This window comes from Nanorana parkeri, unplaced genomic scaffold, assembly GCF_000935625.1.
Source record: "Nanorana parkeri isolate BGI_ZX_2015 unplaced genomic scaffold, ASM93562v1 scaffold405, whole genome shotgun sequence".
In the NCBI taxonomy this organism is placed as follows: domain Eukaryota; kingdom Metazoa; phylum Chordata; class Amphibia; order Anura; family Dicroglossidae; genus Nanorana; species Nanorana parkeri.
Window position 1 is genome coordinate 734995 of NW_017306673.1, and position 72089 is coordinate 807083.

Genomic DNA, 72089 nt, shown 5'->3' on the forward strand with positions numbered 1-72089 from the left:
CCTCTAATTAACCACTTCAAGACCAGGTGGTTTAGACCCCCTTCCTGGCCAGGCCATTTTTCAGTATTCAGCGCTGCGGTACTTTGACTGACGTTTATTCCGTCATGCAACGCTGTACTGAAATTAATTTTATCCCATTTTTTGGGGACAGATAGAGCTTTCTTTTGGTGGTATTTAATCACCACTGGGGTTTTTATTTTTTACTATAATTAGGAAAAATTACAGAAAATTTTGGGGAAAAAAAGTTTTTTTTTACATTATGTTAGGAAACATTTATTTTTACCCAGTTTTTTGGTAAAATATATACATGATTGGGTCACGTCGGGTAAATAGAAACCAAACATGTCAAGCTTTAAAATTGCGCGCACCCGCGAAATTGCAGAAAACTACGATACCCAGAATTCGCCATGGGCGACGCTTTAAAAGCTTTTACCGCTCATCAGTTTAGTGTTATCAGTGATTGATGGCCCTAGACTTATTGTTCTCACTCCGACGTTCGCGGCGATATGTAACATGTGCGGCGTAATGGGCGCAATCGTCTTTTTTGCACGTATGCGCCCCCGACGCATGTTTGCATGCGTGTATGTATGGGTGGGGACTTAAAAATTTTTTTTGTTTTTTTTATTCTTTTTTATGGTGTAAATTTAAATTTGGGGGGGGACTTAAAATATGTGACAGGTCCTCTTTATGGAGACATCAGGGGTCACCCGCACTGTAAGAATTAACTGCTCGTTTTGGTCTAGGGACAATAATAAATGCTTGATTCAGCGGTGGTGACCACTAACCTCTCTCCCCCTCCACTTTGGCCATTCCTCACCTCAGGACAGTGGGTGAAATTATGTATATCATTGCTTTTTCGTCCCCTTTGACCAGATGCATATAAGAAACCTATGGTGTATAGTGCATATATAGCCTAATATTATAGAGCTATTTATTACAAATTGCATCAGGCTACTTGGCCATCACTGGTGCAATGCATGGAAACAAAACAAAGTAAAAACAGTTACAAATGCAAGCTCTAGCATGCCTGACATTGACTTCATCAGAGGCATAGTACTGACTAAACAACTACTTCCTTTAAAAATACCCTTACATTATCCAGTCCATATTACCCTTTCAATGCCCAATCAATGTTCACATAAAAAAACTCCATATTACAGAATATCTAAATATAATACAATCATAACATCTTTTATAAACACATTTTAAAACATCATGCAAGAACATTATACATACTCTCACATATAATGAAAACATGATATAAAACATAATTCAAATACATGACTTCAAGGAGTTCACTTCAGTTTGATGGACAGCCTCACTGACCCAGGAAGGGCTGATGCCAACACATTTTCTGTGCTCTCCTTTGTCTAATACAGATACTGCAGGCGGCAACCTTGTTACACTTTGCATTTAGTCTACTGGCAATCCTGCAACACAGGCAGGAGAAGGACAAGCGCAGTTGCAGTAGAAGATCTATATTTGTATATGAGGACATCCTGGGTTTATGGTGCTCCAAAAGATAAAAGGCAAATAGCAGATGACAGGTTTTTGCTTTACATACAGTAGACTCCAAGGGTTACAGATGATGTCAGGCTCCAAAGGATTAGGTGATTAAAAGTACTCTTTAACCATCAGCACTTGGTAAATGAATTCCATTGGTTTTAAAAATGATATAATTCTCAGTGGAACATTGTTTAGGCCTTGGCCTTTTATAGTCTCAGTGCTGTTTTCTATCCAGTGGTTACATTTCCAATTGTAGCAGCAAGGTGGAAGTCATGTTCCCATTTTCACTGGGGAAGTTTTCATCACAAGCGCTACATATTTGTAAATTCTACTATTACTGGACTGTATTTGGTCCTGTTATGTTAGTGGCTTGTTATTATGGTGTACATTAAGTTGAGATTTGATCTGCTTTGAACAATTTTATCTGACAACATGGTTGTCAGATAAAATGGATGAATTGAATAATATATAGCATGTGCTACACTTGTTGGAGGGCATATGTCTTGGCTGTACCTGAGCTGACCTAATTCCTTCTTACTAAGAGCCCTTGGAAGACCTCTGCCGATGTTAAGCACCTCTGTGTTCATTTACAGCACACACTAATGTAACTGCCCTCTGCTATAAATCCCAGCAAAGCCTCTTTGTCGATCTCAGCCTATGCCAGCAAAGAGCACTACCATGATCAAACCTAAGTAAAGGATGTGTGAGTCAAATCCATTAAGTAACAAGAAAAAAGTAGAGGCCAGATCATTCTCAAAACTAACTCCAGAGGAGCCAAACAGGCTTCCTCAGTTTTCAGCCTAAACAATTGGACGGAGCTTCCTGTTGCTATCTTTTTTTTCTAGTAATTCTGTTGTTTGTTTTCCCACCATAGCTATACAGTTCCTGAGTTACTTTTCTTGTTACCATTATATGTAATCATTAAGTGTGCAGCTTAAAAATAACATTTTAAAGTAAATAGTTTGTGGTCCATTTTATTGATTCCCTGATCATTACCAGATACAGAAAGAAATTTGGCTGACAGCACATGTGTATTTGAGGTATTCAAACTTAGTGCGAAGTACAACTGCTTAGATATCAGCTGACTAAAGTGATCAGTGAAACGTTCATTCTGAATAGTTCTTATCGATAACTGCTCTTTTCAAAATGATCTTTGCTTTGCTTAGAAATGGGATTAAGCAGAATTTAATCCACTCTAGCAAACTTCTTTAACCAGTTGCCGTCCGCCCGTAGTAGAAAAACGGACGGACGGCACTGTCGCATTCGCGGGTTGCCGTCGCCAGACGATATTATTATTAAGATTATTATTATTGTTTATTTATAAAGTCTTAAAGGAAGCCTGTATTTTGAAAACACATTTCTTGCCATTGCTGGACTTAATGAGAATGCTAAATGCCTGTCTTTAATCCAAAGGCTTCAAACATTTAGATCAGGAGCTCTGACTTTCCTCTGACTTTACTAACTGCATGCCTGCTCTAGGTTGGTAACTCCAAGTATCTAGCATTTTCAAAGACAGTCAGTAAAAGTGGCCATTATTATATTTCTCTCAGTACAGGTTTCCTTGAAGCTTTACCTGAACTATTATCCACACAGCAGCCCTTGGTAAGGAGTTTTCATGACTTGTGGTATAAAGGTTCATTTTTTACCCTGCAACATGCTTTGAACATAAAGGATAGTGGCAAAGTAGTGAACTCCTTACCTTAGTGTGACCGATGGATAAGGAGTGACATTAATTCCTCTTTAGTGACAGATCAATAAGGACAAGAAGATTAAGCATGTGCTAGTGGAAATAAAGCTAAAGCAGGACTTTTGTAATTGCATTTATCAGGATGTGAGACTGCCAGCTGCCCAGAATATGTTTACTTCAAAAACAGAAGTAATTCGTTTTCACTACGTAAATGAGTAGAGTAAATGAGTTCTGGAGTAGTTATAAGGTGATCTAATATTTCTAATTGGAATCAAGTTTTGAAGTCTCCATCTACTAGGCTGCTGACACCTCAGATGTAATCAGTGTTTATTGTAATCAGGTAATAGTCATAGTCACATTTTCTAAAACAATATCGACTAATGATTTCAGGACAGTGGTGGGGCGCCAGAGCCAGGTGCCAGCTGCAACTGTGCTCCTGGTAGTTCACGTGAAAATGCCAAGTATCAGCACTGGTATCTGAGCATACATAGTAGGTATCCCCTGTTTAATAAGACAGTAAATAATATTTTATCACTCATAGTTTAAATAAAAGACAATGCCACAATCCAATTGTAGAAGGAGATTGATCATTAATAAATGTATATAATTTTTTTTCTGTAAAGTAAATATGTGTGTTAAATTCACACTTGATTATAAGCATTTGCAGCATGAGTACTGTTTGCAGGCCTGACATCACAATGTTATTCTGAGTAAGCCACCTCCTACAATCTCTAGCGTACGCAGCAAATAGCTCCGGTACATGTGCATCTGCCCTGCATGTCCATCTCCTTAGCTTAGTGTGCCCTATAACTACATAGTACTCTGTGCCCGGCATATCCATCTCCATAGCTAGTGTGCCCTATAATTATATAGTACATTCTGCCCTGCATGTCCATCTTTATGGTCTGGTGTGCCTTATAATCACTTAGTACACTCTGTCCTGTATGTCCATCTCCATATTCTACTATGCCCTATAACTACATAGTACACTTTGCCCTGCATGTCCAACTCCAAAGCCTAGTGTGCCCTATAACTATATAGTATATTCTGCCCTGCATGTACATCTCTATACCCGTGTGTGCCATATAACTACATAGGCATAGGCATGAGTAGTGTTTGCAGGCCTGACATCATGATGTTATTCTGAGTAAGCCATCTCCTACAATCCCTAGCGTGTAGCAAATGAATCCAGGACATGTGCATCTGTCCTGCATGGTTATCTCTGTAGCCTAGTGTGCCCCATAAATACCCAGTACACTCTATCCTGCATGTCCATCTTCATGGTCTAGTGTGCGCTATAATTACATAGTACACCCTGTCCTGCATGTCCTTCTCCATAGTCTAGTATGCCCTATAACTACATAGTACATTCTGCCCTGTATGTCCATCTTCATGGTCTAGTGTGCCCTATAATTACATAGTACACTCTGTCCTGTGTGTCCGCCTCCATAGTCTAGTGCAGGGGTCTCAAACTCATTTGATTCAGGGGACACTCAACAATTTTTTTTTCTCCCATTGGGCCGGCTTGCCAAATTTTGTACATCAAAATAAAATGTAACTATATCCGGTAGGTTTAAGTGCAATTAGGGATTCCTGCACCAGGAACTTGCATTTTCCTACAGTAGGAATCCCTAATCTGATGTTTACAAGTGGCAGCTGTCACCTATTAAAACTACCCCTGAACATGTAAAATAATACGCCCTACTCTCACATAATATAAAGTACAAATAGGGTTTCCCTTTAAACTGATCTTTACTATAACATCAAGATCTACTAAGTATCTACGGCGGATGAAGCTCAGACTTTGGGAAACGTAGGCCTTATTCCACCTGCCACTTCTGGACCTGTCTCAGTGGCAACTGAACAAAAACCCCACAAAATTAACCCACTTTGGGAATAGAAGGAAGACAGTGAAACTGCACCAGACCAAAGAAGGCAGTGAAACTGACCCAGCAATGTCACAACCTCAACACCTATCTGCCTTTAGAGTTTCATTCACCATGTGAAGACTTGTCATCCAACATTGAACCCAAGCAATGGAAGGACAGGACAGGACACCTTCATTTACCTGCAATAAAGCCTGCAATGTAAGTGGACACCTATTTTTCTATTCGTTATTATTTACTTTACCTAGGTTTGACAGCATCCTCACCTTGCGTTTGCAGGACCATGAGTGTTTTATGGTCATACCTACTCTCTTTTGCCAATGTGAGGAGCCCAGTTGCCCTGTTTTGCAGAGACTAGACTTTGGTTTCCTGTTGTAGTGGTCATTCCTAGTGCTGTGTTTTACTTCTGTACTTCAAACTTGGTGTCATCATTTATTATTATGGCTTGATAGAGTGTCCTACATAAAAATGCCCCTTCTACTAGGTTGTTGTACAAATGTTGCATCCCTCCCCTAGTCCCAGTCCCTGCCTATACCCTAAAGTTGCTTCAAAATAAAACGCTTACTTTTGTTTGGCTTAACTTTGAAACCATGAATTCCATCCACCATCTACAGACATAAATTGGAAGGAGGCTTATCTTGTTGTTATTATAAGGCTACCCAACATCTGCCATTAATAACCTTGTGTAACGTTTGAGCTGAGGATCTCAGCTGCGGAGAGGCTTTGTGGATGGCTCAGGTGGGGGTTCACACTTACACTCTTAGTGTGGTTGAGTGAGGTAGGAACCCTTTACACATCATATGCCACCATAGGCTGTAATTGCAGAGGTAACAATAAGTGAACATTCCCTCTGTTGCAATAGTGTGGTTAGTTGGGGCCTGTGGGGGTTTGTAGTTCGTTATAAAGTAGTTCACTCAACTAATGTATAAAAACTATAGAAACTACAAGCAACTTGGCAGAGGAAAGCAAAAGGTAGTCCAGTATGTGGTTTAGTATACAGTAGTTCACTCCACTAATGCATAACACTATACCAACAGCAATTAACTTGGCAGGGTAACATAGATATCACAAGTAGGTTTCTGAATGCAGGCGTATCAAACAGTGATTAGCAGTACTCCTAGAAACAACCCCCTTTGTAGAGCAGTATCTCTTTAAACCCCACTGAGTTGCAGGCAATGTGCACAGATGCAGAGTCCAGGATGGTACTTGCGGTTTGTTGGGGTATTTAGAGCCCTACAGGAATACAGGGTGAAGGATCACTGCTGTGCTGGAATAAGACCGGATTACTATGCTCTGGAAACGAAAGGTTCATGTGCTTCAGCAGAGGTATGAGCCCTAAGGAATTGCTCACCGTTCTACCTCGCTAGAACATTGAGCAAGTGTGCCTTCCAGGCTTTTATGAGTAGGCAGGTGTGTTGGGGCTGAGCAGTCAGCAGAGGCCCTCCTGAACGTCTCCTAGCAACAGGATGCTTCCGAAGGGCCAGGCTGCTACGCCCTCACTTCTATGTGTGACGATGTCCGAGGGAGACGTCTGGAGGGAGGAGCCGAGTACGCAAGCCTGCCGGCCCGTCTCCTAGCAACGAGACAGCACCGCGGCTGTGTGAAGAGACGGGGCTCGGGTTCGTGACACCTTGTATGTATCAAAAATTTCCCGTTTTGAACCTTCTTGGAAACTCCAAATTTCCATCAGACTATCATTATATTTCATGGCGCCCACCTCCTTTGAGACCCCTAGACTTAAGCACCCTTATGTTGCACAATCTTAAAATCTGAGACGCTGTTAAATATTGTCACTACACCTCCCATTACTCCTATTACTTTTACACCTTCTGTTCCTCCTAGATTCGGACAACCCCAAAAGGTCCAAAAATGGCTACCACAGAGTACATCAACTTCTGAAATCTTCAAAACTACTGACTTATGTGGAAATTAGGGACCACAAACATCCCCCCATACACACTGGATGACAAATATGATCAAACACAAGGATCTATCATACCCTCTTACCTGCTTAAAACATATCTGTCTTCACTCTCCCAGTGACCTTGTTCTCATCTATACCCTAAACTCACAAATAAATTCCATTCACACACATAACAGACATAACTGTGCTGGTAAATGTGAATCTGATCTTACGCTGAATAAATCTGCAGATGACTGGAGGTGAATGTGGGGTAATATTGCAAAATTATAATCTCTTGCTGCTATGTAAACCTCAACAATACTTGACTCATCAAATACCGCTTGCTGCTAAATTGACAATTGACAAAAATTGGAAGAAACAATTCATTCCATTTTCAGAAGTTAATGAGAAACTTTCAGGCATACTTCTTGATCATCATGATAAATTCCTGTGAGTCTCGGGACCATGGTTTCAGCATTTTCACCCATCCTTTCATAGTGCCAGTGTGCAATATCTATGAAACAAGCAATACTCCATGATGGGTGCAACCCCAGGAGTGGGTTAATAGGTGAAACCCTTATTCGTGAGAGAGAAAGAGCTCAGTACTCCACCACCAGCCCAATGTGTCCAGGACCAACCTCTCTACCCCCCCCCCTTTCCTATTTTTTTTTCCCAATAATCTCTGTCCTTTCATTAATCTCTTCTTTTCCTCTGTGACACAATTATACCATAGGACCTTCATGGTATTAACAGCAGCTGTTGTCACCTTCACCTTCATTCGCCACCATAAACCAATAGACAACACCCTTTTAATATCTCAGGTGAATTTTTCACAAGACAGACCTTCATTTTGCAAAGTTCTTGTAAATTTGTAGGAAAAAAACAGCAAAAAAGGCAAGATGATGACATTGTATGAATATGCATTATGACTTTGTTTGTAATAACTCTGGTCATACTAAAAATATTGAAACAGAAATAAATTTTCCAATTCATAACAATAGTAAATTTTTTAATTCAATACATTTTTATTAAGGTTTTCAAACAAACAAGAAAACAGAGCAAATAAACACATATCGAGCAATGTCAAGTAAGTAACAAAATAAATTCAGCAATGTGTTGAATAGAGGAAGAGAAACAAAATGATGGAACAAGAAAAACTTTTTTATTAACAAGCCCAGCATTCCAAGTATACACAGACAACCTCATAGAGGAGGAGGATGGTTTGGACCACAAAACCCACAAACTCCATTTGCGGTCAAAGCTCACTATATTACCCTCCCTAAAGGCCACAATCCTATCATAATGATAATGTAATTTGCTAATTGAGAGAGTTTTGGCTAAAGAAGGAGACGAAACTAAGGCAATGTCTTACCATGGTTACTTTTGCGGCTAACAGTATATGAACTATGATATTACGAACTGGCACTGGGAGTTGATTAATGCCAATAGAAAGAATAGCTAAAGCTTGGGTAAGTAGTACAAAGAATTCCGTATAGAGCGACACTCCCATGGGATATGGTATAATCTCCCCAGTTCTCCACATCCTCTCCAACAAAGGGGGGGATGTAGAGGGGTACATTCTGGCTAAATGCTGTGGAGTAAGATACCATTGTAATGATACGTTATGGGAAAAAATCCATATATCTCTGCATTTAGTGGCCTGGCCATAAAAGTGAAAGATATCACATGAGACCATTGAGACAGAGTAAATTAAAGTTTAAGTTCCCCTTCCCAAGAAGCAAAATGTTTGAATTTTTTCTTTTGGGAAAGCAAACTGCTCAATGTCATGCCATAATTTCATGGAGGAATGTTGCATTCATTGTTTTAGTTGATCTAACAAGACAGCAGTATGGTAGTCTTTCAGATCAGGGTAACCCAGGCCTCCCACATATCTATGTCAGGTCAATATTGATTGTGCACATCTAGGTTTTTTGCCCTGCCAGATAAGTAATCGAATGGTTCTATGAAGTTGCCTAAAGTAGCTATCTGGTATAGGAAGTGTCCTAAATAGATAGAGCAGTTGAGGAACGACCATAATTTTGAATGACGCTAGTCTACCTGACCAAGAGAGATATTCTTCGTATATAAAGGTTAACAAGGAATGCAACTTGTTTAATTAGGGGACATAATTGCTAGCAAAAAGAGTTGAGCAGTACTTTTAGAGTGACACCCAAAAGATTTGAATTTTTAAAGCACTTCTCAAGCCAGCGCAGCTCATCCAGTGGTAAATGGTAAAAGCTCTGACATTATTATTACTGTATTTCCCTCCACTGCAAAAATGTCCTCTCAGTATCTCAACCCTGTCACTGGCACATAAACTATTGTGAGGTTTCTCAAGTGGAGATACAAAAACAATAAAAACAAATTTTTACTACACCGGAGAAGAATCAACATTTGTCAGGTTTTTATAGCTGCCTTTATTTCTGCTGTAGAAATGTATTATTACAATGCCAGATGTGTGTGTGGGCATCTCTAGGACAAGAAGAGAGGGCAAATCTCCCCATTGAAGACATAAGCAGCAATAAAACCCCAACTAAGGTTCAAATCTTTCCCCTCTCTATTGAAATCGAAAAATGCCAACATGATATATGCAATCTCAGTGTAACATGGGCATTTGCGGTGACGACGCGCAGAGGTTTTCTGATGGATGTGTAGGCTCCCTGCAGAACTGCTGTCGTATGATCCTTTTTGAAGCAATTTGTTGGACAAAATTGATATAATTGGCCAGCCTGCATATATCATATTGGCACACCAGGTAGGTCTCACCCAACTCAGGTGATATCTTTTCAGCGCTGAATCTTTCACCGATTGTGCTTGCAAGCTTGTTCAGCAACCAAATCATAGGATATCTACATCTCCTGTAAATCCCAGCCTGGTCGGGTCCATGTAGCAGGCTAGACGCCTCAGTAAGGAGCGCAACACGTTTTATCCACTAGGGACTTTTCACTGCCTGTGTGGCATCTGTACTCTTCCAAAATCGCTTCTTCTTTTTATCTTCCAGTGGGCTTCTGGCAGAGGCGTAACTAGAAACCTAAGGGCCCCGGTGCAAGAAATCATTAAAGCCCCCCAACCCCCCCCAAAAAAAAAACATGATTTCGATACCTTTTTTTTTTTTCAAACCGGTTTGAAAGGGTTTTAAAAAAAAAAAAAACGTTTTTGCATATATCTACTGCTTGGTAGCCGTACATGGATGCAACACCTGAGGGTTTAATAACACTTTAAAGCATTTTATTAATTTTTGATTGGAAAACAAATGACACTGCAAGACAATGACACTCTGCACATATACAACAATCAGTACCTACCTGGACCTGCTGCAGCTCTCCTCCAGAATGTCCTCCCTCTCAGCTCCTGATCTCTGTGCCTCCAGGTCAGGCTGCCACTCCCTAATCTTCGCTGTCCACGCTGCCAGGTCGTCCTACAGCGGGTATCCCGCCAGCTCCCTTGTCAGGTGCCTGCTGGGAACTGGAGTGCCTGCATAATACATGCCACAAGATTGACAATACCTTCTGTATTACAGTTGGCAAAATGCCAGGGCGGAAACCGATTGCCATCTGGTAAGATGACTGTCGGACCTACTTGTAAACATTGGCAAAAGTCACATGTTTGGCATGGGTATGTACCCCAATATTTACAACACTGTTTAGTTCTATTCACATTGTACTCGCTTTTCATTAATAAATCCTTTAGGGATCTAGAACTCCTAAAGAATAACATAGGGGAATCCGGAACCAATTTGGATACACTGTCATCTCCCTTCAGTAAACACTAGTGCCTCCGGAGTATATTATGTATCCTCTCATGTTGTATACAAGATGTAGTCACGAATCATAACGGCTCTGGTTCTGTACTCCTCTTCTCTTTTTTTGTGATGTACACCCTGAATAGCCTTCGATTTTTCCTTCACTCTTCTATAAGCCTTAGTAAGAGTCTTCCTTCCATATCCTCTCTTCCTTAATCTGGTCCTCAATTTTTGAGCTTCCTCCTGAAAGTCTTCATCTTTTGAGCAATTTCTACTAATTCTCAAATATTCCCCATATGGTATATTTCTCACCACATGATTAGGATGACTACTGGTTGCTAGGAGGATGTTATTCCCCACTGTTTCCTTTCTATATAATTTGGTGTACAACCTTCCTCTTTCATCTTTGCAGATGTAGATATCTAAGAAGGGAATACAAATCCGGTCGAACGTCAGAGTGAATTTTAAATTCCAGGTGTTTTGATTTAAAAGTTTCAAAAATCTTTTATTTCTTCCATCGTTCCAGACCACAAAATCAGGACATCGTCGATGTACATGTGCCAGGACATCACATGGCACAGGTACATCGCATAATAATCCCTGGAAAACACCTCACGTTCCCACCCCCCAGATGCAGATTTGCATATGATGGAGCAACCGTAGTGCCCATCGCAGTGCCCTGTATCTGGAGGTAGTGGGAACCGTTGAAGATAAATATATTCTTGCTAAGAATGAAACGAAGCAGAGCCAATGCAAGTTCATTATAATAATTTTTTTCAATATCCAGTTTACTGAGAAAGTCCCTGATAACTCTCAAACCTTGCTTGTGTCGAATTGAGGAATATAAAGATTCCACATCCAAACTAACCAGGAGAGAGTCCTCAGGAATCTGTACTTGGTCCAAAATGTTTATCATATGGGGAGTATCCCTGACAAATGTGGGATGTTTTTCAACATGTGGTTTTAACACTCAGTCAACATAAATGCTCGCATTTTCCATAAGGCTACCTTTGCCTGACACTATTGACCTTCCCTGTGGTCTAGTTTTACTTTTGCGAATTGTAGGAAGGGCAAAAAACACCAGAGTTGTCAGAAAATCCACCTTTAAAAATTCTGCCGTCTTCCCATTATTAATGTTCATATTTAGGGCCCAGTCAATCAAACAAAACAAATTTCCCTTCTGATGTTCTACAATACTTACCGACACCTCTTTATATCTCTCTTTGCTCCTCGATATCCGATCAACCATTTCTTCATAGTCCTGTATGTTCATTACAACCACATTCCCACCCTTGTCCGCTGCCATTATGATGATCTCCTTGTTGTTTTTCAATTGTTGTAATGCATCTCTTTCTTCCACAGTTAGATTGTCTGTTTCACTACTGACATTTAGAGAGATAATGTCTTTTATTACTCTCTTAACAAAGAGCGCCACCACTGGCTGAGAGGACAAGGGTGGGAATGCGGCCCATGTCTTCCTAATAGTTTTCCCCTCATTCTCACTTACCGGTTCCTCCAAATTAAACTCCTCCTCCATACCACTTTATTCTAGTAATTCTACCAAATCCCTTAGAAGCTTGAAATCCTGTCTACTGTAATCTCTCTATCTCGGCAAGGGTTCCTGTTCTCCTCTATCATATTTGTGTTTTAAAATTAATTTTCTAGCAAACAAGTTAAGGTCCTTGATTACCTCAAACTTGTCTATTGTTGTAATTGGACAGAAGGTAAGACCCTTTCCTATCAAATTCATCTGCCAACTGTAATACAGAGGGTATTGTCTATCTTTTGACTTGTCCTTGTAGCATATATTATGTAGGCATAATGAAGAGAGCTTTTAGCAAACATTCACCAATAGCAAACATTTTGCTTCCAAACATAGAGGTGCCCTTAACACTTTCCCTGCCACCGACGTATGGCACACGGCGGAACACAAGTGTTTCCAGCTGGCCACATCAGTATGCCATACGTCAGTGGCTTTTACCGTCCCCTTTAAAGTAATAGCTGTCATCAGCGGCTGACAAGATGAGAGTTATTACCAAAAAATCCACCACCCCCCACCGGCATCACCGCCACCTGCATCTGCAGACTCTCCAGGTTAGGATCTGTTTCTCCTGGAATGGGATCCCCGTATGTAGCAATGTCTGTTGGGGAGGACATGGGCAAAGCTAGGGTATGTGTATACTCCTCAGCGAGCAATGTCTGTTGGGGAGGACATGGACAGGGCTAGGGTATGTATATACTCCTCAGCGAGCAATGTCTGTTGGGGACGACATGGGCAAAGCTGGGGTATGTGTATGCTACTCAGCGAGTAATGTCTGTTGGGGAGGATATGGGCAAGGCTAGGGTATTTGTATGCTACTCAGCGAGTAATGTCTGTAGAAGAGGACATGGGCAAGGCTAGGGTATGTGTATGCTACTCAGCGAGTAATGTCTGTTGAAAAAGACATGGGCAAGGCTAGGGTATGTGTATGCTGCTCAGCGAGAAAATGTCTGTTGGGGAGGACATGGGCAAGGCTAGGGTATGTGTATGATGCTAAGCAAGAAAATGTCAGTTGGGGAGGACATAGACAAAGCTAGGGTTGTGTATGCTGCTCAGCGAGTAATGTCTTTTGGGGAGAGACAGACATGGGACAAAGCTAGGGATGTGTATACTGCTCAGCGAGCAATGTCTGTTGGGGAAAGACAGACATGGGACCAAGCTAGGGATGTGTATACTGCTCAGCGAGCAATGTCTGTTGGGGAAAGACAGACATGGGACCAAGCTAGGGATGTGTATACTGCTCAGCGAGCAATGTCTGTTGGGTAGAGACAGACATGGGACAAAGCTAGGGATGTGTATACTGCTCAGCGAGCAATGTCAGTTGGGGAAAGACAGACATGGGACAAGAAGGCAAAATGTAAAATTTACAAATATTTGTTATTTGTTAACTCAATACAGTTTTATCTTTTAGATTTAGTCAGAAAGGTATTTTTTTGGTGCACTGATACTGATTTTAGTGTGCTTTATCAATTGAATTGTGTATTTTTATCGGATTAATATTGATTTCACAAACATTTGTGCAATCTCAAGTGTAACATGGGCGTTTGCGGCGATGATGCACAGAAGTTTGCTGATGGATGTGTAGGCTCCCTGCAGAACTGCCATCATATGATCCTATTTGAAGCAATTTGTTGAACAAAGTTAATTTCATTGGCCAGGTGGCTTTGAACTCTGTATTACAGCACTTTATGCTTGCTTTCGCACACACAACAGCAATCAAATTATTTGGGTCATACTCATATGTGGATTTGATTTGAACATGAGCTGCTTAGATATCTACATGCAAAGATATACAAATTATACACCTATCAACTCCGTATTCCGTTTATCAGCCTGGCTGTATTTCTCAACCATGAGAAGATTAACAAATTAATTATATGTATATAAATAAACTGGGAGTTTATTTATGTATTTGTAGAGTGCTATTTTTAATGTTGTTGTAGGAGTTTTTGGTGTTGTAATACATGTATGTGATGCAAACTGCAAAAAATCACGCTTAATGTGCTTTTCAGGGGAATTATTTATCAATAATAACTAAAGATAAATGATCTCTAATTGGTTTGAGTGAAGTAAAATGGTATCCTCCAGGATGGTGCAGATAAAGTAATTATGGGAGTAAATCATCAGGTCACTTCTTGAGGCATTCTTCAGAGAATGTGAATCAGTTCCAATACAACCACATACTTTTATAAAACTCTTTTTGGTGCTAAAAGGAGGAAGTGAGGTCTTTCATATTTTAGGTTTCTGAAACTTTAGCATACCATATTGATATTGGTGTGCGGAGAAGTCCGTCTCCAATGTAGTGGAATGTAGGCTCTATCTACATTCATGGGGTGGATATGTAGGGATCGCTTGTATGTGCATCTAGACAGATGGTTAATGATCAATTCAACTGTTGGCCAAAAGTTTTGCAAGAGTGGCACTTCCAGAATATATGTAGGAGTGTGTCTGGTTCATTGCCACATCTCAAACATATTGTAGAGGATTGCAGGTATAGTTTATAGAGGTTTACCATACACTGTAAAAAAAATCCTGTTGTTTTTACAGAAACAATCTGGCATCTGTAGTTGCCAAAAACAGTTCTGTAAAAAAAGATCCAGTGAAACTGTAAACAACTTTACAGTTTTATACCATTTAAAAAATACATTTTAAACTGTTTAAGTTTTATACATTTTGATCCTGTAAATCCCAAATCTTTTTTCTGTTTTTCCAAAGTAAAAATGGCACTCGTGGATGCCAGAAAAATTCAGTAGAAAATACAACTTTACAGTTCACAAGTTTTAAACTGTATATTTTATAGTTTAAAACTTGTAATTCACAAAAACATTACAATTTTAACTGGTAGATCCAATAGCCCTTTTCTGCTGAATTAGCAATACCATGCAGCTACTAGTCCATTCAATGCAGGATGACACACTAAGCACGGCACTAAGCACAGCAGGATAAAGCAGCAACACGCGGATGTGTGAGCTCAGTGTGTGCACTGCATTTACCTGAGAGCGTGGAGATGAAATAATTCACCCTGCAAGGCCGTGAAGAGTGCCTCCCATGCAGTGTGTCTCAGCTTTTAGTGAGTGACATTGTCCCCTTTTGACTTATAAAGTGAACAATATTGCTGCCATTACTCAGTTTCCCATTTCCCATGCTGAAACCATGTGCAGTGTTTTATACATAGCCATATTAATCATGAGACACAATGTGCCAAAATACAAGAGAAACATTGAGTCAATGTATAGAGTATATTTTGCAGTTGCAATAACAAGAGTTTTACAGTTTAAGCAATGTCTAAATAAAAAATCTGTAAAATGTATTAATAAATTAAAAGGCATAAAATCCTGTTCTACAACTCCACTGTAAGCTTTAAATTTGTCTCAAAGTATCTTATATTGCCAGATAGAATTATTGCTCAGTGAAAAATGCATTGCAGGCATATTGAACACTTCTATCCTAGATGATTTCATTTAAAGTGCACTGCCTTCTTATAGACGTTTGACTTTTACCAGAACTATGAAAAATGCAACCCAGTGTACACAAATTAAGCATTTAAAAACTGAAACTACACATGTCTTAAGAGTTCTTTACTAAGAATTGATTAACCTTAAAGTAATTATCAAAAACATCTGTCAAAGAATAGAACAAATGTACCAATATCTTCAAACAGGCCCTTCAAATTGACATACAGGGATGCAAATCATGAAACACAAGTGCAATAAAACTCCATCAAATTTCAAACTCTATAATAATTTTGTATAAAACTTTTACTTGGTTTTCAGCTTGAAGAGGTAGGCAGCTAATGAGCTGAAACAAACATGTAAGTGTGACAGATGTCAAATTTTACAGACTTAAGTCCAGATCCAGGCATCACACCACTCATGATCTGAAAGTTCCCAAATCAAGATAAGGACTCTAGGGTTCACATGATGATGGGATTTGTTTGTATTTTCCACTTTAGTGCCCTTCTCTGGGTTGATAAAAAAAAAAATACCTTGGGAAATAGAAGAAAAACAGGTAACTGTATTTAAAATAGCTAAATAATAACAACAAAACTTCACATCAATCGTAATTTATTTTATTCAACCTGGCATAAAAAAAAACATATTAAATATGTATAGTGGTACTTAAATAATAATTAAAATTAATAATTAAATATTATTAACCCTTTTGCTGTGGCCAAAATGTGGGGGACGTTGTCAGGTTTCCCTGCACTGTCCAGACAACATCCCCATTATTCCATTGATCCCCTAATGATCGGCAGTTTCTAACCACCTGTCAATGGCCAACAGTGAAATAATTTTGAACTTATGGGTGAAAGAGGCTGCAAAGATGTAGAAGGTCCTGGTGAGGCATCAACAGAGGAGCTGCTGATTTCAGGAGTTTGGCCTGCAAAAATATACACACAAGAAATTAATAGGAACACAATGTGAATGTTTCTATATGTCTGATCTTTTATGCAGTCTGCTATGGGCACTGGTTGCAAACTGAACCGCAATACTTACATCTCTGTTTCGAAGCAGCAATGAGTTTTCGGGCTTGAATTGGCCTTTTAATCTAACAGCAAATCGGCTCCCTCAATAAACTGAAAATCACACCAAGTGATTATAAGGTTTTTTCTTGAATATCTTTCGCCACATTGGGAAGATTAGGCAAGACCTCCGATATGGCAGTGCATATAAATGTTTGCTCCTAATCAGCCATTTCTGGAATCAAGTAAGAACTATCACAATCTTGCAGGTGGATAGCAGTGCACAGAAATGGCAGATAGGAAAGGACAAAAAAAGGTGTATTTAAGGTATCCTTAAAAATGGCAGGGCTCTACACAAAGGGACCTAATATTAAACACGAAAGAATAGTATACAGACAAGCCAAAGTTCAAAGGCAACAGACAGAACAATCTAACTAGCTGAGTTCAGTATACCGAAAAATACAAATAGTCAAATAAAAGCCAACGAGTCAAGGACACCAGAATAGTCCATAACAAGCCAATGTTTAAGAACCATAGAAAACATATATATTACACTAACAAATAAGAACAAATAAGAGCACACAAGGGCACTGTAGGCTACTAAGTGCCCAAATATATAGTGGAAGCTATTAACAAAGAGGAGGGATGTCCACAGGGTGTAAAACATGCTTGTGGGAAACATCAGAACATTTTTTACTTCTGTACATCTAAAAGGAAATGACTGCTGTTACTTTATATAGTAAATAGTATTTTATAATTTGTAGTAAACATACAGTATATCAGCATGGTGGCTTTTAAGGATGCACTGATACTGGTACCTGTAACGGTGCCATACTCGCCCAAATGGTCTGATACTCACCCCAATACTGGAACAGCCAACAGAGGGAGATTTTTTTTACTGTTTTTACTGATCTCCCTGACTGCAATCTGTAGTACCATGAGGCAGCATGGAACTGAAATATAAAATAATTTGCAAAACGCAACAGCCAATATATACCAAGATATACAACAAGATGGCGGTGCCCAAACATTCACATGATGTCACCCAAAGCTGCGCACACGCTGCATCATGTGACCTCATGCGCTCTACTTCCAAAATGGCAGCAGGCATGCGCAGAATGCACTGGCGGCCAAACGTTTTGCAGTTTCAATGTGCGGTTTTGGATTCGGAGGCTCGTCGCCTCCGAATTCGAAACAGCATACAAATGAGTGCATCTCTTCAATGATTGCCTGTATTGTGAAGCTGGAAAAAGGAGCTGTCCTTGCAATTTTAGGTAAAATAAACATACCTTCCTAAGAAAGGTCTGTGGCAATTCAGTGCTTCCATTGGTTGTTGCTTCATTTGAAATCTGGGAAGCATCTTCACATGCACAGACAGCAGAAGGCTGAGAAATAGTTTCCCTGTACATGTCACCTATACTACCCACTAAACAGGCTCTATGTTTCCTGGACATATGAGCAGTAAATGATGAGTTCATATGCATGCTCTTTTAAGTAGGGTACAAGTTCTTTTACTGTGTGAAATTGGTGCTGACACAGCGAAATGGCACATTTAAAATCTGTAATAAAGGCTGTAGCAGTAAGTGCTGGTTCACACCTGACCGTTTTGTAGTGCGTCCTACGCTCGATGAACGCACTACAAAACGGACAGGGTTCAGGCACATTGTTAATGCGATAGAAATTAGTTTTAAAAGCTGCATACGTGCTAACACATTTGAAAAAACAATGGGGTTCCTTCCTTTGAATTCTACAGTGCAGTACATAACCCCTCAATGTCTCAAGTGGTTTGCTGCAAAAAAGACAGGTAATCATTTTTAGCAAACTGACAAAACAGCCCGTTTTATAAGTTTTACCCCACATGGATGAATGCAAAAGCCACCTCTCCACAACAACAATAATGACTGTACCTCCTGCTGTGAGCAACTCCCTTGGGAGGTTGCATTTGTGACACAACACCACTAGATAGATTGGAGGACTGAACATCCTCAGTCCCAAATCTGTAAAGTAACCATGCAAATTTGTAAAAAGAATTACAATTTCTTCCGGTATATATAAACCTGCCTGACAAAAACATTATTTTAACACTGTCAGCTTGTAATTTAAAATGTATTGTGTTGTTTTTTTGTATTATAGTTTGCCTGTGTTTAAACTACTGTTATCTGTAAATTCTACATATAAATATGATTCCTTTAACATATTTTTACTGTAAAATGCACAGTTGTTCAGGGTTTTACAATTGTATTTTTTTTAATAAAAAATCTTAATGTTTTGATTTAACGTAATTTTACAGTTAATTTCACAGACATTTTTTACAGTAAACATTTAAAACCAAATTCCTGGATTTTGCAAGCAATAAAGGCTTTGTGAGTAAAGAAGATCATTTTGTCCTTTGGATCTGGGAGAAGAAACAGCCCAATTCTGATTTCGTTTTATGGATTTATGGGGAGAAAGGTTTGGTGCTGCTGATGTTCAAGAGGAAATTTACCCATATCTTTAAAATAACAACAAACACACCTTTACAAATGTTTAGTAATTACAATCTACAAACACAAACTTCTAGATAATTGCTGGCTTTTTATTCTTTGCATACCTTATTTCTTTTTTCTTTCCCAGTGTTCTGGCAGTGGACCTTTTAACTAAGGGCAGATTACTAGATCTCCCTTTACTTCATAGAACTCTGGCACATGTGACTAAGACATGTGACTATGCACATCATCTCAGGGGAGGAAAATGCCCTTCCCTGAGATCTTTCGAGATTACATGAGATGAGATTCCCCAGCAATGCTCTGCTGATGTAACCGTGCCAGGATGCAATGCTTTGGCACATTACATCATTTGTGCCAGAGGTGGACCAGGAAGTTGAGGAACTTTATTTGTAAGTAAATGAAAAACATGTTTGTTTAACTAATGAATGTAATATGATTTTAAATCAGAGTTGCATGCTAATGTGATTTTTAGTGAAAGGGGGTAAAGGTCCACTTTAACAACAAGTAAGATAGGGGGAGTGTGTGACGAGATCTGTGTCCTGGCAAAAAGTTTTCAAGAGAGTGTTTTGCATCATAGGGGATGATCAAGGGTGTAGTAAAATTATAAAATAGTGAAGCTGTAGGGCAGCGGTGGCGAACCTAAGGCACGCGTGCCAGAGTGGGCACGTGGGGCCCCCTCTGCTGGCTTGCGAGCCCAAGTCCGCATTATAAAAGGGACGCAGCGATAGCGGTCCCAGTCCAATTAGTAGTTAGTAGTTAGTAGTTCCCTCTCTCCCCGCTGAACTGGCAGCAGAAGAGAGGGGACTATTTCACCATTTTCGGCTGCCGCGGAGGAACACGGAGAGCTGCGGCAGCCGACAATTAAGTATTCAAAGCCTGTATTCATTAAAATCTCCGGCTCAAAAAGGTTCACCATCACTGCTGTAGGGCCTTCCAAAAATTAAGTGCTGGGTCCAACATGTGTTGGATTTAGAACATCTGTTTAATTCTACTAGTACCAGAACAGTCTACAGTACCAGTAGATTAGGATTGATTAGGAAGAAATTTGGTGAGAGTGTTGAGAGGGGAAACCTGGGATAACCATGTCAGCCCTGATGTGTCTTAGGATGGGTTTTACCAATAAGGAGTGCAGTTGGTCAGGGGGGAAAAATTAGATTGTGTAGTTGACTTTGACCCGAGCAGATGATTTGGAGTAAACGTCTTGGAATCAGGATCTCATGTGTGGTCCTCCAGCGCTTACTGGTGGAACGAACGGGGGAGGGGCGGGTAGAGCTGGCTCTGCCTCTAGATAGGCAGAACCAGCTGTCACTCACGCAGCTGGGTGGATCTCGACAGTAATACTGATATACAGCAGCGACCTCAGTATACCGCGAGCTGTAGCTCGCGGTATACTGAGCTTTGGGTCACGGGAGGATGCTAGTTTATGTCCTCCCGTGACCCTTAGGAGAACTATTGGGAAAAACACTTACCCCATAGTTCTCCTTTAAGACTGTAAGATTTAATGGTCTAGTTTGGTTATATTTGGGGGAAGGATTAGCACCAACCATATGAGGAGTGACACTTTGGGGTTGATTTACTAACCTTATAAACACACCACGAACATGTATACACCTCTGTAGTGTGTTCCCTCCCAGCATGATCTATGGGTGGAATCTAAACACCTTTGTAGTGTGTACACACCCAGCAGGTGTGTTGTGCAAAGCCCTGCATGAATTGCAAGGTGATCTTGTGTAAATTAGCTCTATGTTGTGTTGCTTGCGTTGATGAATGCAGGAATGTAAATGCATGAGCTAACCATTTTTGTCTAAACTGTGAAGCAGCATTATATATGCATCATGTGCATGATTTTTCCATATATGGCATTAGTGGAAATATGCTTTTAGAGACTTTTTGGTTGATAAATACGTTTTGCTGTGTAAAAATCACACGCACCTAGTGCGTGCGTGTGTTTAGGTTAGTAAATCACCCCCTTTGTATCTCTACACAAAACTACTGTGTATCAGGATGGATACAGTGTGGCAAACCTATACCTTACGAAGGCAGAAATAGAGCCCCAAAGCACATTGACATGAACATCAATCAGGTTAGAATCTGTGAACTATTACCCAGCATTCCTGGTTTTAACTACTAGTGAATGTACTTTTATATTGCTTTGATCATCTTTATGGTTTTATATACTGTTTATATACACATGTAACAATAATATTTTTTAAGTATTTATACCTTTTTTACCACTTTTAGAATTTGTTTTTATTGTTCTTTGCCTCTAAATGTTTAATGCTGTTCATTTATATATAGGTTTTATAACAAGGATCACCATTTGTTTAATTATCATCAGTTTAGTTAATAAATGTCAGATTTACTCATTGATTGATTCTCTTTCCTCTTCTCCCCTCCCAGTAAATCCTGCTGCGCAGAGGATTACATTAGCCTAATATAAAAGCAGATTGAGGTTCCTTTTAAAAATACATTTAAGTATCTTTTAATGAATGCATAACTGGATTAAATTGGTCTATACATCGGTCAACAGTTCTAGGCTTAAAAACAATACATAACTGCAATAAATGGGTTTGCAGTTAGTACTTACCTTTCCTGGAGAAAATGCTGCTCCAGGGTCCTTACTGTGCCAGCAATGCATCCAACAACCTAGATGTTTGGTCACATGACCACAATTTTAGTGGAGGGGTTTAGACTTCAGGCTTTTAAACAATGATTGGCACAGGAAGAAGGCCGAAGCAGCATTTTCTCCAGGAATGGTAAGTATTTCAGCTCTGTCTATTCATCCCAGCAATACAGACTGAAGTTAAGATTTGAGTTTAAAAGCTCTAAAGCTGAACTGCAGGCAAACAGATAAGTAAACAGATTAAGTACATAGCTGTTTTAGCTGCAGAGGGATATGTATTTTGGACCATCCAGTTAGGAGAGTTACTCAGCTCTGCCAAAAAGCACAACCATGTGGGGCAGTGAAGGAGACCTCATCTTTCTCTGCTGCAGTTAAGTAAAGCTAGCAGGTCTTGCCTGTCCTCCAGCCTGTGACTGGACAGTAATGGAGAAACAGCAAACTTATGAGTTCTTCAAATAGTAAAGTCCAAAACTGCACTCCAATCAGTGTTCTGACCAGAATTGGGTGCTTGTAGTAACAACGGATGGTGCTGTGCATTTTCTAAGTCATAAACAAAGAAGTGTCACCAACACTCCATGTAAGAATGATACAAAGTGATTATATTTCCATAATATCACGCAGATCATACAGCCAACGTTTCGGGGCCACACAAGGTCCTTTCCCCAGGGGGACACAGTTATTGTGGCTATGACAAGTCACCACTAGAGTGGGAAAATGTTGCAACCCTTATCAGTTTTTATTACTGTGTCCCCTCTAGGGAGATTCACCTTTTCTATTTGTCTTGATGACCATGTACATTGGGACAGCCAATAGTAGGCAAATTAAAAATGGAAAGGAAGTAAAGTGGCACACCGATGATGTCACTGTGATTAGAGACAACTTTATTCAGCCAAAAACAAATGCTGCTTGGTCCCACCTCGGATCCACCCCTCTCTGATGCACTTCACCCTCACAAGCTTAATCCTGGAGATTTCTACAATCAGTGTGCAGTCTTACTTGCTTTCTAGACTGTGTGCTTTAAAGTGACAGGCACGCTCCAGAGGCGGGCACCCAGTGTCCCCCATTTGCATGACCAGTGGATGCCATAGTGACAAGGTGGAGCGTCAGAAGTTTGCCGCAGAAAATTCATAATGTTACAGTTGTCATCGGAACAGGAGGTGAGGGCAAATCTTTCAATACTGTTCCAGTGTCAGTGGTCTAAGGCCTAGTCCACACCTGAGCGTATAGAGACGCACGGAAACGCGCAAAACACGAAAGTCAATGCATTCCAATGTGAAGCATTCACACCTGCGTGTTCAGTACGGGCGGACAAAAAAAACGTGCTAAGCGAGAAAAGCTACATCCACGATTTTCCTGTTAATTAAATGTTTATTCAAAGTTTTTTTTCCGCGTGTATAAACCGCGCAAAAAACGTGCTGAAGTGCACACGCTCAGATGTGAAAGGAACCTTAGAAGATATTTCCCCACATTATCAATGGATTTATCATATTTTCTGTTGTGTCTCTGGAACAGCAAAATAAATTTCCCTAATAGGACACAGAGAGCAAAAAAAAATGACAGGGGTTTAACTATTTCCTTACTCAATCCAAAACTCAAAAAAACTGTCTTTCGATTAACTTACTAACACTAACAAAACACTTCCGTCACTGACGTTAACAGTTGTGCCTTCTCCCCACTGCAGCCATGATGACGTCACGCAGGGCAGTCTCACTCATCCTTTTGCATCCACCCAACCATGAGTGTCAGACCTATTTTTGATGCCAGCAGCTTATGGGTAAAGACAAGGGTTCAGGTTCAGGTCTTTCCTCAGGAGTCAAAGAAATATGTAACAACCTGTTAAATGATTCAACATTTACTAAAAACAAGCATTTCATTTTTAGGGGGAAATAAAACTTAAAATTAAAGTGGAACTTTTAATTCTAGGTGAAGACTGTACTGGTAAATACTTATAAACCAATAGGCTCACAGGATTTTCTAGCTACTGTACAGTTCAATTATACTGGTATCTACAAACATCTACGTGCTTGACTATTCATAGGTAAGTTAATAAATATAGATACACAGCAAGAAAAAACTAATTTTCAATTATTCCCATAGTAAAAAATTGTGCTGTATTATCATGGCAGGCTGTTTATTGTAGTTACTGAGAGTAGGATGGGATATAGACAGAGAGCATCTGGCGGAAATACGACATGGCTAAATCTGCTCAGGGCTGAAATCTCCCTTCATTAAAAAGATATAGGTATCACTAAGCCCTTTACCCAGGCACTTCTGAAAGGTGTAGAACAAGGGGCTGGATTTCCAATCTCTGATGTAATAGGTCACTTAAGAGTCTATAAAAGGTGAAGCAGACATTCTTGACATCTCTACTTTAGTTAAGCCCAGCAGAAGATTGAAGCCACTTATTATCTTACTGCAGCCACAGTTGACACATAGGGTAAGGTGTCACAGCCAGCATGGGGAACACCAAAAGTGGAGCCCTTTCGAAAGAAATCCTTGAAGACTTAAAACTGAACACAAAGTATTCAGAGGACGAGCTTTTCAACTGGTATGAGAGTTTCAAGAAGCAATGTCCAGATGGCAAGATAACACGGCCAGACTTTGAGAAGATCTACGCCAATTTCTTCCCCAATTCAGACCCGAAAACGTATGCCAGGCATGTTTTCCGCAGCTTTGACACAAATGATGATGGCACATTGGACTTCCGAGAGTACATCATTGCACTTCATCTAACCTCTTCTGGGAAAACCAGCCTCAAGCTAGAATGGGCATTTTCTTTGTTTGACGTGGACAGGAATGGTGAAGTCAGCAAAGTTGAAGTACTTGAGATTATCACAGTAAGTAGCGGTTCTTAATCGGGGATATTTCATGACATTTGATGACATTCAAGTAATATTGTCAGTAACTGGACCTCTATTCCATTGGTTGATTGTACAAAAACAGCAGCAAAAAAGCTCACTAGTAGTGGGACCCCACGCAAAAACTCACAAAAAAGTGGGTTTTCCCCTTCACATGGAATTGCCCCTTAAAATCAAGATTTCCCCCTTCCCTTCACATCAGAGTCATCCTTTGCATCAGTAGCACCCTTCAAAACAGGGGCCACCCTTTCAAATCAGAAGCCCCTGTGTCATATCTGAGTCCCCCCTTTCACATTAGAGTTCCTCCTTTACATCAGGAGCCACCATCACATCAGTCTTCATTCCCCCACTACCACAAAATTTTGAGGCATCCCTGAGAAGGCCAGAAGGCACACCAGGGTGCCACGGCAATCCTGGTTGAGAAAGGCTGGTCTAGACACATGGTGGTTGATTTACTAAAGGCAAACAGGCTGCTCGCTATGCAAGGGAATTAACCCCTGGCTTAGTGAATGTTGTGAAACTTCACATTGTAATGAATAACCAATCATATGCAAAGGGAAATACATTGAAAAACAGTATTTTTGTTTGCACAATTGGGTAATGGAAGTCACCAGAGCTTCACCTCATTCACTAAACTAAGCGAAAATTCCCTTGCAAAGTCAATAGCCTATTTATCTTTAGTAAATGAACCCCATGGACTTCAGATAGAATTAGCTATGCTGGGCTGAGCAGATCACATGTAAATGCAGACTCTAGTAATGTAAATATTCATCTTCCAGTGGCATCTGACAGCTGTACTGTTTTGATGCCCAACTGTTTAACCTCCCTGGCGGTATGATTCTTTTCTGTTTCGTCTTTTTTTTGGCTCGATTTTTTTTCGGATTTTTTTTTCCGTTAATCTCCCACCGGTTTAATGGTCTAATTAGCTTTAAATTTTTTATACTTTTGTAGATTAGTATAAAAGTAATGAATATTTTTTTGATTTTAAAAAATGCACCCAATAACACTGATACATGGAAACTAATAAGTGAATGTTATTTACTACTGAACAACACTTTACAGTCCAAGTTACTCAGATCTGTCTTCTTGCCTGCTTTCTAAGGAGTTAACATCAAGTCCCAGACTGTCTGAGAATATATGGATATGAATAGGCAATTGTAGATGGGGTGAGGCCTTTTCCTGTGCAAGTACAATCATTTGAAATCCAGCGGGCTATTTCCTTAAACATAAGCATTCACAGGCATGTGTTTGCAATGATATGCATCGTAACCTGATTGCACAAAGTTGAAGAAAGGACAAATAACAGTACACAGCTTTTCAAGATACAAAAAAAAAACAAAAAAACGTTTCATTAACTGTAAAATTTTCAGGAAAAATAGTTTACATAATCCAGACCCCTGCTGATTGTAATTTGGCTGTAATATTGTAGCTGCAACTGAGCTATTGTACTGTATATATTATACAGCATTTGTTTTAACAAGTAATAGCTATTGCTATTTGGGTTATTGCACAGTTGAAGATTAGATGTGTAAAATAATAGATGCTATTTAGGTTTTGAAGGCTATAAGGTGAATCATTTTCTAAAGTAATACTTTTTCCGCAGACCCGATGAACACATGTTCATGTCAAATAACCAGCCCGGTTTAAGGGAACCTTCAGGGTTGTTTTTATTACCCTCAAGTTTGTTTGGATGTGTTTGCTGGACCCCTTTAAACAGTTAATCATCCACTTAGTGAACGATAACTCTTATATGGTATTCGAAATTTAAATAAATTAGTCTTACAATAATCTCCTGAATCTTATATTAATTGTCTTGGAACATTTAGGCCAATAAATTCAATTAATGATTGTGAAACACCTCTATATGACCAGGTGGGGACATCTACAGGTAATGTGCAGGTAATGACAGCTATAAATCACATAAAAATAAAAAAAAACATAGCTAAGCTGCTAACATAACATCATGTTAAAAGGAATATGATATAATAAAATACTGTCCCAGCTATAGGGTCCTTATGCCTCATCATACACAAATGGAAGAATTCCAAAAATTAGGTCTTGTTTGTGGCCATTACTCCTAATTATGTCACATTTGTCAACGATGGGGGTGGGCACAGATACAGCATGGCTTCTACTACCTCTCAATGATTTTAAAGTACACCCATCATGTCAATTCCCTATCTCTATACTTGTACAAGGTCTCAGCTCTGACACCAATGCATGAACATGACAGCCAGGAAAATGGCATTTATAGAAGTCGGGCTACAATGGCATCCTATTTTTATTAAATTAAGGATATTCAGAAAGGCAGACTAGAGCAACAAATGATCCTGGAGTCCACTTTTGGAGATCGGATACATTGCATATACATTGTTATAAATATAAATGATAAAATAGGTTATATTTAGACATCTCAACAGCTCTGCCCTTACAGACATTTAAAACTTTTTTTTTAGACCAGGGTAATCTTAATCTTGCACAATGTGCCCAACAATTTCCAACAATTTTACCGGAAGACAAAAGTGTCCACGAAGTGCAAGATGTGACTAGGATACAGCTGATTTGACCAAAGTGCGAGAGACTTGAGACCCATGGATACCCATGTGGCAGTAAAAAGTTGAAGCTGTTTTTAAACTTTGGGATGACATCTAGTATACTCACACATGCAGCTCTCTCAGTCTCCCATTTGCCTCCTCTGCAACAGCCAAAGTGTGCCAAGTGCCCGCTTATCATGCTAGACAGATTTCTCTTCTGCACACATCCTTAACAGATAGTCAAATTGTTTAGATCTTATACTCACCATCATCATCATTGTCATCATTCAATCTCAATATATCAGCAGTGCTGCTCAGAGTTTTCACTGTTGTCTTTTAAATACGTTTTTCTCTCAAATCTTTATCATCTTTTTCACTAAGGGGCTGATTTATATTGGGATTACCCAGCCTATAGCTCATTATTGCCACTAGAGGGAGCCAAGGAAAATATGAATTTTATATGCTCCTCGACTCCATCTAGTATCAGTAACACACTGTGAATGTCATTCTCTTAGCTAAATGCTCTGTAATCGATTTATAAAGCCCACGCCCCTGTACCTTTGAGGAGGCGTGGCCTCCCTCCAGGCATACCTGCATTAAATGTATCAACTGCATAAATGTGCTCCAATATGGAGACTCACAAAAATTAGAGTTAGGACCACAGAGGAGCCTTGACGAGGCACTGTGGCTTCCACATACTTTTCGCAAAAAGTTGTGCAACTAGGACCTCTGTTTTTAACGCATACTGTTAGACAGGGCAATTTGTTTTGTTGCAGGCTAGCCAGTAATTGTGCTGCAAAATGTTTGTGCTTTGTATGGATATGTTTATGACTTATGACATTCTGTGAAACAACCACAAGTTGGAGAAAAGCATTATTAAATGGTAAAAATATGTAGATACTTACCTGTGGCATTGATAGACACTATTAATATACATTCATTCCTGAATAGTAACTCAGTTTCTAAGTTTGGTTTGATGTTCCCCTATGACTAGTTTGCAGAATTAGAATTAAATAATGCTTTTCTATGGTGCACCCATGTCCTGCCAACAGATCGATTTACATGAACACAAAGAAGATTTACCTAAATTGATTTCTTATTCATTTTTAAAATGTGTGCCAGTGTCAGTAAAAACTTTGACCAGCGTCAGTGTAAACTCCATAATGCTTTCCTGAAGCTTTCCGAGGTTAAAGCTACTGTATAACGGGGCAATACATCTTAAAAATATACATAAATCGATCTCAAAATCTGTAGACCTCATAGACCTCTGTGCCCATTCCACAAGGTTCAGTTTACCTTTTGTGCTGTTTCCACACCATGACAAATAACCTACAGTGTTCATCTTTGTCATTGGCTGCTTAGCTGTCTGACGCCCAAGACTAACCTCCATGTTGTTTTTTCTGTGGTGTAGCTGCACCCTGTCTACACTTCTTCTATGGGAGAAAGAGATAGAAAGAATAAATTCACCTGTTTACCTATATGTGTACTACTGTCCAGTCTTCAAGGTTGAGGTCTGGTTTCCTATGTGGTTACTGCAAAACTCCATATGAAATGTGTCCATCTCTGTCCTATGCTGCTGTGGTGCCCTATAAAAGACAGTTTCGATCTTTGCCATTGTCAGTCTCTCTGCACAGTGGTAGGTGGTAATTCTTTAAACTTAGAAGACTTATGATACTTTCTGTGTACCAAGCTGATGCTACAGAATTTTTTTTAAAAAGGACCCCCAATATCCTCAAGAAAACACAGCTAGATGTGTGTTCTGCTAGTGGAATGTCTGTTGTAATTCAGTAGTAACATTGTCCTTTATGTTTCCATTATAAAATGAACACCATAAAGGAAGTAAAGGAATGTATAAGTCATAAGCACATAAATGGGCAAAAAAGGTACATTACCAACATAGCAGATTTAAGATATTTGCTCACCTTTAGAAAAAAAAGTAATAACAGAAAAGATTTTGATTGCCCCAAAATGTTATCAAAGTTCCCTATGTATATTAGGTCTTAAAGTGTACTTGTGCCTAGACTATGGACATTAAACTATTTACATATTCTTAATAAGCAGTAAAAAAAACAACTTTAAAATAAGCATCCCCTGACCACTCTAGCTTCTTGTATTGTGAAGTAATTTATCTTCAAAGGCCATACCCAAAAACAATCAGGTTTCAGTCAGTTTCTAACAGCTTTCTAGTTGGATTTACCACTAGGCAGAGTAGGCACGTGCCTACAGGCGCCCTCCATAGAAGGGTGCCATGCAGGTACCTACTTTACCTAATTCTCGGTGTGGTGTCAAGATTCAACACCAGCAAGGAGGGTCCATTCTGCACGAAATGCACCCTACTGCTGCAAGACATGCGGGGCCTACACGAATCACTGGCTTCCGCAAATGCAGGGGAAGGCTGCCCTGTAAAACGCCTGTCTGATGCAGAAAGGCATTTAGGGCAGCCCTATGTGACGCCAGGGTCCTTCTCAGCATACGTGAAAGCTGGCGGGTCCCACAGCAGGTAAGGGCGCCGGCTCCAGCTAAACAGATTTCCATTCATGGCCACAGCTGCCCGAAATAGAAATCTGGCCCTGGATAGATGTCTATAGGGATAAACTTTGGGTTAGGGTCAAACATGAATTCAATCTGAACCCTGCCTGTTTGCAGTTGGGCGAACAAACATAGCCACTGTCATATAGTAGGGATCTGTCATTTGCGACAGGAGTAGCAGTGGGGCAGCATTGTCGGTTGGGGTGGCAGCAGGTCAAACGCCGCTCATCGTGATTGACATGGATCTACACTGCTGGATAGAAAGACTATCATTTCATTTATATTGTCCAACAATGTGGTTGTTTTTATTACATTTTCAATTTATTTGTGAACAATTAACAAGCTGGAAGGAAATCTGGGAACCCCCTTGTTTTAAAGGGGCTTCCAGATTCCAATAGCTCCCCTGTGCAGACCACCACTGCCCTTTTAGGGGACAGAATGTGGGGATGAGGTCATCCTGTCAGCATAGGGACAAAGTGCCTTGAATAGGATGGAAGGCTTTGCAACCCCTCCTTGCAAGTTATCCTCCTGATGTTGAAGGCATGGTATAGTTTAGGAGAGAACACTCACTGCCTTACCTTTACTGGACAGCCAGACTGCATGCCTGGATAAGTGTCTTTTATGAGTTTTAAGAGAGTCCCCACACCATTTCTTTTTAGTTTGTTTTTTTACAGGGACTGTACACATTTTTTGTAAACAATGTGTATGGTCCCCTTTAGAAAAAAACAAAACAAAACAAAAAAAGGCATGGAGTCCCCCTTGACTTTCATAAAACACCCTTATCCAGGCATGCATTGGTACATGTCCCTTGTGGCAGTTACCAGCTTCCCATGCCGTTTTTTTTAACAAAATAATGCAAATTGGCCTTGAAAAAAAGCTAGAAAACAATAACAAGATACAGCTACAATAGATTTCAGTGGGGTTTAGTGCTATGTTTGGATTTAGCAGGATTTTCACTGGGTTGGCCAAAACCTCATGCAAACTGAACTTGCCTGGTTCATTCAGCCCTAGTTGTTTACATTCGAAGACTGGCCGGCTGCCAAGATCTACCTTCTTTGGAAAATAACTAAGAATTTACTGCCTTTGTTGTAAATGTTAAAAAAAATGTTTTTGCACAAAGCCTATAGATACAGAGGAGGATGAAAGCTTGAAAGTGCTTTTACTGCTTGTATAGAATATGTAAATATTTTAGTGTGCGTAGCCTGGGAACAGGTTAAATCTACCCATACAACTCTCCTGCCAAATTGGGCTACAGATTTTACCTTTCTGTTGATAGCTTAGTCTACTAAAGATTTGATCGTTCATGATAATGGTAAATTCTAAAAGAAAAGACAGTCCATATAATGTGTTTGACAATAGAATCAGTACAAAAGCTGCAATGAATTGATGCAGATGTATAACTTTATCTTCCAATCCTAGAATTTAGTAACGGATCAGTTATTTGCTTGAAGGTTGACAGCATGCCATACACTGTCTTATCAGCAAATAACTAAAATGAAATGAGCTTTGCATGGAAATGCATTGAGCTTTCTTGAATCTGGCAGCATTGCATTACATACAGATTATATTATGGTTGACTGTGTAATCCTTTGGATTTGATCACAGCTGCACTGTTTGCTAAAGGGCATTATGAGTTAACCTGTTGCCTGGAATTGTTTTAAAGGGAAACAATAGTGGGTTTTGACAGTTTTTAAATTTTTTTGCTTACTACAAAACATGTGATGTATGCTGTGCTCTCTAAAAACAAAGGACAGCGCTAGTTTTGCATCTGTTGACTGGTTTTGGAGACCAAAAATCTAGACAGCACTGTTTCTATTTGGAAAAGAGGAGGGGTGGTCTCTACTCTCAGTCATTTGGCTGACTCATTTAGGCGTGTGTGCGTAATCTGAGATCTTGCTATTTGAAGTGAAGGTAAAGCCAAAACTTTTTTTACTTTTGGATAAAGTAGGGAATGGTTAAGACTCTTGTCAGGTATTTGCTGTCTGTGTCACCCAGAGAGATCTCTCCTTCTTAGACAGTTATCACAAGTACAGGTGTCCCCATTGGAAGATTTCCCTTCACTCCCTGTTCCTTTCACAACTAAAAAAAAATGGTGTATTCCAATTGCTTTCGGTACCAGAGACAATGGTCACCAGGACCGATAGTGTGGGTGAATCTCCCCAGCATGAATACAAACAGCAATAACAAATTGATAGAGGATCTAACCCTTCCCCACTCTATCCAAAAAAAGCTTTACATTTACATAGACTTTCAATTCACATTTCAAGGAGTAGATTTTTTTCTGAGAATAAAAATATGTCAAAAGTAATCATTAGCCTATCCTCAGTATTCTTAGAAGTCACCAATACAATGTAAAACCCATAATAATATAGAGAGTGTCATATTTATAAAGCAGTGAATGTCACATTTGCCAAATATTATCTGCAGGCAAATCACTGTAGTTTAAAACACATCAAGAAAATTCACCTGCACTGAATGTTTGGTGAATGTCACATCTACTGCTTTAGAAATACATCCAGTAGACTCATGTGAGAACAAATAGCCAGACCAAGCAAGCATGGCCAAAAACTGGACAGACCTAGTAGTACCATTTAGCAGTAGAAGGCAATATCATTGTTCAAGCAAAGGTTTGAAGGTAAGGTAGTATATAGAGGTCACATTTCAGGAAATGTGTTAAGGTCAGCATAATAGACAGTTACCTTTCATAAACAAAGCAGAAGTCAGGGACATGGAACAGTCAGAAGTCAGATCCAAAGGTTGAGGTCACCAACAAGAGCACAAACAAACAGAACCGTACACTTTCCTCGACCTTTATGGCAATATTGAGTATGCTCTACATCAGTGTTTCGCAACCTTTTTTCCAGTCACGGCACCCTTCCAAAAGCATGCAAAATCTTGAGGCACCACAGTCTAGAAACCATAGATGTAAAAAACGATGTGTTGTCCCTCCAAAATCTATACCAGACACTTATCTGATACAGTGGGGTTGATTTACTAACCTTATAAACACACCACATGAATTGCAAGGTGATGTTGTGTAAATTAGCTCTATGTTGTGTTGCTTGCGTTTATTAATGCAGGAATGTAAATGCATGAGCTAACCATTTTTGTCTAAACTGTGAAGCAGCATTATATATGCATCATGTGCATGATTTTTCCATATATGGCATTCGTGGAAATATGCTTTTAGAGACTTTTTGGTTGATAAATACGTTTTGCTGTGTGAAAATCACACGCACCTGGTGCGTGCGTGTGTTTAGGTTAGTAAATCACCCCCAGTGGGTCTTGTATGAATATTAAGGAGGGACCCTATTCAAAAATAAAAAAAAGAGAGTTCCCCATCACATCAGTCCCCCCTTTCATATTAGAAGCCCCTTCACTTAAGAGCCTACCCCTTTTACATCAAAGTCCCCCACTCTTCTCCTCATCAAAGTCCCCCACTCTTCTCCTCATTAGCCCCTTTTTTCACATCAGGAGCCATCTTCACATCAGAGGCATGAAGCTGTGTGCAAATTTCAGGGCACCACTGAGAAGGTCAGAAGGCACCCCAGGGTGCCACAGCAACTGGTTAAGAAAGGCTGCTCTACATACCCATGCTCTCCAATACTCTATATCAGTGGTTCTCAACCTGTGTAACCTCGGGACCCACATGTTTCCTTGGTCATTAAGGCGTGACCCACTCTATATCTTCCCCATGACTATTTTTAAAGAGTTGGCACACTTGACCAAATAATATGGATTTAGATACAATATTGTTTAATAAGCCAGTGAAGCATACCGAGGTATTATTAAGGATTTGCCAGAATCCTTAAAATATTTTTTTTTAACTATGGCTGCTAGTTTAAAAAAAACCAATACTATAGTTAATACTGTTCAAGGAACCCAATGCCCTTTATTAAAGGAAACCTTCACCAAGAGAAATTGCCATTGCTGACTGCTAATGCTAAGGCCAAAGTTAGGTTTTAAACTACTGTTGTAAATGTGAAGCATGAAAATCAGTTAGTGGAACAACCAATGACAGCATTGCCCCAAAAATATTTTATCCATTTCGCTCTTCTCTTTAAAATCACCCTCCATGTTTGTTGTTGATTGATGTTTGTTTTATACAACGTCTCCCCACTTTGTACAGCATTATCTTCCCATTTACCAAATTGCTTATTTTGTTATGTATGCTAGAGCTGCAAAAATAAAAGTTTACAAATATGTTATTAGTAAAAATTAAAAGCAACATTTCTAAAACACCCTTCACCCTTCACCCTTCATGAAATGATTCTATTTTCTGTTTAAAATACAGCCAATTAAAATGATCAGTCTAAATAAATCTGCTAATGTGTAAAAAAAAATATGTTTTTTTTCCCCTTTTTACATCTTAAAAAGGTATCATTGATCTCTGGCACTTAAAGTCTAATATAAGCTAAGTTATTGCTATGGAAAAATTGCAACAGTGGCACCTGCAGCCCACAAAGAGGTACTGCATACTACTCAGACAACTCGAATTGTGGGTGAAGAACCATTAGGTCAGGGGTAGCCAAACTCCGGCCCTCCAGCTGTGGTGAAACTACAAATCCCATGATGCATCTCTCTCCGGGAGTCATGTCTGTGGCTGAGAATCTTGCAATGCCTCATGGGATTTCTAGTTCCACCAGAGCTGGAGGGCCGGAGTTTGGCTACCCCTGCATTAGGTAAAGAATGCAAAAATAAAATGAATTATGGTAATGGCATTATTTATAGGTTGGTTTATAAGAAAGATGACTTGCACAGCATGAGATTACATTTATTTTCAGCACAGAAAAATGTGAATTTTCATTTTTCTTTTATATTGTAAAATATTTCATATCTATCAATTACGTACAGCAAATTGCACTTTAGGAGATACTGTCACCTTGCCCAGGAATGGCAAAATGACAAAGTCTCTGTAAAGGGCATCCACTGACCTCAATATGAGCCTTAGCAGTGCTCCCACACAGATCCTTTCTCCTCCCCAGGTGGTGAAAATATCTGGCACTTCTGGATATGGTGGAGCATATGACCTGCTCCTCTGAGCTCAGCTCTAGCAGCAAAATTGGTAGACCCAAGCACTGACACATGACCAGGGGAGGGAAAGCTTTTTTTTCCCTCTTTGGTTCTCTTTTTTTTTTAATCCTTGACATAACTTTTGACATAAAAATTCCTTAGAAAGTTGCATCTATTCCACGATATGACATTTGCCTTTTCTAAGTGCATATCTCCAAGTGACTATTTAGCTTATTGATAACAGGCTGGTGGCAGGCCATTGTATTGTCCTAAAAGCTACAGATTTCAGGCAGCAATGCTAAGTAATATTTTCAGGATGTTTTATAACATAGCGGTCCTCTTCATAAATTTGTTGGTAGGCTTGCCATTTTTATGGATATATTACTGAGTTAAAATTGAAATGTGAATGGTAGGTAATAATTGGTAGACAAGAACCATTGGAATGATTTACAAACATTCCTTATATCTGACTATTGATGGCTTATGGCCAATAATATATTCAGATCAAACAAATATGCATTGCCCAGCAAAGTATTTCTTTACATTTTTTCCCAAATAATTAGTCATTATGTTTCCAGACAGCTCCAACTCTATCAGTTCAGCTTTCCTGAACTTCCTGTCCAATACAAGATCACAAGGGACAGAGCATTCTCCAGCAACCATCCATCTACTAGTTTGGAGAAGGGAGGAGGGAGGAAGAGGAGGGAGGAAGAGGAGGGGAAAGACTTGCCTTGCTGTGCCTGTGTGTTTGTGGAGACACACACGGCTTACTAGCACACACAGGGGTGGCTCCATAGGACCCTGCAAAGGAAAGGAGCCACCCTAGAACAGGATATCTGGTCAATTGCTCAGGGAACCAGCTGATTCTGAAGGAAACTAAAACTTTTAAACATGAAGAAGCAGTATCCATTGTAAGTGATTTCATCAGCATTTGAAATAGCTTAAAAACCTTTTGACTTTAATATCACTTCAAAGTAAATATATTTAAAATCCTATTGCAGAGTTCAAGGACTCAAAAAAGGAATCAAATAACACATACAGCTAAACCCAAACCAAAGAAATAAAATGATACATCAATGCAGTCAAGGACACAATCACACTTTCCAATTAGCATTACAAGTGATAATTACTGTACCAATTATTCCGATTTTTTACAGTTGCCCAGCTGGAGAGTTCTCTTGCTTTTGTGACATAGTTACATAGTATTTGGGGTTGAATAAAGACATACGTCCATCAAGTCCAACCCATATAGGTCCATGCATCATCTCATTCTTAGGGATACTGGTATCCCTGGATATTACGGTCCCTCAAGAAATTGTCCAATCGTTTCTTGAACAAATCTACACTCTTGGCTGAAATCACTGCCGATGGCAGTGAGTTCCAGACCTTAACCGCTCTTACTGTAAAGAACCCTCTTCGCCCATTGTGTTGGAATTTTTTCTCCACCAACTTAAGGTGGTGGCCTCTAGTCTTTGTAATGGAGTTAATCTCAAACAGTTTGTTGCCAATGTTGCTGTCACCATTGAACATCTTGTACATGAAAATCATATCCCCCCCTTAATCTCCTTAATTCCAGCGTAAACATGTTTAAGGTCAGAAGCCTTGTCTCATAGCTCTGGTCCTCCATTCCCCTAATTAGTTTTGTTGCCCTCCGCTGGACTCTCTCCAGTTCAAGGACATCCCTTGGATATATTCATAGTTACATAGTTACTTAGTTAGTCAGGTTGGAAAAAGACACAAGTCCATTGGGGTCAACCTATATACGTGGAGAACAGATAAAATCAACCATGTTCTTGGTGCATTTGTAAGAACTCCTCTATTTCAATGACATTATCCTTACTGATAGGCAGCTGAGACCAGTTAAAATAAATATGGAATACAGAAGGTCTAAGAAATGTGATCTTTGGAAAAGGCATGCAACTGTTTAGAGAGACATCTTAGATGTAAACATAATATCTCTTAGGCTAGGTGATCGAGAGAGCTCAATATATATATCTATATATAGATATATATATTGTGTATATACAAAAAGGTTACACTGGTTTTAAATCAAGATACACCAGAAACCCTTGGAGAAAAGCGTCATGAGCAGGAGGAGCTTGTACTAAATACTGCACATTATGCTCAGGGTCTTACTAACGAGGAAACTGAGGACATTAAAGCCAACTCACAGCTGTCACATAATCCAAACAGGAACAAAATGTCCAGAAGACAAATCACTGAAACCTTGAAACTAACGCGATTACGCTGAGATTCAGCTGTATTAGGGTAATTTAATAAGACTATACTGGTTATGGAATAAACCATTAAGGTCTTCTAATCTTATCGATATTAGTGTTCAATGTTAAATCGCAGTAATACTATACTTGTATTAAATAACCAATTATATTATGAAACTAAATGAAACCTTTTTAAGTGTAAAAGTTTGGAATCTTATATGTATAAACTTTATCAAGTGTCATAAGTCTATATTTGTATGTATATATCAATTGATTGCCCTCGACGATACACATAAATATATTTTTTATATATCTATATACACTGAGTGGCCAGATTATTATGACCACCCCATAGATTTCTTTAGAAGAAAAATACAAATTCTTGATTTAAATGGGACCCATCCATGTAGTAACATGTAGTGACCCCCACCTCCTCTAGCCCCTAGCAAGGAGCAGGGGAAAATCTATCCTCTCATTATTGTAAGCACATGGCGGACTGTACTTCGAGCCAAAAAAAATAAATCAATTCACTTCGAGCAGGCATGTCAAATTTTTGGGCCACATGCAGTCCTCTTACTCCTTTGATGCCCTCAGCCAGTTTTAGATTTTAATCTGAGTAGATGATCTTCAGATCATCTAAATTATTGCTTCTTACATCAGTGACAAGCAGTGCAGTATAGTAGAAATGTATTGTGATCACCTTTATCAGTGCTAAGCTGTGCAGATTGCAATAATTCAATATAGTAAGATCAATGCATAGTATTTGTTAGATATATTTCATATCTGGTCAGTAATTGCTTGATTGATTGATTTTTTTGTATTCTTGCTGGGGAAATTTCTTCCACCATATTGCATTCAGCATTAAATAGGAACTGATATATCTTTAACAATAATGCAAGCAGAAAGAAACACAATTTCAGTAAGCCAGAGAAGGATGGGAGCCTCTCTTGGATTTGAATGACTGTTATCTCCTTAGGAAGATTTCTACTCATTTCTTGTCCCCATGGTCACCTTGTGTGTCAGGGTGTGACAAGTTTTCACGAGGATAAAATGTAAGGGCAAATCTTTCCAGTGGGGACTAAAGCAAAGACCTGATAGATATAACCTCTCGCAATTCCAAACCAAAAAGATGGGGCTGGAATGTTGTAGTATTTTCAACTCTTTTTATTAAACACAAAACAGTTGTAATTAACATTACATTTCAGTTTTCTCTCATACATATTACATAAAGTGTACAAGTACAATCATTGTAAAAAAAAGTATAACACCAAGGTTGTATTGGAGTAATTCTTCAAGATGTCCAGTTACACATACAGGATTACAATGGGTTTATTTTAATAGTGTAGTATTTTTTAGCAAATGAATATGAGCTACCCTCATTATAACAACTGTGACGCCTTGCAAAACAATCCTGTGCCATCTGGCACTCTGGACCCTCTTAAAAATAGAATTATACATCATCTTCTCCCAGTTAGACAACTGACCAGCGTGCCAGTGCATTCACCAAACTGCTTACATGTGACACTGAGAGGCTGTGCCTTTTGTATTTGCTGCATAGACTCACACTACTAACCAGACCTGACCTGTATGTTGGGCAGATTGCTTACACAGGATACTGACAGGCTGTGGCCACATTTGTTTTTGTTTTTGGTGCAACCGGCAGTCTTTTGCAATTTTCAATCTTAGAACAAAAAGTAATAAAGTCTAAAGGGTGGATTTACTAAAGGCAAGTAGTCTGTTCACTTTGCAGGGGAATTTTTCCTTAGCTTGGTGAATTAGGTGATATTTCACTTTGCAACGAATAACCAATCATGTGCAAGGAAAATAGAAAAAACTGTATTTTTGCCTGAACATGATAGGATGATGGAAGTCAGCAGAGCTTCCCCTCATTCACTATGCTAAGTGAAAACTTCCTCTGCAAGGTGGAAATTCCCCTGTAAATTGAACAGCCTATTTGTCTTCAGTAAATTAACCCTTAGGGCTCACATTACAAGCCACAGTGGCTGTGCATTGCTTGCAAAGCTGACTGATAAGCCATAGCTGCTTTTTTGTTACTTGGTAGCAAAGGAGAACCCTTTAAAGTTTTCAATCTGAGAATATTACTGATCAGTTCACCTGTGCATTTGCCAGATTGCTTACAGATTGTGCACCACACAGTATATTCTCTACACGTTACATGCATGAGGTCCTGTGCAAAAATTCCCCTTGGTATATAATACTTATATACATACCAAGTTTTATATCCGTCAGTTCCCATGCATGGAGTTTCCATGTTCTCCCTGTGATGGTGTAGTTTTCCGGCAGGTACCCCAATTTCCTCCCACATCCCGGAGACATGCTAGTAGGTTAATTGGCTCCTGATTAAATCGACCCTAGTATGTGTGTGCTTATATGTAGGCATGTGAGATAGAGACCCTAGATTGTGAGCTCCTTGAGGGCAGGGGCTGATGTGAATGGATAGTATGCAAATCGCTGTGTAAATTGACGGCGCTATAGGAATACCTGTAATAAATATAATAGTTCCAAGCCTGATTGCAGAACAGTATGTTTATCTGCCTACATTTATTAAACTATTACACACTTCTGTACAGACATATAAAAATGAAACGGACGCAGGGCTTAGTGACACGCTGGACGCAGGGCTTAGTGACGCGCTGGACGCAGGACCCACCTGAGAGTGACCCTGTAGAGCTCACCATAGATGCTGCACAGCCCATCTGAGACTGTCTATGGTGGGCTGTGAAGGGATCTCAGATGGGCTGGTCAGGGCTGCATCCCTCCCCTTCCTCCTTTCCTTCCTTCCTTCCTAGCTCCTCTTACCTGCACACATGGCCTCGTCTGCCGCCGGACCGGCCAGAAGTGACGTCACTTCCGGCCAGTCTGACATCAGACGAGCAGCGTCGCTGATGGGGCCCTAGCTTGTCTCAAAGCCGCTGAAGCGGCAATGCTGGGGCCCTGCGCTGCTAGGGCCAGGCCTCCGCCTCCTCGCCCTTTTCCGTCGGCCGATAGTCATGTAAGGGACCCGGGTGGGCCCCCCAGGCTGCCAGGGCCCCTTACATGAGTATCGGCCGTACCCCCTGATGGCTGCCCTGGATATACCCATGGCACAGGATTCACAGAGCATTATTGGTTTTCAAAAAGAAGAGCATTGCAGAAGTTGTCTGCCTTCAGGCTCTTTCTCTCTGATGGAGACACCTTACAGTTCTCTGAAGAGGGAGGGGAGGGAGCCACTGCTCTGACTCATCCAGCTATGTGTGTAAATTTTAGCTGGAGCTATTAGAGTTTGTTAACAACAGGATATATTTAAACAGAGCAGTTAATTATTAACAGCTAAGCATGTGGAAAAGAGACAGAGTTGCCCCTGCTACTACTTCATGATTGCACAATGAAGGAACAACAATAGGCTAGTGAGCTCATCTCTCTGCTCACTTTGCTTTTACATTATTACAACGGATTATAAGAGGCTGCTATCAAGTCATATTTGTACCATTAAACAATATTAATTTTAATGAATACAAAACTGCAAAAATTGTGTTTTATATGGGCCTGGAGTTGAGCTTTAAAACATTTGTGTTACATTTTTACAGGTTTAATAAATGTGCATGTGTAAAAGCCAACAGCAGTGCAGAATGTCTTTGCCTTTGCTCATTCAATGACACTTGTGTGGTCCACTTTGAGAATTCCACTTGCTTTTCATTCTGCAATTGAGTCCTGGCATGTTCTCTCTTTTGGAATGGCCTAATTTAAAGCAGTACTCCAGGCAACATTTTTTATTAAAAGAGAACTATATGGCAAGTGTCTTTCCCCATAGTTCTCTTTAGGGTCATGGGAGGACATATACTAGCGTCCTCCCGTGACCCAAAGCTCAGTATATCGCGAGCTACAGCTCGCGGTATACTGAGACCGCCGCAGCCGGGACGGATCACAACAATGCTGTCAAGATCCACCCAGCTGCGTGAATAACAGCTGGCTCTGCCTAGCTAGAGGCAGAGAGAGCTGTACCCACCCCCTCCCCATCCGTTCCTCCAGTCAGTGCTGGAGGATCGGAGCGGGGAGGGGAGCAGTGCTCTCTGCAGGGAGATCGGGAAGTGAGCGAGCGACGGTATGCGTTCGCTCACTTCCCAATCTATTGAGCCGACATGTGACAGTTTCATTGTCACACATCGGCTCGAACTATGAGGATGAGTTTCACTCACCTTATAGTTCTCCTTTAACCCTTGCAATGGGGCTACCCCTGCACTGCATTACATTACTGTCGAGATCCACCCAGCTGCGTGAGTAACAGCTGGCTCTGCCTATCCAGAGGCAGAGCCAGCTGTACCTGCCCCCTCCCCTCGTCCGTTCCGCCAGTCAGCGCTGGAGGATCGGAGCGGGTATGGGGGAATCCCTGCAGGGAGCTGTGAGTGACAGTCACAGCTCTCTGCAGGGACATGATCAAGAAGTGAGCGAGCGACGGTATGTGTTCGCTCACTTCCCGATCTATTTAGCTGCCGTGTGACAGTTTAATTGTCACACGTCAGCTCGAACTATGAGGATGAGTGATTTTCACTCACCTCATAGTTCTCCTTTAGCCTTGCAATGGGGCTACCCCTGCACTGCAAAGGTTAACTACTTGTTTTATCTAGGTTAGAAAAAAAAAGTTAAACTCACACAATCCTAGGAACCGCTTGCGCTTAGACCGGTCCCTGGAGCCTCTCTCTCCCTCCTCTGCAGCGGTCTAAGGTCCCGTAAATCATCACATTACATACACAGTGAATAGACGTGAGGACACTGAGGAACATTCCAATGCTGCAGTACCTAGACAAAAACAAGCAGTTAACCCTTGCAGTCTGGGGGTAGCCTACTTTGTGAACTACTACTATATGTTGGTTCCTTTGTTTGTAAGTGGGGTCACTTAGCTTGCTATTCTCTCTTGGTTTAACCTTCTTCCTTCCTTGCACAGTAATAGCTGGACAAGATGGTCATGCTTTAGCTCAACTGCTTTATGCATAACTGATGACCCCATGTATAACTGACTCTGCAGCCTCAGATTGGACAAGCATCCCAAACTGTTCTGCAAAACAACAGAAACCATTTTGGTGATTTATAAATGTGTGGCGTGGATAACTTAGATCCAATTTGTGCAAATCTGTGAGCAAATTATGATTGGCTGTCTCTAGTTAATGAAAATTGTGTTCAGTAGGTTTTAACTTTAAATTCACATTTTTAATTCAATTTTTTTTAACTTTCTTGTATGTAGGCTCATTATTCCATACCAATTTGACATAATTGTCTTGGAATCATCTGATTTTTAGGATACTCCACAAAATCACATTTATCAGCCTGTGTTAATGCAAGAGAAACCTGTAATCGCACAACCTTTTCCTGGAAAACCTGAGGACTGCTATGGTGCCAGACCCTGAAGTGCTGTTACAACCAGGGCCGGCACTAGAGCAAGGCAACATGGGCACTTGCCTTACGGTGCCAGGGAACAGGGCGGAAAATTGACAGTCGGCCGCCCGGCATAAGTCCGGCTCCGGCCGTCCGATCGGGATCAGTGTGGGCTGCCGCTGCGGGCGGCATCTGAAGGACGAGTCCCCGCCAGGCCGCAGCGGCGCTGACCTGTGCAGTCTCAGTGACAGTCTCACTGTCTCGTCCTTGGCTACGTCCTACGTCAGTGAGTGGCGTAAGTGGCCCCGCCCCTGGTTCCCCTGGCCGCTCAGCCGCATGTGAAGGAGTAAGGGCTGCAGGAGGCGGAGCAACAGCTGCGTTTTCTGTTCTCCTCCACCCGGAAAGTTCGCCGCTAATGGGACCTGGCCCTGACAGCGAAGACACAGGATGACATGGGGGCGTAGGATGACATGGGGGCGTAGGATGACATGGGGGCACAGAATGACATGGGGGCACAGGATGGCATGGAGACACAGGATGACATGAAGACACAGGATGACATGGGGGCATAGGATGACATGGGAGCATAGGACGACATGAGGGCATAGGATGGCATGGGGGCATAGGATGACATGGGTTGCACAGGATGACATGAGGGCACAGGATGACATGGAGACACAGGATGACATGGGGGCACAGGATGACATGGGGGCACAGGATGACATGGAGACACAGGATGACATGAAGACAGGATAACATGGAGGCACAGGATGATATGGGGCACAGGATGACATGAGGGCACAGGATGGCATGAAGGCACAGGAAGGCATGAAGACACAGGATAACATGGAGGCACAGGATGATATGGGGCACAGAAGATGGGACCATGGGAGACACGGCCCCGGCCAGCGGAGGCTCCAGCAAGATGCTTCGGTGGCTGGAGGAAGAAGAGGCATGTCCTGAAAGCAGGCTGGGGAGCTGCAGGTAAGAGGAACAGCATGTGTGCAGGGAAAGGGACCCTCCACAGCCCATCATATATCCTGCACAGCCCACCTTAGAGTCTCTGTGCAAGGTCTATGGTGGGCTCTGGGGGGGTCTCTGGTGGGGATTGCAGGGACTCAGGTGGGCAGTGCAAGATCTATGGTGGGATGTGCAGGGTCTATGGTGGTCTCAGCCTGACACCCTGCAGAGCCCACCAGAGATTTACAGCCCATCTGAGACCCCGGCTTCCCTGCAACACTAAGGCCTCATTCACACTGCTTAGAGTTGGCCAATACACATCCGTGCGGGTGCAGGTGTCCGTGCTCGGATGCATATAGGATCCATCCTGTCTGCGTATTAGTATGAACATCCGCACCCGTGCAAATGTGCAGTTCAGTTGAGCGTACGGCCGCGTCCTCCCATAGAGAAGAACAGGCTGCTGCCTACAAATCCCACGCAGCAGCCTGTCCTTCCCGGGAACGGCCCGATACGTCCGTGAACGTCCCACGAATCTGTATTCTGCATTGGTTTTATATAATGTATAATTGCTGGGATTTGTGCACTTTAAAAAACCACAAATAGTTTGTTTGCTATCTTTCTCTGTAATAGATAAATAAGTTAAACGATCACTTTAAGCATCATAACCATTAAAGCTTAATGGAGCACAGATATAATGTATGCTGTATGGGGATGTTGGAGTGGTGTGTGTGTGCGTGTGTGCGTGCCGGGGGGGGGGGCGGCAAAATGCACCTTTGCCTGAGTTGGCAAAAATCCTTGCACCGGCCCTGGTTACAACCGCATATAGTTCTCTTTTTTTCCGGAAATGCTCTTAGTCAGTAGACTGGGAGACAGAGGGTGACTTTGCTGTACTCCTTGTTCATTGTAGAGGAAGGGGAGTCACTCTACAGGCTATGCAAAGTCTGTGAATCACAAGCCAGGGTGTACAAAATCATAAAGAAAGACCTTTCACAAACAAGTATTTCAAATCTGTATCCAGCTTTTTGCTGGGTGATATTTAAGGAACCATTGAGGTGAGCATTCATCTACCATATATGAGTCCCCATCAATAGACATCAGGGTGACCGATATTCATACATTTATTTACTAATTATTAATCCTTTACTAATTACAATGGGAATTTCAGCCAAGAGTGTTCAGACATTCCTACTGACGGGAGTGCCTAATCTATGTTCTGTATGCAACTACTAAAGGCTTTGTATAATCCAGAACCAGGAACATTTGAAGCAAACCTTTTCTGAGAAACACATTGGTGCTGACATTGCCAATCCCCTATTAAGAATGCTAAATGTCTGGCTAGTGCACTGACCAACTTGGTTCATTAAGGTTTAAGTCACATATCTGCAAAGTTAGACATCCTTATCTGCATATTCTTTCCAGGTAAGATCACAAAGTATTGACATAGTAGGGTAAACATGTCAGCCAGGACACTAGCTCTCACAGAAACAGTGGTAGGCTCCATGTTTCTCTTAGGAAAAGTTTCCTTTAAAGAGAGATAATTATTTCACAAAAAGGGCCCCTGCAAAAGAAGAATGCTTTCTGATGACACATCCTGCCCGCCATAATGACCAACAACTGTATCCAGATTACTATACAAGTAATTTTACACAATAATATGTTTTGCTTCTTCATAGGCTATCTTTAGGATGATTCCTGCCTCAGAACAGAACAACCTCCCAGAAGATGAAAATACACCACAGAAGAGAGCCGACAAGCTATGGGCTTATTTCAAAAAGAAGGATAATGGTAATTTCATTTAATTAACAGCTAATTGGGGATGAGCCAACCAGGCAAATTTTGGTTTGCTGGAAGTTCGGCAAATCCAGTAGGAAGGCTGTGAACCCTGAACTATATCGAAGTATAAGGGAGGTGAATCTTGTAACATTTTTCTCACCTTTTTGAAGGCTAATTTGTAAGCTTTTGTTAAAAAAGGATATAGGTAGCTGGGCACTGCCATGGGGAACGTGTATCATTGCAAAAACAACATGTAAAAAATATTATTTTTAAAAATAACATGCTTGGGGGGATGCCTTAAAGCTGCATGTGAAGTTACAAAACAGTACGGGTTAAAGAAGAACCATTTGGAGAGTAAAATGTACACTTCCCAACATTTAGAGCCGGGATGTGACTCTGCAGGTCTTACATGTCGGTTCTATAGATTGAGAGCTGAGTAATCACAAACCGCTGATCGTTTAGCTCACGGTTTTCTCCATGCAGAGAACAATGACTGTCAGTCACTCCTCCCCACAGGGATTCCCTCCTCCTCTCTCTGTTCTTCCAGCTGTGATTTACGGACAGAGAGGGGAGGGGGTACAGCTGGCTTTGGCTCTAGAGATGCAGAGCCAGCCGTCAATCAGGTGGATCCAGACAATATTGTAAGGATCTTTCCTGGCTGCAGCACCTGTCTGCGCTGCAAGCAAATAGTGGGCAGTAGCCTACTAGGTACTGACTTTGGGTCAAGGAGTACATTAGTAAACATACTCTTTTGACCCAAAAGTAGACTTAAGGCAAAAAAAAGGTGTGGCTTTAGTTTTGTTCTAAGTGACATAAAGAAAAACTACAGCCACTAAATGACAGATCCCTGGCTCACATTTGTTTGTAAATAAACTCAAATAAAGTCAAATTCATATTAACAAGCCTGCTAAGTCAGACTACTACAATTGTGCAATCTTTCACCAAAAAGTGCTCAATTGCATGTGCTCACAGTGCCATACAAAATGCCACCACATGGTTCACTGTTTTATATAGCTTCATATTGGTGCCATTTGATGACGCCATGATGCCCAATGATGTCATCACATACGCTACGTCATGACAGGTGATGTCTTCACATAAGGGCAAGACTTTGAAAACCTTTGGTAGAATTTGTGGGTCTGTTACACAAGTACAAGAAGAATCAGATAACACAGGGAACATACTCCTAGTCCCACTAAGTCAAAGTTGTTTTTTTAAAATTTATTTTGGATAGAGTGGAGAAATATTAGAACCTCTGTGGTGTTTTATTATTGTGTCCCTGCTGGGAAGATTTATACTGTTGTTTTCCTGGTAACCATTGTCACTGGAACTGAAATCAAGGGAAAATCCTGAAATTGTAATAGGAATAGAGGGGAAGACTTCAAATGGGGACACTTGTTCCAGTTACTAAGATGATTTCCTTTCCTTTTCACTTACTGTTGTGTTTCCAGGACAGGAAATGAAGGAAAATCTCCCTATTAGATCATAGGCCACATATTAAAACATGACAGGGTTTTAACCATTCCCTACTCTATACAAAATGAAAACAGTATTGGCTTTAGATATACTTTAATGCATGCACAAAATAATAGGACATATAACACTATAGATTATGGGAATGTGTGTGCTAAAGAGACTTTGCTACTGGTGGGAAAGGAGGAGATTCAGATATAAAGTGCATGCACCTTTAGGTAACATACCGGTACTTGCAGCAAACTCCCAAACCTTCATGTCACATCTGAATGCCAGGCTATGGCTGTTCAGACAGACTAAAGCTGCCCATACACTAATAGATTTTTGTACAAACATTCGTACAAACAAATCTGGACAGAACTTTCGATAATGTTATCAGACACTTCATGAATGTCATTCAAAATTTCGTTTGATTTGAAACATGTTTAACATTTCATTCTGGAATTAATGGAGTTTCCTGAACGAAAACCGCACTCACTGTTAGAATTTCGTTTGATCGCAAAAAAAATTCCATCCTGCTCCTTCAACTTTTATGTTCACATCAGCTATTAGAAAGTTGAACAAATTTTCCAAAAATTCTACTGGTGCATGGCCAGCTTAGGCTTCTTAACCATGGAACACTGGAATATCATGCAACATAAAGCATAAGAAAAAAAGAGACAATTATTTGAGCATGATGATATTATCTCTCTGTGCTTACACAATACAGCACTTCAGCACATAGGTATGTGTATCAGTTGGTAAAGAACAGGAACTCAAAAAATGAGTATTTGTTGAAAGTGATAATATTGTTTTGGGTTTAACAAGCCAAACTGCCAGAAGTGTTTTCTGAATGAGGTTTGGAGAAGGAATGATAGAACTGAACAAGTTCTGAACATACCAAAGAGTCTAATAGGCAAACCCATATGGGGTGCCAATAATTAGTATTTATGTAGGTATATATTATTTTTTTTATATGAAATTGGTTTATTTTAATATATTTTCATTTCTTTTTATCCAGATAAAATTGCTGAGGGGGAGTTCATTCAAGGCGTTATGATGAATGAGGAAATAATGCGGCTTATCCAATATGACCCTAAAGTAGCTAACAAGTCTTGAAGAAAGACAGCAAGGCATACAAGAATGCCAAACGTGTTTGCCTGTGGTGTATATAATTTGGTGTATATATGTTTTTGTGAGTTATCAGGTGATGTTTACAGTCTATAGTTAAAAGTTTTAGAGTTACTTTGTAGTACACAAATAGATGCCTTCGTTCACTCAATCACTGGACTACAAGCTAATAATTTAAGGAATCAAGCATAGCAATCACTCTTTATTTCTGTTTCCTAGAGTGCCAGAAATAATTAAAAAAAAAGTCATAAACAGCAGGGGAGTAAAGTTTAAAAAGCTGACAGCAGTCCTTGGCAAAAACTGTGTATTTGCACACAGGGCCGTCTTTAATACTGATTGGACCCTGGGCAAACATTTTCTTGGGCCCCCCATTCCTAGATTGTGTACACAGGTGTAGGTGCCTACGTCTGCTGTCAGTGCTAAAATGCAAGGCCAGTGGTAGGAGTTTTGCAGCACAGGACCTTCTTTGGGCCCAACAACAATGATTGGGCCCTGGGCTGCTGCCCCTTTTGCCCTGCGTTAAAGACGGCCCTGGTTGCACAGTGTGCATTACCCAATATATGGAGCAGGTGAAATAAATTCTTCGGGCTACTGGTCAAGTTGCAGTACAATACTTTTGTGATGGGGTTCAGGATCCAGATTGACTGCCTTAATATGTCATGTATTGAGTGCAGTGATTTTTTTCCCATTCTTTCCCTAGGTCACGTGACCTGTAATATCACATTGTCAAGTGCAAGGGCACATGGTAAAGTATCACTGTGTTCGTCACTGGCCCTCTAAGGCTGACCTTACACTTTAGATCTACCATCTATGTAGTGCAAGAGCCTGCCTTGATACTAATTGAATGGGGTGTATAGGTTTGTTCTCATATTAAATAATTTTGGTGAATCTAAAGAAAAGTGTACCAAGATTGTACAATCTGATTGTATAGGGTATGGCCATCTTAACACTGGCTTCCCTATACACCTCTGTTGTAACAGTGAAGTATAACAAAGCAGTAGTGAACTCAGTGTGACTAGAGAGTCTCTTGGCTCTCTCTCTGTAATTGGAAAGTCTCTAGCAAGTCATTCTCTGTAACCAGGCAGCCCCGTTCCTGTAACTGGCCTTTGCTATCATAATTTTTCATTCTGTAATATGCTGATTCTACAGCAGGTTACAGGCAGGGTTGCCGGTCATGCGCTAGATATTAAATAAAAGACTTCTAATATTGTTGTGATATTAATTGTTGTGCTGCAATTTGCCCTTTTGTTTTGAGACACCCAATGTGTCCTTCGTTGATCCAACAAGGGAAACCTCCCACACAACTAATGTTTGAATACTGTATCTTAAGTTCATGTCCAGTCATTATACAAAAAGTCAAACAACTCAACAGTCTTGGTGGTGCGCAGAACTACCCTCCAGGTACTGGGAATTCCAGGAATGCCTTTTTCAAACCACTTTGAATCTTGGGATCCTGAAATGCACATTACAATCTCAAAGGGTATTGGTTGTGGCCATGCTTTGTGAGTTGCTGTTGTCTGGCACATTAAATTACTGAAGACCAGTTCCGTTGGAGAGCATTTGTTTACTTCATACAGTTCCTTGGCCATGATTTAAGCCCTTTATCAATAATCAGTTCACATATAAAAGACAAGTGTAACAAAGCAGTTTATGTTGTGTGTGTATCCTAGTTCCACCTAAGCAATGCATCCAATTTTATTAGATAACGATAACGTAATTTGTCACGCTTTGTAAGTTAAAAACATGTTAAATGTTTCTTATTAATAGTTGATGTAATAAAAAGCAGGTTCTACAGTTAAAGAGGTTCTCCAGTAAAAATCAGGATTTTATTTATGTCTTTGACCCACTCTGTGTAGTAAAATTCCCACAGTACCCTTCATTTTCCACGATCCTTAAAAGAGAATTATGAGGCGAGTGGGGACGGAGTGGATGCAGAGAATTCAGACCTCACAATGCTGGGGGAGGCCAAACCCAGATGCAAGTGTGCCACAAGATGCAAATAGCTGTGCCTATTTGCAGATTATGGAAAATGCTATCTGCCCCCACCACAGTATAATTCTGCTTTAAAGTGGAGCTGAAGCCAAAACCTGTTTTTTAGTTTTGGATAGGGTAAAGGAGGGCCCCATCAGCTTTTTCCCCATCTCTGTTTCATTGGGGATATTTCCCTTTACCTGCTGTCTGATAGCCAAACAGGAGGTAATCCCTTTCAAAGGGACATCTCTGGTGGTCAGCATTGGAAGATTTAACATCTATTCCTGTTCTGGTGACCACCCAAAATTTGGGATTTTGTTTTTATTTTTATGATGGAGGTGTTTACTGCCACAGAATCAGCTGTTTATTTTTCATTTTTTCCAGTAGGAGCCCTTTACTGCAGATGTGTCATTGCCCTGGTTTGATTTAGTATGCAAATGTCACTGTTGGTAAATTGTATGATCAAAACGTATCTGTATGCCATGGTAATTATCATAAAAACACCATGAAGCCATGAACATTAAAATGAATTACTTTTTCATTATTATCTCAGTGGTCTGATGTTACAAAATTTGCAAAGTGATACAAAAATGTCTAAAAGTACTAAACTAATGTTAAAGAGCAGATCTACTAACTTTGCTTTTGGGCAATGTTTAGATGTCTACATTTTACTAGACAGTGTACACAAGCAAGTTTCAGAAATGTGTTAGTACACTACACATCTTTAATTCCATGTGGTATTGCATTACTAATAAAGATACAACAACATGTTTATATGTACTATTATTTGAAGTGAAAAATTCAATGGTTTCTGAATTTGAAATAAAAAAAATTTAATTGTTCAAAGTGTTTCTTTATCCCAGCTTTCTGATGATTTCCTATTAAAAAAAGAATAAATATATTGGTTTTGCTTCCAAAAACATTTTCTTGCATTGTAGCAAAGCCAGCAAATGAACAAGCAATGGTCCCACTGACATTTAAAGTGAAACCTCAGGCCAGCTTCTAAACGCACGGTTGAGATACAAATAATTAGCAGTTTAGCAATCAAGGATTTGTAGGTTTGGGCAGTGACACACATCTGCTAGTCAATGAGATTACTCTGCTATGTTCCTGAATTAGCGCTACTGCCATCTGTTCAATACTCACCGGGCAGAGGTAAAGATCCTGCCTTAATTTCCGGGGGACAAGGTTGAAGGAGTATAAATTCCTTAATGATGTACAGAATTACAAATCATTTGAAAGGTAAGCCAATTATGATCTCATGTATTTCAGCTGTGTAAGTATCTTATTTCCCAGAGTTTCACATTTATTTTGCTAATACCATGTTTGAAAATGTGTCTATTGGGCTTCAAGCTTCTTCACTCGCAATGCACACTATGTGTAGAAAGACAAAAGCTGGACATACATCAGTAGAATTTTGTTTTTAAAAAATTGTTTTCGCAATACTCAAACCAGCCCGTCTGGCACCAACAACCATGCCATGTTCAAAGTCACTTAGACCACCCTTTGTCCCCATTCTGATGCTCTGTGTTTTTCCTAATAGTTAATGGGGTAAAATTGACAATCATTTTCAAACGTAGTCGAACCTTTGGTCGGCAAACTCCATTCATTTCCATAATCAACTGCTGTTGTAATTGTACAGACTAATTATGGCTTAGGGCAAGGGTAAGCAAACTCTGTCCCTTCAGCTGTGGTGAAACTACAAATCCCATCTTGCATCGGCCCCTGGGAGTCATGCCTGTGGCTGTCAGAGTCTTGCAATGCCTCATTGGATTTATAGTTCTATAACAGCTGGAGGGCCAGAGTTTGCCTACCCCTGGTTTAGGGTGTTTTGTTTTTTGTTCCAAAAAAGTACCCACCTATTTATATAAAAGTACCTACTTTGGAATGTTTTAATTCACAGAATCACTGACAGGTCTATTCACAAAAGGTTGAAGAGTTTGGAGAAGGCAGGAGAAGTGAACAATCTAGGAAAAAATAGCCGATTTGGAAAAATTCTCCAATTCAGCTCACTTTCCAGCTCAGCTATGTTGTCATAAATTGTTCCCTTCTCCTGCCTTCTCCAAACTCTTCACCCTTTTGTGAATAGAGCCCTTAGTCTTTATTATATGGTATCATGCAACCCTGGTTGAAAATGTTACCATTAATACAAAGCACCACAGACATCTCCTATATTTGTTGTGGTGTAAATTCATAGATCATACAGTTATCTTCTATATGAAATGAAGGAGATGCATACACTCCTAGACAGAAGAGACATTTGATGAAGGGTTTCTCAGCAGGAGAACACTGACCTGATACAAACATATTTATTTGTGTTCAACAGAAACTTTTTTTAATAAGTTTCAGTGTATGTCCTACTGCAGAATAAAAGGAATACACAATGTAATTTCCATGATCTGCATAGAAATAGTGTGCATGTGCTTTGTGTTTCAGTCTAATCACAGCACTACTCGGTACTGTAAATATTTTACGCCATGGTATACCTTATCCCATTGTAATTCACATTAGATATGATTGTATGTAAAACATTACATATGATATACCGACCTAAATGCTAGAGATCTGTTAAAAACTACCATTCTTGGAACATATTAAGCTCGTGTGTGTTACATATTTAATGTGTGTCCTGCAGTTCAGTTTACATCCATCACCATTGCGGCATGACTTTGAAGTGCGTCTAAGGAGCAACGTCCTCTGAACTGGATCCAGTTAAAGGCACTGTTGCTCATGACAGATGGCCATGTTTATTAATGACATATAGTCATGTATATTAATTACAAATCTGAGACAGGGAAATTGTGACCACTGTTTAATATGCTATAGTCAGTCTTATTAAAGTGTTTATCTTCAGTTTCTCCCAAATAAAAGGAATTAAGTTCCGTTACAACAACATTGGTAGGTTATAATTAATGAAGATTATACTTCCACCTTTATTTGTTATAAGCTATTAACAAATGCTATCTGTGATCTGTGAAATCCAGTGTACATATGTTGCTTATTTTCTGGGATAATGTGTGCTTGCTTAGAGCTGTATTCCCTAACCAGAATCCATTGTAGACCTGGTGAGTGCATCATTAGGTGCATTTTCTTAACTTTATAGCATGGGGCCTGGCAACAGCCTACACTTTCATGAAAGGATCATTGCCCGTGATATTACTCTATGTACAGTTATGGAGGGGAAACAGAACAGGATTGTAGAACATATGGCGAGAGGTGGCAGGAGTGTCAGATAATGGTGGGTGGAGGAGAAGAGGCAGTACTATGAGATGTAATAGCAGGGCACCCACAGTTATGGAGGGGAAACAGCAGAATAGGATGGTAGAACATAGGGAGAGAGGTGGCAGGAGGGTCAGATAATGGTGGGTGGAGGAGAAGAGGCAGTACTATGAGATGTAATAGCAGGGCACCCAGAGTTATGGAGGGGAAACAGCAGAATAGGATGGTAGAACATAGGGAGAGAGGTGGCAGGAGGGTCAGATAATGGTGGGTGGAGGAGAAGAGGCAGTACTATGAGATGTAATAGCAGGGCACCCACAGTTATGGAGGGGAAACAGCAGAATAGGATGGTAGAACATAGGGAGAGAGGTGGCAGGAGGGTCAGATAATGGTGGGTGGAGGAGAAGAGGCAGTAGTATGAGATGTAATAGCAGGGCACCCAGAGTTATGGAGGGGAAACAGCAGAATAGGATGGTAGAACATATGGCGAGAGGTGGCAGGAGTGTCAGATAATGGTGGGTGGAGGAGAAGAGGCAGTAGTATGAGATGTAATAGCAGGGCACCCAGAGTTATGAATGGGAAACAGCAGAATAGGATGGTAGAACATAGGGAGAGAGGTGGCAGGAGGGTCAGATAATGGTGGGTGGAGGAGAAGAGGCATTGCTATGAGATATTACTGTAGGGTAAATAGAGTTCTGGAGAGAAAACAGCAGAACAGGATTGTTGAGAGTGCAGAGAGAAGAGGCAGAAGGGCCAGATAATGGTGGATGGAGAAGAGGCAGTTCTATGAGATATTACTGCAGGGCACCCACAACTATGGAGGGGAAACAGCAGAATAGGATGGTAGGACATATGGAGAGAGGCGGCAGGAGGGTCAGATAATGGTGGGAAGAGGCATAGGCTGTTAGATGAAAATGCAAGTTGAACACACAGTTGATAAGTCTTACGTCACTCAATATATGCAGAAAGACCTGTATATAAAGACCTGCATTCAGAAATCGGTTTTAGCCCATGCCTCATCTGTGAGAAGCACACATAGATTGGGAAAAATATGAGAAGGTTAAGCAGCACCAATATCCATGAGCACATAGAGTACATGCAAAAAAACAAAATGGAGGCAACAACTCATTTAATAGCAGGAAGCAAGTCAAGCAGCTATTTGTTTTATTAAAGAAGTATCAGCATTGGCATGATGAGTCCAGCTAAAACAGATTTCCATTTAAAAGAATAATCTGTGGAAGGATCTTCAGATTCTCCATTGCATACTTGTGAAAGAATAAAACTGAGCACAAAGAAGTTGTGTGTACTTGAAACTAAAAACCTCAGGGAGAAAAAATACATAACTGCTCCAACAGATATGTTTACTTGACAGTAAGCCTAGCATAGCAAAAGTGCTTGAAGAAATAGAAAAGATGAGTGGGTCCCTCAGGACATGGTTCTTTCCAAACTCTCAAAGTGAAACCAAATGGGTTTCTTGTGAAAGCTATGATAAAGTCAATGAGAGGAAATACATTTGCAGCAGGATTTATTTCTAAACACAATAAAACAGATAATGTATATTTCTTTTCATTTCACACAATGCGTTCCTACAGGAGTGGTTCATTGGGTTGATTTACTAAAGGCAAATAGGCTTAGTCTCTTATAACTCATGCATTTATGATTTTGCAAGGTAAGTTATAAATAGGTTAGTGCACTGAAATAATGAATGGCCTGATGTAAATCTATCAAGCGTATAAAACATGATATAAAAATAACAATGAGATGCCATTTACCAATAGTTCATGAGAAATGTACATCTCATTTAAAACAAAACATCCAATAAGTACAGACACGGACAGGCTAGGCTGATGACTCTATATGGTGTGACAGCCTCCAGCAGCCAGAAGTGGAGACATTCTCCCACATTCTGAAGTTTGTCAGAATAGCAGGACAACTCTAAAGTACCCTGAACCCTATTCAGAGTAGCTCGCTGCGGAGAGAAGTCTTCTGTCCCCATATTCTTTTGTGTCTCACTCTGCAAGTCACATGATATGTCAGAGGAAGTTGGGAACAGCAGACACCTTCCATGATCCCATTCTGTTGCCTTCTACCCCTTTCTCCACTATCCAGTCCTGCTTCATAATCCCATCACACTACCTATCCTCCAACCCATTCCACTATCAGGCCTTCCTGCCTTCACAGTCCTGTTCTAATTATCCAGTGCCATTGCCTCCTCTTTTCCCTTCATATTTTGGTCCCACTCTGTTCTATGTAACTTGTGGGGAACCCCAGGGGTACACATGCGTCTTCAACACAGTCCGATATAAATAAACGTTTTTATTTCATCCAGCGGTAACAGAACAAACAGCTTTCTTCAGCAAAACGGTAAAGTAAAAGGCTGTCCTCAGCAAACATCAAACATAAAGATAAAGTCCTTCAATAAGATTGCACTGCGTAGTGCGTTTAGGTGATCTCACCAAGATAGAGTCCACTTGCTCCTGAGCAGCCACACACACACACAGACCTTTCTGTCTGTCTCTCAGCTTCCTCACTCCTCTCTCACCTGTGTTACCTTTTAACAGGAAGGGCTGTAGGGGAAGTACCTGCCCTCCCAAGTTAACCCCTTCTTTGCTCTCAGCCCTGCTGACTCACCACAAACTTTTCTCTCCAATTCCATAACACTGCCTCTTCTCCTCCTTCTATTATATGGCCCTGCTGCCTCATCTCTCTCTCTCTCTCTCTCTCTCTACAATTCTGTTCTTTTCTTTTCCCCCTTCCATAACCCCATCCTACTATATAACCCCAATGTCTTCTCTCTGCCTTTAACAATCTGGTTCTGCTGACTTCTTTTCTCTTCTCTCCAATATTAAGTGCCAGTTTCCTGTCTCCCCCTCTTCACATTATAGTCCAGCTGCTTTCGCTATCCTCTACAATTCCATAACGCTGCATCTTCTCCTCCCCCTGCAATATCTGGCCCTACTGCCTCCTCTCTTTTTACCTTTCACAATACTGTTCTGCTGCCTCCTTTCCTCCCCCTCTATACTCCATCCCACTACCTCTTCTCTCTCCTCACCAATCCAGCATCTGGTCCTGATGCCTCATCTCTCTCCTCCCTCCACTATTCAACAATACTGTTCTGCTGCCTCCTTTCCTCCCCCTCTATACTCCATCCCACTACCTCTTCTCTCTCCTCACCAATCCAGCATCTGGTCCTGATGCCTCATCTCTCTCCTCCCTCCACTATTCAACAATACTGTTCTGCTGCCTCCTTTCCTCCCCCTCTATACTCCATCCCACTACCTCTTCTCTCTCCTCACCAATACAGCATCTGGTCCTGATGCCTCATCTCTCTCCTCCCTCCACTATTTAACAAACCCACCCCAACCATCTACCACCCCCACCCCAACTCCCTACAATCATGTCCTTCTGCCTAATCTTTCTATGAGCATACCCCAACCATTTTCATGCATTTAAGTAACTCTTCTGCGCAAGTTTTCTGTGTGAAACTCCAGCTGTGAATATATTTCACTCCTACACATTTTAAAAGCAAAAATGTACATCAACATTGGACAAACTTAGCATAAAGTGTACTCCCTCGAAGGCTATTTCCACCAAATTCGGCCCACTATTTTATTTCAGCTTCACAACCCAATGTGATTCAAGTTTTTAAATTATAACTCACCATTGTTTGATTCTATTGATTTCCTAAAAAGTATTTTGTACAAAGTATTACAGAGATAGAGTCTGGTGCAAGCTGTACAAAGCATCAGTCAGAGCAGGAGCTCAAGCTTAGGCATGGTTCACACCTGGGCGTTCCAAAAAAGCGCTTTACGTGCATTAGTGGAGTCATGCACAAACACGAAACGCACTTGCGGTGTTATTCATCGCTCAGGGCACCATCAATTCAGCTGGCAAATCACTCGGTTTTACCTTTGTGTTTCTGTGTGGGTCAACGTGCACAAACATGGCAGAAAAACATGTCCCGCTTGTGGCAAAAAAATGTGCTGGAGCCTTATTGCCAAGCTGATATGACACCATTAAAATCAATGGGGCCACGCAGCAAATGAGCATTCCCAGGATGCGTCCTGGGAATGTGCAAATGTGAACCAGGCCCTTGGGCTAGTTCACACCAGCCCCAGTGCGTTCCGACACGATTAGGTGCCCAAATGCACTGGAACGCATCCGGACCACTTCTTGCATTCTGGGGCGTGAGAAGTTGTGGCAGTGCATTGAAATCAATGGCGCCCCAGTGCGATCACCCGCACTGGAACGCTTGGCCCATCAATGCCTACATTCTGGTCCAGTGCAGTATTCATGCCGGAACGCACTGGGACTGGTGTGAGCTAGCCCTTAGGGTGTTTAGCAGCAACTCCTCTTGACCCTAGAGTACAATGGGCTGAATTGAGCCTTATATACGATACAAGCATGTCTCTCATTCCCCAGATAGCTTTAAGGTGGCCATAGACCTTACAATTATCGTTCGATTTGGAAAAAAAGTTTTCCAGCCTTACAGTTCAGTTGTACAGTAATTATGATCATTCACTTCCCATTGACTGGCCGATTATCGTATGAAAACCTGGTCACATCCGTTTTTCTAACGATAATTGTAAGGTGTATGGGCACCTTTAAAATGGCAGTATCTTGTCCTAGAAAGATGGCTGTACTTTAGTGAGGGAAAACAAATATGACTTGTACAGATGGGTAGGGCTCCTAATCATAGAGGGCAACCAGTTCCAAGGGGTATATAGAAACTGGGCCACAAGTCAGTAGCTAGAAGCCTACTAGCCACTGCACTAGCACTTCTTGTAAGTTGAATACCAATATAGTAGTTTAAGGGTATTTGGATGGACTCACTTTTAGCAGTGTTTTCTATGAATAATTTACTTTTTTTAAGGATCATATCTCCGATGCCAAATTTTAAATCTCAGCTTTTGGCTACTATGATATAGTTTATATACGAGATGTTAGCACTAGGGGTGGATTAAGAAACAAAATAGATGAATCTCCACTCTTGCCGTCTTACAAAATTCCTTCTGTATTCAACAATTTGCAGTGTATGCTTAACACTGTACAAGCTCTGTGACTTTGTAGGTCATCCTATTTAAAGACAAGCTTCTTAAACCAGTTTGGCTCCACCCCCTTCATAGGAAGATTAAATGCATTAGCTAACTGGATTTAAAAAGCCAAGCTAATCGTGATGCACCTGAATGCATCCTATTTTAAATCTCAATCCATTTAGCTTGTGTCCTAATGGTAAAGATTGCTCCTATTAGGTTCTAGTTCTGTTCTCGACCCTTAAAAGACCACAGACCTTCGTAAAAATCTGTAATAGGACACATCGCAACTGATTTACAAAGTAGAAGCTGTTCACTTAGTAAAGGGAATGTTCACTTTGAAGAGTGAATGATGGTAAACAAGATGAACATAAGCTCATTTTGAATACATGATCATGTGCTCCTACTACTACAATAGTACATCCATTTACTGTATACATGTTAATAACATCTACATGTAATTGTATATATTATATGTATAATACAATACTCAGGTAAACAGATTAGGTTAAGGTATATTCTGCCCTTTCTATATGACAATAGCAGTAATAGCTTCTGCATCCTTCTGAAGTATGATAGTTATGGACATAGAGGACCCATGCACGGTAGATTTAAGTGCTTCCCAGGCATTGTCTGGAGGAGACGACATCATTACTTTTTTCAATATATCAGTAATACTTTTAGTTCACTCTCCCATACCCAAGTTGTTTAACTAGTGTGAGTAAATAAAGTCAGTGCTGTTGATTTTATTGAATCAGGCAGCTACGAGGGGCGGCTGAAAAGTTCTAAAAAAAAAAAAAAAATGTTCGTACATGTTTGGTTGCTGGCCACATCATCTCTGCCGATTCCCAAAGGGGACTACCTCTTTGGATGATGCATGACATCAATACATTTCCCCCATGTTCGTTCAAAAAAAGCGACATGACAGACAAGTAGATTGTGGCACACTGCAGGGAAAAAACCCTAACAGGCATTGCACGATGCAGGGTGGTGTTGCCTTTTTATTGAATGGCTGCAATCACCAGTTTGTCAAGCTATTTAATCAGCAGAGTCTAGGGGACCCTTCTGTTATAAGTTTACAGCCGCTGAAGCTTATAGAAGACGTAAGGCTTACTGAGCTGGCCAGCTGGAAGCATTCTGTTCCAATGTAAGCCTTACATCTTTGGTAGCCTTCACTGACCTTGGTAGCTATTGTGGAACTATTCATCCTCAAACATGACAACATAAACACTAGTCATTGACATGTTTCTCTCCACAGCTCAGCTTTCAACTTTCTAACCTCAAATTTAAACACAGAGCACCTCCAAGCACAGTGAGCCGAGCTGCTGATAGAGCCAGCCTGAATGTTTCTGGTTTGAACCTTGCATGTGCATGTGGCTAAAGAGGTAGTTGAAGGCTGCTTCTTGTATGTCTGATGCTCTGCTCTACAAAGGATGAAACCTATTCAGATAAATTTTATTGAAATGTATCCCCCCCCCACCCCCAAAGAAAGGGAGTTCTTAAACAGAACCAATAAAAAAGGATTTTTATAAAGAACTCCAGGGGAAATGATTAAAGTGACATTAAACCCTCAGATTTTTTAATATAAAACAATACTGTAATGTGCGCCTTACTGTAATCCATGTTAGGTTCCCTTCTCTTTGCTGCTCTTCCTTTTAAATCTGTATCTCTTCTCATGCTGGGCAGAACTTCTGTTTTGCAGCAGACTGCCTTGTCTCTGGAATGGATACATGGTGTCTGTGTGCAGGTTCACAACCTGAGCAAGGACTAAAGGAAGAGGCACTCAGCTGCAATGGGAAGTTCTCCCCCAGCATGAGAAGAGATAAGGATTTAAAGGGAAGAGCAGCAAAGAGAAGGGCAACTACCATGGATTAGAGTAAGGCACACATTACAGTATTGGTTTATGTTAAACAATCTGAGGGTTTAATGTCACTTTAAGCCTGTGCAGTGGGGCTACCCCTACACTGCGAGGGTTAAGTGCTCATTTGTGCCTAGGGATAAAAAACATGAGTTGATTACCTGATAACTCTGTTTCCTGGAATCTTCCAGGACAGCCCTCGAGATATAGGCTCCGCCTGCCTGCAATAGGAAACACATCAACCACATTAAATAAATAGACTCCTCCTTCCATCCCAAGTCAGTAACCTCTAGGACCGAAGGCTACCCCATGTACAAAAGTATCCCCTCCTTCATCTAACTTCGGATGCCACCTGGATACACACCAAGGGCGGGAACATGCTGTCCTGGAAGATTCCTGGAAACAGAGTTATCAGGTAATCAACTCATGTTTTCCCCAGTCATCTTCCAGGACAGCCCTCGAGAGGATCAGTGAGGAAAAATCTTACCTCCTAGGGGGGACCACAGCTTGCAGGACTTTCCTGCCGAATGCCTGGTCTTGTTGAGTCATAAGGTCCAGCCTGTAGTGCCTGACGAATGTCTGGAAGCTGGACCACGTGGCTTCTCTGCAGATCTGTTCTGGAGTAGCCTCTGCTCGCTCTGCCCAGGACGTAGCCCATGCTCGAGTCGAGTGTGCCGTTAGCGAACCTGGCAGCATCAAGCCCTGTGCTTTGTAGGTGTCAGTTATGGCCATTTTAATCCACCTTGCAATCGTGCTTTTAGTGGCCCTGTTCCCCCTAGTGGGGCCCCCAAACGTAACAAAGAGGCGGGACGACTGCCGCCAAGGTTTTGTGACTTGGAGGTACTCCAAGACACACCTGCGAACATCAATACCCTGCCATTCCCGTTCTCTAGCAGAGGCCGGGTTAGTGGCAAATGAGGGAATGACCACCTCCTGAGTCCTGTGGAAGGTGGAAACCACCTTCGGCAAGAACGCCGGGTCTGGTCGCAAAATAATCCGATCTACCAGGATGGTGCAGTAGGGGTCGGTAATAGAAAATGCCTGAATCTCGCTCACCCTCCGTGCGGAAACCAACGCTACCAAGAGGGCCGTCTTTATCGTCAGATGCTGAATGGAACACCCCCCCAGGGGCTCGAAAGGCTGTTTGAGAAACCCTTGTAGCACCACCGAGAGATCCCAGCTTGGGACCACCTTACTCTTTGGGGGTTTCATTCTGCCTACTGCTCGGATAAATCTTTTGATGAGAGGCTCCTCCGCCAATCTGATGTCAACGAAATTAGACAGTGCAGAGACCTGCACTTTCAGAGTACTACAGGAAAGCCCTTTTTCCAAACCGCCCTGTAGGAAATCCAACACCAATGGCACTGTGGCCACCGCAGGCCTACCCTGACTGCTGTACCAGCTGGAAAACACTTTCCACACCTTCAGGTATATCGCAGATGTCACCGGCTTTCTACTGAGCAGCAGTGTAGTCACCACCCGTGCGGATAACCCCTTGTTGATTAACACCTCCCTTTCAGTAGCCATGCTGCTAAATTTAAAGCTTGTACCTGTGGGTGTCCCACCCGGCCCTGCATCAATAAATCCGCTGCTGGCGGAAGAAGCAGAGGCCCTGCCACGCATAATTCCAGGAGGGTCGTGAACCACGGCCGCTTCTGCCAACATGGTGCTATGAGGATTAACGCCATCCGTTCGTCCCTGAGCTTCCGAAGCACATTCGGAATTAACTGCAGTGGGGGAAATGCGTAACCTAGACTGAAGCTCCAGGGGTGCACCAAAGCGTCCACCCCTATGGCTCCGTCGTTCCTGGAGAGGGAAAAAAATTGTTCCACCTGCTTGTTGTTGGCCGTTGCGAAGAGGTCTACCTCGGGACAGCCCCACAAGCTGGTGATCCATGCAAACGTTCCTGCGTTCAAAGACCACTCCGACCTGTGCAGCTCCGTCCTGCTGAGCGAATCTGCCAACTCGTTCAGGCTGCCCTTGATATGCCTCGCCGTCAGCGAGAGGAGGGTGTGCTCTGCCCAAGTTAGAATATTCGTCGCCAACTGCATGAGGCCGTGCGAGCGCGTGCCCCCCTGCCTGTTTATGTAGGCCACTGCCGCGGCGTTGTCCGAGGCCACGGCCACATGGTGCCCGGCTAACGTCTCCCGGAACTGGCAGAGGGCTAGCTCTATCGCCTTTAGCTCTCTCCAGTTTGACGACTTGAGGCGGCTCCCCTGCTCCCAGGCTGCCTGCCAAATGGACTCCTGGCAGTGAGCACCCCAACCCCAGGCACTGGCATCTGTCGTGACCACAAGTGGTGTTGGCTGAGACCAAAGTCTGCCGACTGAGAGGTTCCGACACTCCATCCACCACAGTAGTGAATGCTTGATTTCCTCTGTGATGCGGACCCCCTTGTCTAAGTCCTGTAGTCGACTTCCCCATTCCTTCAACAGCCAATTTTGTAACGGCCGTGAGTGGAATTGTGCCCAGGTAACAGCTGGGATGGTAGACGTCATGAGACCAACCACTCTCATCACCGAGCGGACTGAGGCTGTGCTCTGTAACTGGAGTCTCAGCGACTCCTCTACCAAAAGCGACACCTTGTCTTCTGGTAGTGTAATGGTCATGTCCAGCGTATCTATCCAATAACCCAGGAACTTCACTCTCTGTGCGAGGACCAGTTGTGACTTCTCCCTGTTCACCAACCAACCCAAACTCTCCAAGTGCAGTATAGCCTGCTCCAGTTTTTGTTGGAGCACCAGCTCTGACGGGGCACAAAACAAAAGGTCGTCCAAATATGGAATAACCCCTACGCCCCTTAACCTCAGAGGCGCCAGAGCCTCTGCCAGCACTTTGGTAAAGATTCGAGGTGCTGAGGAGAGGCCAAATGGCAGAGCCCTGCACTGGAAGTGCAGGACGCCTGCCGGACCCCTTACTGCAAACCGCAGTAGATATTGTGACGATTGTCTCACCGCTATGTGGAAATAGGCGTCTCGCAAATCTATAGTCGCTAGGAACGACCCTGGGGCCAGCAACTCTCGGATTGAAAAGATCGATTCCATACGGAACCTCTTGTATAGTACCACTTTGTTGAGAGGCTGCAGATTGAGAATCAGTCTGCATTTCCCCGAAGGCTTTATCCTGGAGAAGATGTGTGAGTAAAACCCCCTGTTCTCCTCCGAAGCCGGCACTCTCATAATGACTCCCTGGTCCCACAGCTCCTGAAGGGCCCCCGTCATTGCCTCCGATCTCCTCCGGTCTTTGGACAGGGAAGTAATCAGAAGCCTCGACGGGGGTCGCTCCGTCAGCTCTATTTTGTAGCCGTGCAATACCAGCTCCAAAATGTATTTGTTGCTGGTCAGCTTCCCCCAGAGTGGGAAGAATTCCCCCAATCTTCCTCCCACCCTGAGCAACCGGTCATTGCGATTTATTGGGCTGCTGAGGGGGGTTAAAGAGGAAACTGCCTTTAGACTTCCCTTTGTTAAAAGCCCATGGTTTAGATTGGTCCTGCTTCTTGCCATAGAAGCCCCTCTTTTCTTTGCGGAAATTCTGCCCCCTTTGGCCACGAAAAAACTTCTTCCCCTGCTGCTTGGGCGGCAGTGGGAAGCCTTTTTTCTTATCTGTGGACCTATCCAGCACTGCCTCCAGCTCTTGGCCAAAGAGCAAGTCACCTTTAAAAGGCAACCCGCACAGCTTCGCTTTAGAAGCTGCATCGCCAGACCAAGTTTTGAGCCACAACGCCCGCCTGGAGGAGTTGATCAAAGCTGTAGTCCGAGCAGAATACCTGACTGCTTCAGCCAAGGCGTCCGCAATATAAGCGGCAGCCTTGCTCAGTACCGGGAGGGAACCTAGCAACTGGTCATGTTCCGTACCAGACTCCAGGTGGGTTTGTAGCTGATTCAGCCACACCCCCAAGGTCCTGGCCACACAATAGCCAGACCAGGTTTGAACCCAGCACTCACCGATTCCCATCCTTTCCTGAGCAAAGCCTCCGCTTTTCTATCCATCGGGCCTTTCAAAGCCCCCATATCCTCAAGACAGGTCAGTCTTTTTCGAGACTTTCGCTAAAGAGGCATCTATCTTAGGACATTTGTCCCAAAGACCTGCATCTTCCTCCGCAAAGGGGAACATGCGTTTATGACCAGCAGAAAAAAACTCTCTTTTCTGGGTGCTGCCACTCCACTTGGATCATGTCCGAGAGTGATTTATGGACCGGGAAGGTGCGTCCTTTGTCTGAAGCCCCTTATATAGTTTGTCATGCACCGAAAGCTCTGTGGACTCTTCCTTAATATCCAGAGTATCCCCTATGGCTTTCAACAGCTCATCTGTCTCACATGATGGAAATTCAGAGTTAGGACTTACCGGTAACTCTATTTCCATTAGTCTTCCAGGACAGCATCACGAGATTCCATCTCGTGATGCTGTCCTGGAAGACGTTATGGGAAAAAGGAATTTCGCAGCTGGACTGCTACGCAACTCCCCCTCCGACTCATCATGCTCCTGTGACTCATCCTGAGAACCCGAGGATTCACTGGGCGCTTGCTTGCTCACTGTGCTTTCTGCGTATCCCGTAGAGCTGCCTGCCCCCGAAGTAACTGGCAAACTGGTATCCACCAGTGTACTCACCGGGGTCTGGAGCGCCGACCTGAAAGACTGAAATGTAGTAACCATTTCCTCTCTCATTGAGTCCAAAAGCCCCTTAAACATTCCGGCTGACTCTTTTGCAACTATTTTCTCTAAACAAACTTTGCACAAGGGTTTGGACCATGAAGCTGACATTTTTGCAAAGCAAGAGGCACACTTCTTCCCTTTTGGGCGAGAGCAACCTGCTTCAGCGAGGGGCTTGTCCTCCACGGCTCTGACCTGCGTAAAACAAGAGTGATGCAATCAGCCAGTGCTCTGCCCGCATGCAAACCATGTTACACATAACACTACCCGGCTTGTCCTGTAAACAGGCCCCCAATACAAGCCAGGTAAAGGAAGGGGAGAATCGACAAAAGCAAACTCGCCTACCTTAGCGCCCGTGCCATGCTCTCCCAGATCTGGAGTAGCAGCACCCGGCCCGGCATCTGGCAGCTCACTGCCGACCACGCTATCGGCCCTCTCCTGACGTCCCCACCGGCCGTATGTGGTCTAGGTCGGTTATGGACAGTGTACAGCTGATGAGTGGACCAACTCCCTTCCCGGGACACTACTGCCCGATTAGTCGTGGCCGAGCGGCGTCTGCTGTTATCTGAGCTCACAGCTCCTTATGTGTCTCCCGGCACGAGGCTGCTTCCGAACCCGGAAGTGGCGCGCCGGAAGTGACGACGCGGCACGCACTACGGATGGCGCTGGCGCCTAAAAGTGACGTCACCCGCCACATTCCAGCCTTCCACCATCGACACCAGCAAGGGGCCCAGAGACGCTGCAGCCCTCCGCGCGAGGCCAACACCCCCACGCTGCTGAAGACTGCACCGCTCCCCATACCATCAGGTAAGTGCCCCCCCACGCTGCTAGGTATCCGGGACCCCTGGACTACAGCCCCCAGCTGCCTCCAGTCCCCGTACCCCTCCAATGCTTCCCCTGTTGTCGCCATCTCATGTCCACAACAGGGGCTCACGCACACCCCAGGTTACTACACCTTGCCACTGCTGTACACCAGGGGGGGCCACCATCTGGCGCCTATTCACGTGCAGGAGGATGGTTGCCTTCCCTGAGTGATGGAAGGGAACCTTGGCCAGAAATCGGGTGGGGGTCCGATAGGGAATCCCTGTAGGCACTGCAGCAGGTAAACCTGGAGTAGGTCCCAATGCCTAGCAGGGTAAGGCTCAGCCCAAAGGCAAACAAACATGAGCCCTAAAATAACAAACATTACGATGTCCCTGTGTAGCCGGCGGAAACACAAAAAAACTGACTTGGTATGGAAGGAGGAGTCTATTTATTTAATGTGGTTGGTGTTTCCTGTTGCAGGCAGGCGGAGCCTATATCTCGAGAGCTGTCCTGGAAGATGACTGGGGAAATAAAGTTATACTCACCTGATCCAGAGCCAGCTTGCTTAGACCAGCACCTAGAGCCTCCTTCCCCCCCCCCCCCCCCCCCCAGCACCCCCAACTCCAGCACTTTGTGTCAGAGCTGACATGCTGCAAGGTATGATTAATATGCTATGCAGCAGCCCCTTCATGCACAGCATACACCTTATTAGAGCTATGTTACATGCCTAGTGCTGTGTGTAAAAATTTAAGATCTATAGGCTTAGAAAATGAAGTCCGTAAATCGGGGGTCGTCAAATCCATCAATTGCAATCTACCAGTCTATCATGGGCAGGTGATGGGCAGATCATGTTCCTGCTGTGCCCACCCTTCATCTGCAAAGCATCACATAGCTATGTGCCTTTCTGTGCTGATCCTCACTGTTCCTCCTCTAGCTTCCATCTCCGGCTCATGTATGCAGGCCCGTCTTTAATACTGATCGGACGCTGGGCAAACATTTTCTTGGCCCCCCTTCCCCAGGAATTTCTCTCACCTCCCCAACACCCAGAAAAAAAAAACAGCACACATAGATCATAGACTTCTCTCAAAAAAACTTTGACTGCAGGATTTCAAACCGATTGCAAGCTCAGCCATTTATATTAGGGGTGCACCATAAGGTCCCGTATATAATCACATTCTATACAGTGTATAAGACATGACGCCGAGGGACATTCCATTGCTGCAGTGTAGGTGTAGACAGTTTGGAGGGAGCACTATCACAGAGGATTGGGTTAGTATAACTTATTTTCAACCCTAGACCAAAAAGCAGTAAACCCTTGCTGTGCAGGGGCAGCCCCACTGCAAGGCTTAATCATTTTCCCTGGATTTCTGCTTCAAAGCAGACCTGTGATTAAAAAAACACATCTGTTGAACATCTAAGATCATTGCATGCCCATTTTTCCCCTTTAGAAACCAGCAGAGTGAAAGATCAGTTTTTATACCAGCCTCTGCGCTGCACATGCATCACTCAGTAATCATTCTTTTAGCAGCAGTGCAGATTAGAATGGAAACTAAGAACCAAAAAAAGGAGTGTACTGGCGCAGAGATCGTGCAAGGGTTCTCACGCTAAACTTCTACATGGCGCCTCATACTATGTGGGCATGAGTGGGAGTCCATTCTAATACAAGCTGTGCTGTGATTACATGAAGTAGACCGCTGTACACACTGGCAGCAGAAGACACAAAAGTAAAACAATGCAGCCATGCGTTTCTAAATGTTATAACAAATACCGTACAATGTCAGATCCAGTATTTTTTTCGGCTTCCTCTGGATATACTGCAGGTTTATAGAGTTTCTGGGATATGATTTGAAGTGTATTTTTGTCTTGTAACTGAACTGATGTATCTTATATCATGTTTTCAACTAAATACTGGCTATATACCAGCCAGTTTCTCACTTAACCCCACAGACCAAGAAAGGTCAGAGCAACCCTCCACCAGGCTATTGTATTCCGACTGCGGCAGCCATGCCACCGTCAGAACGCCCAAACAGTGAAGGCAGCTCATTGGCTGCATTCACTTTTTGGGCAAAAATTTTCAGGCGGCCGCCTGACAAAAAAGTGGATAAAAAAATTGACTTTGAATGGGGGTACCAAGGAGGGTACACACTGCTCAAATGTATAGCCATCTTAAACCTTTGTTATTCTGTGATTGTGGACCATGTATAAAAGGATATAGGCACAGTAAATCAGAGGATTAATACATCATTTACAGATATCCACACTGACTATACAAAGATAAAGAGGCACATACAGAACTTTTTTTGGTTCCAATATTTTTAATTACTGATATTTCTAGAACATTAAACAGTCTTGGCAGCCCGGGTGCGCTTCTTTTTCACCACAACTGGCTTCTGACTTCTCAGGATAGCACTGGCACGACGAAGAGCCGCCTAAAGGAAACAATGATTCAGTTACTAGTCACAAAAAACGAAAAATTTCCAGTTCTGCTTCTACAGTAATGTCAGACTAAACACACAAACCAGGCTGTACTAGAGGCTGTGACTTGGCTCTAAGTTCCAATGCCCCCATTCCCATATGTTCTGTGCCTATGTGCTACTCCTCATCCACCTTCCTGTGCTTCTGTGTCATGGATCTTCCCAAAGTTAAAGACCAATAAACTTTCTCACAAGGTATTTGGGCATGTCAACAGGTTGAATGCTTAAAGTCTACCTTTGGTATATATAAAACAAAAAACAACCCACTCTCAACACAAAACTTTTCATTTCAGTATGCAGTATGGCTACCCCTGGCACTGCAAGGGTTTACTGCTTCTTGTTGTCTAGGGGGATTGTGTATGAACTTTTACTATTTGATCTCTGCTTTCGCTGACTCCAAGACCAGTGCCCACAGCATCTCCTCCGCCCCTACAGCAGGGAGAGGCCCAGTGATGTCACCACATCTAATCCAGAGCACATAGTCCTGTACTATATGTGAGGACCCTGAGGGCCATTCCACAAGCTGCCGCAGAGGGGAGAGGGGATAAGGTAGGTAAAACTGCTTTACATATCCCCACAGAAAAAACAAGCAGTTAACAAGTGCAGTGCGGGGGATTATATACAGTGGTACCTCGGTTCAAACTTCATTCGTTACACAATTCTGGTCGCAAACTGAATCAAACTGCAATCAGAGCACAATCTCGACTAGAGGAAGCCATGACCACGTGTCAAAGCAGGGAATAAGGCGGTGGTCGTGTTTGCGAACTGAATTGTTCATGAACAGAGGTAGCACTGTATATCATTTTTAATACCCAGAAATAGGCTTCAAAGAAAAATTCTGGAAAATCTAAAAATGAACCCTTGCAAAAAAGGGGCTACCCCTGCAGTGCAAGGGTTAAGTGCTCACTGAGGGAATTAAAGAAAATACTCACCTGATCCTCAGTCCTGTAAGCACCCACCTCTCCACCAGAGGCCAGGGAAGAAGAGGCTGCTGGGACAAGTCTAGCAGCCAAGCGGGAGGGAGGATCAGGCGAGTACATTTTCTTTATTTTAGAAAACAAAACGAGCATTTAACCCTTGCAGTGCAGGGGTAGCCTCACTGCAAGGGCTAATTTTTAGATTTCCTCAAGTTCATCCTTCAGTACACTTCCTATTGAAAATAACCTTTGAGAATACAAAATGTTGGACTTCTTTTGAAAGACGCTAGCACAAGAGCTGTTCTTCCATCTTTGTTTCAACAGGTCACTAATCTGGAACAAGTATGCAGGTCCATTGGTGATGTACTTGTTCCAGTCAGTGAATCATACATTAGGACAAACATCAAAGTCGGAAATGGCATAGTGGGTATTTCTATGTCCACACTTTCAAGGTAAAATGAATGTATGGTCAGTACAATGATTTATTTAGATATACATACAAGGTCAGCTTAATGTAAATCTTGTCAATGTTTGTCATTCATAAAAAAAAACATTTCTATGTATAATCTGTAATTATATGTGTACACAGGGCAGCCATATTTGTTCATTACAACTCACAATTTGCTTGCTGCTTTGCAAAACAAAAAACCCGCTGTGCTTTACTGCTCCTATTTACAATGCAAGTCACTTGAGATCAATGAAAACACTACACTCCATATCGGGCTGGTTATCCTTTCTAAATAGCTGTTTAGCTGTCACACACAGTCACTGTAACAGCTACTGACCTGGATTCTAATAGCCAATCACAACTCTACATTTAATACATAAAAAAACACATGAAAAAGCTTGTAAAATTGAGAAATTGCCATAGAACCTTTCTAAGGTAAACACTGCGAAAAAGGACCCTTGTTTAACCCCTGGGGAGCAATTTTACCATTTTTGTTATGAGAGTTTGTTTTACCATAATTTCCATCTTCCTCATCCATTGCATCGACACATATTATATGCCGGTTTTTGAAAGGACTAAATGGGCTTTAATTTGATGCAACATATGCATATATAAATTCTATATCTTTTTTATAAAAAGTACAAAAAATAAATAAAAAGCATTTTTCACATCTTTGGCAATAATGTTAAAAATAAATTATTTGAACCTATGTCTGGAATGTCAGTAAATTTTGGGAGTTATAGATCACAAAATACAAGGAGTGAAATACAATTTCAATATCGTATGTTTGTCTCCCATCTTTAATAGCCTCCTTGGCACTATATTTTTTTATTAAACTTTTTTCCTTTTTAAAAATGTCAATATTTTTTTATTGATCTGTTCGCTCAGCTATGTGAGCCCTCGCAAGGTGACATACCGGAGTGAAAATTACGACGCTGCAATGCTGACAGATTCTAAACTTTCCCCAATATTTAAGACCTTTTACTGCTATGCCACCAGAAAAGAGACTGCACAACCTTTTTATCATGGTGAATTGCAAAAAACGCTATAGAAAAATCTCAGCGAGGTCACAGAAAGAGCGCAACCCCTCCCCGTTCTGTGCAAACTAAAAAAAAAAAGAGTTTTGGCTGAAGCCAGGCTTTATGTCACTGATCAGCAATAATAAACTTCGTCAATCACTCACCATACGCAGGTCCTTCCTGTAGTTATTCTTGCGAATAATGTGGCGCAAGCTGCTGAGGGTGGCACGTGCGTTTTTGTTAATTGTGATCTTCTCGTATGATGACACTGGTTTGCGCTGGCCTAAAAAAAGACAAATTCAGGTTAACACTAAAAAAAAAACAACAACATACGTGATCAGCTAATTATAGGCAGAGACTCCACTAACGCTTTCATGTTAAAGTACAACTAAAGGCTTCTGTATGGCAGTCTGATGTACCAAATCCAGTTATGTGATGAACAAGTCTCAAGGTAAAGGTGCCCATACACTGCACGATTCTCGTACGAGAATCGCGGGAAATCCTACTGTACGATCGCACGACTTTTGTATTTCGAGCATGTTGGAAAACCAGCCGAGAAGCGTATGTTTTTCGGTTGGTTTTTAACATGATCGAGAGACAACTGCCGAACGGGCCGTTCTGCTGACTGCCCGTTCAGCATTGCAGTCATCGGAAGCCCGCCCCTCAGGGCGGGCTTGCGATGATCGCAAGTACGATCTGCCTGTCCAAGATGGGCAGATCGTACGTTTTTTTAAGTACTTTACAACCCTCGCAAGACATAAGTCTTGCGAGGGTTGTAGAGTGTATGGGCACCTTAAATCAAACTTCCATTACCTTTCCTGGCTGAGCCAAATCCTCCATTTGTCTCTCACACGCTACCCCTCCCAAACGCTGCAGCTCAGTCAGTTATGCCTATCCATTCAGAAAGCAGAGGGCTGGACAAGGTGTGGCCATGTGCTGGTGGGCAAGCTACAGGCTTGTGAATCAATGACAATACTTATAAGTCAGGCCCCATGCAACTTTTTTTATCCCACTGTAGCGCAAGCAGGCACAATTAAAAATGTTGGTCCGAAATGGTTACCAAAAAGGTAACTTTGACCCCTGAGACTGACGTTATCTGAATACTAGTTCCAGGGCATTATCTGAAAGCACTGAATCCAGAACCATATCAGCCAGGCCATCAGTATTTTCAGGAGAGCTCATCAATGGTTGTATGAAATATTCCTCCAGAGGTTTCTCTAATCACACAGAAAACCAGATTGAATAAATACAACTACTTACCAGCACGCTTTTTCAGGACCACAATGACTCCCTTTCCATCAGCAGCAGGCTCGACACCGACTGTTTTCTTGTGAATCAGACCATTGTAGCGAAAGGAGTTCCTGGCCTTCAGATTGTTTGGCTCCTATATAACAATGAAAATGATCATACTGCTACTTGTTCAAACACAGGAAGTGACTTCAGAACATTCCACACAAAGGTCCACAAACCCACATTTACATATACGACTGGTAAAGAAAAAGCCACCAATTTAGGAGCTCCTAACATCAATAGGTGTTTTTTTAAGCAACGGTCAACTGGGAAAAAAACTGCTCCAGCAAAAGGTTTAATATTTCCCTAGTTGGCAATGAGAGAGTCCTTGGTTTGTGCTTTTAAGAGCTACATTGGTTAAAGAATCTTCACAGTAACTCAGTGGGGGGAAATGATCAAAACTAGGCAGGAAGAATCTGGAGCAGTTGCCCATAGTAACCAATCAGCTTCTCTTTAGTTTGTTCAGTTAAGCTTTGATAATGAAAGGGAGAAGCTGATTGGTTGCCATGCACAGCTGCTCCAGTTTTGATAAATTCCCGTGTGTTGGATGCTGCAGATTTTTCAGCCAAAATATCTCGGAGGGTGAAGAAGGTTTGGACTTGCTGTCTGCAAACGGTACTGACAGTCTATTTGCAGGAGTACTTTTAAAATATATTTTGGCATGTTAAAGATCACTTCAGAGTATTTAACAGTCCCTGCTGTAATGCTGCATAAGCTGTGCCACCAACCACT

General features: G+C 41.8%; 2 protein-coding genes across 2 annotated transcripts in view; one reads left to right on the forward strand and one right to left on the reverse strand.

The window, feature by feature from the left end:
- The first annotated feature begins 24226 nt into the window (after positions 1–24226).
- LOC108789542 (visinin-like) lies at positions 24227–47672 on the forward strand. Its single transcript, XM_018559584.1, has 3 exons — positions 24227–24672; positions 44992–45103; positions 47565–47672. Exons 1-3 carry the CDS (start codon positions 24292–24294, stop codon positions 47660–47662), a joined length of 591 nt encoding a protein of 196 aa, XP_018415086.1. The 5' UTR covers positions 24227–24291; the 3' UTR covers positions 47663–47672.
- A 19832-nt stretch (positions 47673–67504) lies between these two features.
- RPL28 (ribosomal protein L28) overlaps positions 67505–72089 on the reverse strand; it is a 7760-nt gene continuing 3175 nt past the window's right edge. The window contains exons 3-5 of the mRNA XM_018559573.1: positions 71328–71451; positions 70232–70350; positions 67505–67638 (exon numbers count right to left, since the gene is read on the reverse strand). Coding sequence (XP_018415075.1) covers positions 67549–67638; positions 70232–70350; positions 71328–71451 — 333 coding nt within the window. The 3' untranslated portion in view covers positions 67505–67548. The remainder of the gene's footprint in view (positions 67639–70231; positions 70351–71327; positions 71452–72089) is intronic.

Coding starts and splice junctions, on each gene's coding strand:
- LOC108789542 (XM_018559584.1), top strand. CDS start 24,292: ATGGGGAACACCAAAAGTGGAGCCCTTTCGAAAGAAATCCTTGAAGAC. Junction 24,673..44,991: donor AAGTACTTGAGATTATCACA/GTAAGTAGCGGT, acceptor GCTTCTTCATAG/GCTATCTTTAGGATGATTCC. Junction 45,104..47,564: donor TTTCAAAAAGAAGGATAATG/GTAATTTCATTT, acceptor CTTTTTATCCAG/ATAAAATTGCTGAGGGGGAG.